Here is a 72089-nt window from a genome sequence, read left to right as displayed (position 1 = left end):
CCCTCCATTCCTGTTTCCTATCACCATTCCCCTCCGTTTCTTTACTTACCATACTTGAGCTTCTTTCTTTTATTTCTTCTGTTTTATCTTGTGTCTTACAAATTTGGCGGTGCCTGGTACCCAGCATCCTCTCTCCTGCCACTTGTCACTGAATGTCGGGTGTGATGACGTCACGCCCAACATTTAGTGAGGAGGGAGGAGGATGCTGGGTCCCGGACGCCGCCGGATTGGTACGTTTTTTGTTTTTTCTCTCCGCCTGGCCACGGCACCCCTGTGACAGTGCCGCTGCACCCTTGGGAGCCGCGGCGCACACTTTGGGGACCTAGGACATAACCACTAGGTGTAAATTAGGGAAAGCCATATGCCTAGGTGAGATCCTTGTAGACAACACATGAAGGCTAACTATGCAGGTATATAGAAATATGAACTTTAAAGAAAATGCCTTCATATTTCATATTTTGGGAAATCTGTGTGCCACTCCATACTGGGGGGCAGAAAACACACCAGGGTAGTGAATTATAGGTACCATCGGCACTGAGGGACAGCAGTAGTCACATGTATTTGGGAAAGGTATGTCATAATTTTATAATTCCATCATATTTGGTATGTAAATGTGTGGGAGGTTATAACTGGTTTATTAACAGGGGAGTTATGTCTCTGGAATATATCAGAGAAAAGTTAAGACAGGTCAAAACTTTAGGAATAGGTTTGAACAAACCCTAGGTGACACCCAGGAGACATTTCCGCCCCCACATTAGCATCCACACTGCCCCTGTGAATGCAAGGCGTCAGCTCTTGGGGATCAATCAATTTCAATCAATTGAAGGACTGTCCACCTCTTCTGCCTGCCCCAGGCATACAGATTGTTTATTATATGTGAATTATGCTCTGTACTTTCATTCCATTTGTTTTTAGAACTGCTATGCAATTTTTTATTTGTATGTCAATGGTTATTGTTTTCATAATCTGTAAGCATTGTACTTTTTGTATATTATATGAAAAAATTTAATAGTGATGTCCTAAACAAATTCACTGCCTGTTTAGAAGAGAGAGATTGCTTGATTATGTACTACATTGTGATGGAGAACTTTCTTGAAGTGTAGATTACTGCTTCATTGGGTCACCATCTCTCCTGCACAGTGTCCCGTAAATATTCATGGGACACTGTGTTGCATGTCCAATCCTTGCTGCTGCAGAAACATCTGTTGCTCTTATCTGGTCCATCTGTCTGTCCATATATACCTGTGAAACAATCGCTCCTTCTTACACAGAGCTGCCAAGAGGAATTCAGAGCCCCGGTACAACAAATTCATGGGGCCCCCCCTTATAGTCAAGTATGCTTAATTTTTTTTAGGAGGTGGGGTCATGCATTTGGGGGCGTGGCAAAGGCGCCATTCGGGCGTGGCTAACACATCAAAATCACTAGGCTCTCAATTCGCCGGAGCGTCACATATGTCCAAGCACTCCTGACTTTCAGGACATCTAGCACCACAGTGTAGTATACAAAGAATGCAGTGTGTACACAAAGAGTTCAGTCTTGGCCTGCACCTTACATTGGACACAACACTCACCAAAAATTGCCATTGTCCCTACTAGAATCACAACATTTCACATACTGTCCTGCTCTCTCCTACCTGTTCTTCTCACTTTCACGACCTGTGGCTGCATGTTTCTTTAGTTGCAGCTTGTCTGGATCCTGGAATGCTGGGGACCCTATTTAGGAAAAAATGGCTACATTTAGATAATTCCAAACAACCCTGGCGTTAAATCAATACCACCCACGATTAATAATTAGGCCTTCCTCCAGCTCCAATATTACAATAATATGTCCCTTCATCATCGCCATGCCTTATGATCACACTGCATCCCTCCATGCTGCTTTTGCCCCCTTCACCTGGCTCCCCTTCATCACATTATACTATGCTGCTCCCCCCTTTTTTCAATCCCACTGTGCCATGCCTCCCCCCTTTTTAACCCCACTGTGCGATGCTGCCCCCGTTTTTTAACCCCACTGTGACATGCACCCCCCTGTTTTTTAACCCCACTGTGCCATGCTGCCCCCCTGTTTTTTAACCCCACTATGACAGCCCCCCTCGTTTTTTAACCCCTCTATGACAGGGACCCCCTAATTTTTTAAGCCCTCTATGACAAGCCCCCCTCATTTTTTAACCCCTCTATGACAAGCCCCCCTTGTTTTTAACCCCTCTATGTCAGGGCCCCCCTCGTTTTCAACCCCTCTATGTCAGGGCCCACCTTGTTTTTTTAACCCCTCTATGACAGGCCCCCCCTCGTTTTTTAACCCCTCTATGACAGGCCCCTCCTTGTTTTTTAACCCCTCTATGACAGGCCCCCCCTCGTTTTTTAACCCCTCTATGACAGGCCCCCCTCGTTTTTTAACCCCTCTATGACAGGTCCGTCCGTCCCCCCGTTTACCTCCCTTTACTTACATTTTCCTTTTCTTCTCTCTTGGTCCTCTGTGCCACTCTGTGCTCCATTCAGACTGTCTGAATGCTGGGCGTGACATGATGACGTCACACCCGGCATTCAGACAGTCTGAATGGAGCACAGAGCAGCAGAGAGGAGGGAAGTCGGCGCCGCGATCACGTGAGTATGAAATTTTTTTTTTTTTTACTACCCTTCTATCCCCACCAACGACAGAGCCACCCCCCCCCCATCGCCGCAAAAAAAAAACAACAACAAAAAATTCTAGTTTTGAAAAAAAAAAAATTTTTTAAAAAAGCCCGCTACCTGGCTCTGTACCTTTACTGCGGGAAAGTAAAAGTAAGAAAATTTCTACCTTACGCCAATGCTATGGCTCGCTCCTGAGCCGTTTGAACTGCCCTGATTGTTTGAATATGCTTTTTGTTTACACGCTGACATCTCCTTCCCTTCTCTGGCTGGGCAATTAGGGTGACTTATCGATGCTGATAAAAACCTTTAAACAACTTGCAATAAGCGTTTAAACTTTGTATCGGTGATGAATGCTTGTGTCTGAGCAAACATATCAGTAGCACTGTAACCTCTCTTCCAGACTGATGGGATTGCTAGACGGACCGCAGGTGCCGAATTAAAGCAGGGCAAGGGGGCTGATTACTGGGTAGAGTCGTCCACTGGGTCATTTATACAAATGCTGTGACTATGGGGGGGGTTTAGGTAACAGTGAACTTTTCTTTTACAATTACAGAATTTAAAATACAATATATTTGGTATTAAGGGCTCTATTAGAAATATTTGCTCTTTATTATATGCTGGGCATATGGGCTGTATTACCTGCTATGTATAAAGCTGTATTATATACAGGGAATGGGTCTGTATTATATACCATTACATTGCAGAAGAATAACATGACAATCTCTTCTCTCTCTTCTCTCTCTCCTTCCCCCCCAAATGGGAAATATTTCTGTAAGGCAAAGATGTATTCAAATATAAGTGAACAATAAATAATGGACTGCTGTATGTAATTTTGGGGCCTGCAGACATGTAACAGAATTCTTTCAGTGAAGTGCTAGCCACACCCCCACGTTAGGTTGGCCACACCTACTTGGAAAATGTCACTCCTACTTAGAAGGGGGGGGGGGGCGCCAGTCCCTGTCTTGCCCAGGGCACTAAAATGTCTAGTTACGGTACTGTTCTCACAAAATGAAACAACAGTTGCGAGGACAGAACACAACTACATATTAAGAACAAGGTAAGTGCAGCCAAAATAACTTGCCAGCAGCTCCAGCTCTTGTCTCAAGCTGCAGGGTAGTATAATAGAGCCAGGGTGGGTTTACATTGGTTAGTTTGATTTTCTTCACACCTGGGCTGATAGGTCTTCCTGAAATGTTCACAGTTTCAGATTATGTACTCTGTATCTGTGTTTTTTCTCCTCTGTTGTCTGCCATGTCTAATAAAGAGAGTGGTTACAGGTGCTTCATCAGTAACTTTTTACGCTTAAAATTTCACCCTTTGTTGCCCAGTGGACAGTCAGGCATGGCCACCTTATGCGCAGCCTTTGCGGTTGATATCTGGCTGTTGCACGTGCCTGTGGGATTCATCACTCATCTGGCAGAACTACCATGGGCTAAATCCCTGGCACAGTTTATCCCAGAGCTCACGCAGCAAGCTGCATGTCTCCTGGTTGTAAGCAAAGGAACCATCATCGAAACTACACTGATTGACCTGATACATCTCAGCACAACAGTAAATAAATCATCATCATTTATTTATATAGTGCCACTAATTATGCAGTGCTGTACAGAGAACTCATTCACATCAGTCGCTGCCCCCATTGGAGCTTACAGTCTAAATTCCCTAACATACACACACAGAGAGACAGAGAGAGAGACTAGGGTCAATTTTGATAGCAGCCAATTAACCTACCAGTATGTTTTTGGAGTGTGGGAAACCAGAGCACCCGGAGGAAACCCACGCAAACACGGGAAGAACATACAAACTCCACACAGATGAGGCCATGGTCAGGAATTGAACTCATGACCCCAGTGCTGTGAGGCAGAAGTGCTAACCACTAGGCCACTGAATGAGACCTATCTGACTTTGCGAGTGGTTGTTCCTCATTAACAGGGGGTTATTATATAAAATGATTTAGAGAAAAAGTATAGTAAAAAAAAATGTAAAAATGAAATGATATACTATAAAAAAAAACCTGCAGGATTTTTCTTGGTTAAGTTTCTTCATTTTTTTTGTATTAATAAAATTCTCTCATGGGCCTCAAATTCTCTAAAATTTTAACATGACACATACAAAACATTGTTAAAATTCACCTATGTATCCATTTGATATGTTGTAAACCACCTCTTTGCCTTGCAAAAAAACCAATAAAAAATATTGTTAACAAAAAACAAGTTGCTGCCTCAACCCCATCTGTAACAAAGCTTTAGATCCCATAGGAGAAAACAGATACAATATTATATATCAGTGTTTCTCAAGTCAGGTCCTCAGTGAATTCTAACAGTGCATGTTTTCCAGGTCTCCTCTCAAAATCACAAATAAGTGAAATAAGCTTTTGAAGTAAGTGAAATAAATAGTACCACACATGTGGCTCTTTTAAATTGTGTTAGTCAGTAATCAATACTCCTGTGCTCCAGCTAGGAGATATGGAAAACATGGACTGTTAGTAGCATCTTTTTTGAGATTTGTGAATCTCTGATAAACATAAACTCACTTTTTCTCATAGCTGTATTTCCACTTTTCACCTCTGAGTGTCACTATCTCACTTCGCATTGAAATTTTAATGCACGATGTTACGGTTTGTAGACAAGCAAAACATAAATTCCAAGCCCTTACAGTACTGTTAAGCTAGGTACACACTGATGCAAATATTGTGCGGATCACATGATAAATGACCATTTGGTCAGATATTACATTAGTGTGTACATTCCAACTATCATGTTTTATTGTACCAAAGCACATCATATAGTTTGATTTGGTTTCCTACACTTCCTAAAAATCATGATCAACGATGGAAATGTGTACACACTCACGAGCGTCTGTGCAAGAATTCTGCCGATAGTTCCTCCAACAACGACGCCTTTGCGGACAGGCATATTTAAATCTATGATGTTGTCTCCTACGTGCTGTGTTGCCTAAACCATACTTGACAACTTTATGATGGTCAAATAGCGTAATTTTGGCCTGGCCCCCAGTGACATATTTTACAGCGGTGGACAGGGCCAAAATGGCGGTTCTAATCCTGCCCACTTCACTAATGATGCGGGCAGATGCAGGAGGATGCCCTACTCTCCCGGGAGTCCGGGAGACCTACCTGGAATTTGGAAGTCTCCCAGACATTCCGGTAGAGTTGACAAGATGGATCTAAATGTACAACGTAACCACAGTGATCTTTTCGTAATGAATCAATAGTAAACGTTCTTTACAAGCTCTATAGGTCATCGATTTGTTAGTGTATGCAAGTGTAAACAACATGAATTGTAAACACAAGTACAAATAAATATGTATTCTCAATAAAGTCTTATTTATTTAACTGATGTGCTATATGTACATTTCTTAAATTCTCTATTATATACCTGTATGTATAGTTATTTTGCTGTGCTAGTGTCTTAGGTTCAGTACACCTGTGTAAACCCTGCATCCACACAGCACGTTATGAGGACAAAAGTGTATTGATCATGAAATGTAAACACATGTACATCTCGATAAGTAATTTATTTACTGGTGTGCTATATGTACATTTCTTTAATATTGTGTTAACTACCTGTATGTACAGTTCATTTGTCTGCGCTAATAGCTGATCATATATATAGCTGAATTATATAAACTATTATTGGCAGTATACAACATATAGACAAGTCCATAGGTTCAGTACACCTGTTTAGACTAGAGATGGTCGGGCTCGGTTCCCCGAGATCCAAATCCTACAGAATTTAGCCTATCCGAGTACCGAGCCCAGGCTCGGTACTCTCCCGCCCATTCGGAATCTAAATCGAGGCAAAACATCATTGTGACGTATTCGTTTTTCTGAGCTTGGTTCTCGCGAGATTTGAAAAGCATAAATACCAGCCTCCACAGCAATCCATCGCCATTTGACAGAGGGAGAGAGCAGGGTTAGGTCACACTGGCTATATCAGCGCAGGGACAGAGCAGTAATTGGACACATTATTGTTTCTATTCAATACTATTCTAATCTTAATACCAGTTGTTACAGCAGTAAGAGGAGGATAGAGGAGGGTTTTTGTTCAATTTCTGACACTCCAAGTGCTTTTGGGGTGTTCCCCATTCTTTTGCATTATTTTTTCTGGCTGTCAAAAGTCCTATTTGTCAGCAGTCTAAAAAAAAATAATATTTAACACTCCAAGTGCTTTTGGGGTGTTCCCCATTCTTTTGCATTATTTTTTCTGGCTGTCAAAAGTCAGATTTGTCAGCAGTATAAAAAACAATTTGTAGCACTACAAGTGCTTTTGGGGTGTCCCATATTCCCTAGTGTTTTACTGTAATTTTTCTAGCTGACAAAAGTCAGATTTGTCAGCAGTATAAAAAGCAATTTGTAGCACTACAAGTGCTTTGGCCTCATTATAATGGATTCAAAGCAGTCCACATATGAGCAGAATCAGCAACCAGGTTCTGTCACCAGTCCTGATGGTAGTGTTCCCAGTACGTCATCTGGAAAAGTTAACTGCCGATAAAAAAAAAATTGCCAACATGCCATTCTACACACGCAGTGGCAAAGAGAGAATGAGGCCTTCGCCTTTCTCTATTAGTGGCAGATCCAAAAACGTTACCGAGCCTTCTTCTTGTACGGTCACTTGTCATGACCGAGCAAGACCAAGTAATTTGCAATCTAAAAGTGGTGCACAACTACTGTTACGCGGGAAAGTCGAGCTGCAAGAAAACAGTAAGGCATTAGAGGATAATGTATGCTCTGAATCAGAAATGACAACAATTCCTGTGGAGAGTCCATCCACCAGTGGTATGTCTAATCGTGAGCATTCTGATAATGTACCCATAAAAAAGGGCCCTTTCAGCAGTTCTGCTGATGTGTGCCTGAACAGCCCGAGTGTAGCCGGTGATACACAAATTGAGGATGCCACTTTGGAAGTAGAAGAGGATGAGGGGGAGATTTGTGTAGGCGACGAGGGCGCTAATGATGATGTTGATGATTATGATACAGACAGATACCAAATTGCCCTTCTCAATTTCTATTTATATTCTAGATTATATAATGGCTGAATAGTTTTCTATTTTACTCCTAGTGGAGAGGGGATCTGATGCAGACAGATACCAAACTGCCTTTGTCCATTTCTTTGTATATTCTAATTCTACAGTCTATGCAGGCTGCTTTTTTTCTATTCAACTACAAGTGGATGGCGGGGGGGTCATAGACAGCCACCAAACTATCAGGAATTAAACTGTTTTTTTGATAATTTATTAGCTTTACAATTACATTACTTATCCAAGAAACAGGTGGAGCACTAAATTTGGTTATTTTATGGCCAAAAACATTGATTTTCCAACAAAATAGTAAAACAAAACCAAACAAAGCTAAAACCAAAACTAAAACCAAAACACGCAATGGCGGTTTTGCAAAACCAAAACTAAAACAAGACGGTAATCCAGATCCAAAACCAAAACCAAAACCAAAACACAGGGGTTAGTGAGCATCTCTAGTTTAGACCCTGCATCTGTACCAAAGTGTATGTCAACTGTTAAGGCCCAAATAAACCAGAATTTTCTTTCCAAAACCTTTATTTTCAAACATTGAAAGTATTTTTATAAACTGTCTTTTATACTTCTCAAATTACAGCATTTAATGATTGATACGGAAGCTCTAGCTGCATAGTGATAGTTGGTGAACGTTCTTTCGTCTGTAGAGTTCGTCCGTGATGGTAGTTTCTGCTAAGCATTGAGACTTTTGATTGATGTTTTGGTGCTTTCTGAACATATTTAATGATTTTTATACCTCTTTTCCATGCTATTATAGCAAGATAAGTACTTTATTACTGACTTTGTTTAGATATAAGGTTTGTGTGGATGGCAATATTACAATTAGAGATGGGCTGGCTCGGCTCCCCGAGATCCAAATCCTACCGAATTTAGGGTAACTACTGTTACGCGTCAAAGCCGAACTGCAAGATAACAGTAAGGCATTAGAGGATAATGTTTGTTCTGAATCAGAAATGACACCAATCCCTGTGGAGAGTCCATCCAACAGTGGGATGTCTAATCGTGAGCATTCTGTTAGTGTACCCATAAAGAGGGGCCCTTTCAGCAGTTCTGCTGATGTGTGCCTGAACAGCCCGAGTGTAGCCGGTGATACACAAATTGAGGATGCCACTTTGGAACTAGAAGAGGATGAGGGGGAGATTTGTGTAGGCGTCGAGGGCGCTAATGAGGATGTTGATGATTATGATGCAGACAGATACCAAATTGCCTTTCTCAATTTCTATTTCTATTCTAGATTATATAACAGCTGAATAGTTTTCTATTTTACTCCTAGTGGAGAGGGAATCTGATGCAGACAGATACCAAACTGCCTTTGTCCATTTCTTTGTATATTCTAGTTCTACAGTCTATGCAGGCTGCTTTTTTTCTATTTTACTACAAGTGGATGGGGAGGGGGGGGGGGGGCTGATACAGACAGATACCAAACTGCCTTTGTCCATTTCTTTAGATATTTAACTAGAAGTGTAGGGTGTAATATACGCCCAAAGAAGATGGCTACATTGCCAATAGGCTAAGATGGAGAGGAAGACAATCAGGTTCGTGTGCAGAATTAAGGACGGCCTACCAGGGATTAAACTGTTTTCTTCCTAATTTATTAGCTTTAGAATTACCTTACTTATCCAAGAAACAGGTGGAGCACTAAATTTGGTTACTTTATGCCCAAAAACATTGATTTTCCAAACATGACGGTAATCCAGATCCAAAAACAAAAACAAAATACGGGGGTCAGTGACCATCTCTAATTACAATACATCTGATATATTTTTTCAGAAATTTCATCATGACATCTGAGAAAAATGTAGAGCACCTGAAGGATTTCATGGAGGCCTACAGATTCCATACCTGCTTGTGGCAATGCAAGTCAGAAGACTACTCCAAAAGGCAGGTCGTCGGCCTTCCTCGTTATCTATGCATTATATAGCCTACCTCCCGCACTATATTAAGGTCCTCCCTTCCCTCACATATTATATTAAAATACTGCGCACGCACACTATATTTAAAATACTGTGGATACACAAGCACACTATATTAACACGGGGCCACACACACGCTATATTAACATGGGGCCACACACACACTATATTAACATGGCCACACACAGACGCACTATAGCAACATGGGGCCACGCACGCACGCACGCACACACACACACACACACACACACACACACACTATAGCAACATGGGGCCACACACACACACACTATAGCAACATGGGACCACACACACACACACACACATACACTATAGCAACATGGGGCCATACACACACACTATAGCAACATGGGGCCACACTCACATTATAGCAACATGTGGGACCACACACACACACACACACACACACTATAGCAACATGTGAACACACACACACACACACTATAGCAACATGTGGGGACACACACACACTCACTTACCTTATTACATCCGATCCAGCCATCCGCATGCCCCCCTGAGCAGCAGCACCTCCTTCGTGCGCGCTGCTCAGCAAACGAAGAGTCAGTGACGTGCCGGCTATACAAGTAATCACATGGGATGGCACCTCGTGACAGGTGTCGTCCCATGTGATTACCTGCATTGGCCGCACGTCGGTGAGTCTCCGTCCACTGAGCAGCGCGCAGGAAGGTGCTGCTGCTCAGGGGGGCATGCGGACTGGCCCATGTAGCCATCAGCCCTCCTGGCATTTGCCAGAAGTGCCAGATGGCCAGACTGGCCCTGTATACTGCCCACACACACACCATAGGCCCAGACCCATCCACAAGCTAATAAATTTATACAGAACATTCTGGACATGATTCATTAAGGAAAGTAAATGTTGATACGTGCCATATGTTGCATAAAGTGGCTCTGAGCATACTCAGAAATAAACTATATGACAGCGAATGCAAGTGCATGAAATTAATCTTCAATGAACGGACATATCCAACAGCCTACGATTTGAAGGGCGGAACGGGGAAAGGAAGGGGAGTATGTACGTTTTCAATGTACAGTAAAGGTGTGCCAAGGTCGAGCGCATACACATTCATCCGATTCAAGTTCTGGGCATCTTTCAGGCACGTGATTTCCAGCCGTATCACCTAGCCCCAGCTACAGGGCAGGTGTAAGTGCTGACTGAAAGTGATAACAATGCAACTGTAAAAATGCAGTTTATGTACAGTAGGCATTAATAACATCCTAATATGTGTATTTCATGTAAAAAAAAGATGTACTTATTAATGAATATATTAGTAACTGGTGTTACTGTATTTAATAATTATTTTTTTATGTGTGCGTTCTGATGGGACTTTAAATAAACATATGCATTGTGCATATCCTGCAGTGTGTTGTGTCTGTCTGCATACAGTAAGTTCCGTATAAGCAGAGTGTACTTATACCCATATTCAATTAGAACCATTAATTGAAAATGGGCCTACCTGCGTGCAATTTCCGTCCAATTTAACAAAATGTAAATTGCGTTCCCTTTGCGTTCCTTGATGAATCAGGCCCTCTGTAGCTAAGTAAGGAATGTGACAAAGTAGAATATAATGTTACTATTCTATACAATTCACTTTCCCACACAGTTCTCATTATGCATTTGTTTGCTTCAGTTTTCTTAGCTTATGAAACAAGACAGAATACTCAGACAGATAAAAGAGCCATCTCTCAGCCTTTGCCATCCCTAGAAATAAGCCTATGTTCCCAATGATAAATCCCATCTTGCTTCTTTCTTGCACATTGGTATATACACTATATGGACAACAGTACACTAGACCATTACACCAACAGGGACTGTAATGACATTGTATTCAAATACATATACTTTAATATGGAGTTGGTCTTTGCAGCGATAACAGCTTCCACTCTTCTTGGAAGGCTTTCGCGAAATGTTGGAGTGTTTCTGTGGGAATTTGTGCCCATTCATTTTCAAAAGTATTTATGAGGTCAGGCACTGATGTTGGATGAGAAGTCCTGGCTCGCAATCAACATTCTAGTTCATCCCAAAGGTGTTTGATGGGGTTGAGGTCAGGGCTCTGTGCGGGCCAGTCAAGTTCTTCTACACCGAACTCATCAAACCATGTCTTTGTGCCCTTGGTTTGTGCACTGGGGCACAGTCATGTTGGAATAAAAAAGGGCCTTCCCCAAATTGTTGCCACAAGTTAGAAGCATAGCATTGTCCAAAATTACTTGGTATGCTGAAGCATTAAGATTACCCTTAACTGGAGATAAGGGGCTTAGCCCAAACTCCGAAAAACAGCCCCATACTATTATCCCTCCTCCACCAAACTTCACAGTTGGCATAATGCAGTGAGGCAGGTAACGTTCTCCCGGCATCTGCCAAACCCAGACTCTGACTGCCAAACAGAGAAGTGTGATTCATCACTCCACAGAACATGTTTCCACTGCTCCACAGTCCAGTGTCTTTGTGCTTTACCCCACTCCATCCGACGCTTGGCATTGGTCTTGGTGATGTGAAGCTTGCTTGCAGCTGCTCAGCCATGGAAACCCATTCCATTAAGCTCCCACCACACAGTTTTTGAGCTTACAATAATACCAGTGGAAATTCGGAACTATTCAGCTATGGAACCAGCAGAGCATTGGTGACTTTTACGCACCATGCACCTTAGCAGTTGTTGACCCCGCTCTGTGATTTTATGTGGTCTTCCGCTTCGTGGCTGAATTGCTGTTGTTCCTAAACACTTACATTGTCTAATAATATCACTTTCAACTGACCATGGAATATCCAGCAGGAATGAAATTCCACGAACTGTCAATGCAAATGTGGCAACCTATCACAGTACCATGCTTGCAGTCACTGAGCTCTTCAGAACGCCCCATTTTGTATCACAACAGTTTGCAAATGGAGACTGCATAGCTAGGTGCTTGATTTTATACACCTCTGGCAACGGGTCTGATTGAAACCCTTCAATTCAATAATTAACAGGTGTGGCCAAATACTTTTGTCCATATAGTATATGTGATCAAATAGTGCAAGTTACAGCTCCATTAGCCCCAAGTCATATTTCTTTAATGTAGTACTTATAGGAAAAAACTATACATTTATGATGTACCAGAATGCTAAAATTGTTAACCAAGTACTTTGCTTAACACTATGGAACCTGTGAATGTCTGATTTGAGTGGCAGTTGCTACAGCTAGTCTTATGTGTGTGAATGTAGACAAGGCTGGCTCTGATGGAAACATATAAAGGGAAGTTAAGCAACTCTGTTAGTTTCACGATAGAGATCTAAAATGATATTTTGTACCCTCTTTTAACCTTTGTCTCTGGGGCTCCAGGATTACTGCTAGCGTGGCATCCACACCAGATTTGGAATTGTTAGAATGCTCATCATTTACTCCCACTAGCCTCATGACATCAGCTATGACACTGTGCCCCATTGAGGGATAAGCTTGTCTGGTTTCTGACTGCATGCTTAAGAGTAATGTATTAAAAGCTACATCAGAATGACTTGTGTCCTATGTCTTCTACAACACAAGTTTCTACTTCTACATTTGCAGACAAAAATCATCCAAGCACCCTGAGAACTGTAGGCAGCCCACTGGGGAGTGGGTTACAATTCATTTATTTAAACATACAATAATTGTAAATGCTTATAATTGACTACCTATTTCTGCCAGAATACAATTCAAGCTGCTCACCCTCACCTACAAAGCAGTCACTAATGACCTTGACCGAAATACATTATCATCATCTAATTATATAGCGCCACTAATTTCCCAGCGCTTTGCAGAGAACTTACATCAGTCCCTGCCTCATTGGAGCTTACAGTCTAAATTCCCTAACATACACAGACCCAGACACACACACACACACACACACACACACACACACACATACACAGAGAGACAGACTAGGGTCAATTTGATAGCAGCCAATTAACCTATCAGTATGTTTTTGGAATGTGGGCAGAAACCATCCCAGCTTGTTCACTCCTCTCCGCCTCCGACCTATGCCTCTCCTCTCACTCCCATCTCAAAAACTGCTCCCCACTTCTGGAACTCCTCACATCGCTCCACTAGACACTCACCAAACTTAAAATACTTCAAACAATCCCTCAAATCCCACCTGTTCACGGTTGCATACTCTATCTTAAAGCAAGCGTAAAAATTTTAAGGGGTTTAAATTGGAAGTAACTATGAATTGAAAGTTGAGTAAGAGTCTTTATTAATTTCTAAAATTGTTTTGGGGGACTGAATGACATCTGGAATTGAAGTGTTAATGTTTTTGTTAATCTTGAAATCACAGAGTGTTCAGCTATGAAAAGCATAATATTATTTTGTGAGTAAAATCTGGTCAGGAAAACCACTGGGGATATATTGTAATGAAAACATCGTGTCTGTACTGACTAATCGTGAGAAATAGCATCTACAGGTACACCAGGAATGTTGTTGAACTAGATACACACATTTTTAGACAGAAAACTTGGACACCCTTATGAAATGAAGTTTGATTAGTTCAAGTCTGAATTTGTTCTTTGCTTTTATGTGCCAAATGCAGTAATGCAGTTAGGTCACATTTAGACAATGTAATGTGTATTTTGCATACAGGTGGCCTTGCAATCAATGATCCCTATTGCCATCTGAAATGCCCATGCATTGCAATTTTACCCGATTAAAATGTGAAATAGCAGAGGTGCTGGAGCCACCTGTATGTTCACTTCTGCACTAATGAGGTATGAATGCATTCACCCCAGTCAGTATGAACATGACTTCCCATTTCTTCTGTTTCTGTTACTATGTATGTATGTTTTGTGAATCTGAATCCTGGTAAATAATCATTCTGCGTAAGAGGAAGTTGGACAGATGTAAACCCTATGGGGGTCATGTTGACTTGATCGTTTTGCTGTGTATAATATATTTTTGCATCTGTGCTTGCGTACAAAGCACTTGTGGCCATATAAGGACTGACTTGCATCTCACATTTACAACCACTTGCGTCCCCTTACGATTGAAGAGGTGGAACGGGGGGAGGAGGGGCCATGTAAGTATAGCCAAAATTCAATATGGGCTGTAATGTAGTATGAGACTCAGAAGCAGCCTGGAGATGGGTAACTTGCGGGGGCTTGACCACTCGTGTAAGTTACCAACTGATAATGATAATCAGTTAAGACTCAGCATACTACGTAGAATGTGGGGATTACCAGCTGTATGGCAATATAAATGCCCATATATGTATACAAAACAAAAAGACAGTTGTTGTCAGCGCTTATCCTTAACACTGCATATCTGTGTGTGTCTAGCAAAATGAAAACATGGGGTATTAGTTCATATTTTGATCAAAACATTTAAGCCTGCATCCCAGCATCAAGGGCACCTCATTATATGCAGGTCTTACACTGACCTATATGCTTTAAACACCATTGAAATGCAGTAGAAGCACTCACCTCCCAGGTTTAGTGATTTACATTTTGCACTTTTGGATACATTTTGTATACCTTTGTGAGCACTGAAGCCTCACTATTGTTCCCATGCACTTTTTGTTATGAAAACAATATTCATGGAGACTTGTATCCGGCACTGGACTGTGGTTTTCATTTTCTCATGTCTTTGGAGACAGAAGTACCCTATGTTTTAGAATCTTTTTCTCTTCACCAATTGTAATACAACAAAACAGCTAACTGTAAAATGTATGTAACTCTCATCTTGAATTAAATGTGAAGATAAAAGGTTGGGGACTCTGCCAACAGTCTTGTAGGTCTTCATGGTCATCAGAAAAGGGGAATGGAGAATAAGTGTAAATCACAAATTCCCTGTCCTTTTTGTCTAACAGTAAAAAGTCCCACAGAATGGTGAAGGAGCATGATGGACTACTGATGAACATAATGGCCCTAAAATATACTCTTTCATGAATAATGAGCAACGGAAAACAACATTTTTACATGTATCTTTACCAAGGGGGATTTCTGACACCTATGTACTATAGGTTAATTTAAAGAGGCAGATGTTTTATATGCATAAACTACATGCACTATGATTTATTCAGAACTGATATTAATTACATTTAAATTTAGAAAATTGGAGAAGTGCAGTTGATAAAGGATATCATCTGAACCTAGTAGTATGTGAGGCACTCCTGTCCATAATAATTAATAAATATAAGATCAACTTTATTGATAATTATGTCTTAAAACAGTTAGATAAATAACCAAGTGTCATTGAAGTTGGCGAATTAAAAATATAGAAGTGAAAAAGATTGAAATAAAGTGTTAAGAAATAAAAACTTGACCCATGGGGAAAGCCGGTCACAATCATTAAATATTGAATCAATATAATAGCTAGATTATATGACAAGTAGTCCAATCTCTAATTGAAGTGTTTGAATGATTGCTAGGTCATAAGATCGATAGTAATAGATATTTAGTGTCTTCACCAAGATAATACTCGATCATACACGCAGCCAACGTTATAGCAGTCAGGGGTTAATATTTTTTCTTACGGGCCCTGCCTATGGGGCCCCCTATGCCCTCGGGACCCCTGGCCAGTTGGCCAACGTGCCCATGTGGAAAGACAGCTCTACCTCTGTCAGGGTGCATGGACATGGTGTGAAAAAACACAACACATAATGCAACAACATTCAGCACAATTAAGTTTTTGTACCAACTGAACATTTGTTTGACTTCTATTACCTGTGGCAACTCAACAAGACTGTATTCAGGGGCTGGCTGGCAAATTTTAGCCTGAGGGTACGAGATTTGGCTCCGCAGCCTATTAGGAACATTTTAAAAGAAAATACCCAGGTAGCCCAGTGACCAAGCCCAATGCAGCCCACTATGGCACCAGCGCAGGTGGCAGATGCCCCCTGCTCAGCAGCCCCTGACTGTATTATAAGGAACTGACATTGAAGTTAGTGGAGGCATTTGTCATGACCTCTGATGCAGAGTGAGGACATTAGATGATCTCATTTTCAGTTCTACCCAAAAATCTAAATCTAATGAATTGCAATAAATAAATACATTTTAAATGGGTAAAACAATTGTTTCTGGTCTTCAAGTGACCAAATTGGGGGCCTGTATCTGCCAGGGTATGGGCAACTTTATATGGGTCTGATATGACAAAATAAAAGTTTAGGCAGATGATTTGTTTCATCAAATTTTTCCCTGAGTCAGTGTCACGTTTTTGTCCTGTCCTTATAAATGTATATAACATATTTAAACTCGGAAAAAATGCTGACATAGTATCACTTTTTTTGCAGATCACCTGAAAGAAGGGGGAATTTGGGCCCAAAACTCATGATGCCACATTAAGCCTGGAAAGCTATGTTTAGTCCAAATGTGCAATTGCTGCCCAAATACAACAAACAATAATAGCAGCTTAGAAATGACATTATGGCAGGGTGTGGTTTAGCTCCTTAAATGCATATGAAATCGATTATATAAGCAACTGTAAATAACTAATGAGAACATATAATATATGAAATATAAAAAGAACAAAATTATATTAATCTGTTCTACCTTTTATGATTAACATCCTTAAGCAGTGAATACTCAATTCAACTGGTCACCAAACTGATTGGCCCCTATTCTACAACTGTATCACACACAGATATGAGTTAATTTAAAGCTCAATTTATTTAGAGTCTTGGAAGATTACCAGGGAGCTGAATGGAGGAGCTACCTTTGAATCAGCTTGTATGTGTATCCCCTTTCCTGATCCCTAATAAACTTTTGCAACCATTGCTTCCATAGGTCCAAGCCTATGCAGTCTTTCCACAAATCTGGGCATATGAGTGTGGAGAATGTAGTCTATATGGGGAGAAGAACACTCACATACAGGAAAGAGAAATAGGTTTTTGGAATGCTGAAAACAAATACATGTCTCGGCAAGTAATAATGGAATCCAAAATGTTGATCTTGTGGTATTTTGTATATAGAAAAGAGTTGACTCAGTTTTACGCCCTCTGCAACCCTGCATTCTTATTCTCGTGTTTATGAGGAATTACTGGAATCTGCAAGAAATGCTGTATAGAGTTTTGTAGAAAACAAAAATTACCCCTTTTTTTTGTAGTACCACTGCAGGCAGCAAAAACTAAATTCCCCCATCACCCATTAACTACTTAAAACTGGTTTGGAGATTATTCATCATCAGCATTTATTTATATAGCGCCAGCAGATTCTGTACTGCTTTACAATTGACATGATATGTTTGTATGTTCTCCCTGTGTTTGCGTGGGTTTCCTCCGGGTGCTCTGGTTTCCTCCCACACTCCAAAAACATACTAGTAGGTTAATTGGCTACTATCAAAAATTGACCATAGTCTCTCTCTCTCTCTGACTATCTGTCTGTGTGTGTATGTTAGGGAATTTAGACTGTAAGCTCCAATGGGGCAGGGACTGATGTGAGTGAGTTCTCTGTACAGCGCTGCGGAATCAGTGGCGCTATAAAAATAAATGGTTATGATGATGATGATGATGATATGATTGTGTATATTGTGTACAGTTTTTTTTCTGAATGTCCTTAGAAGTCTATTACATTTAAATGGTAGGTAAAAAATATGTCCACAAATAGACACAGCTCACTTTTATGGGGGATAAAGGTCCCTATTTTAGTTGTTGCCTTAGATATTAGTATGGTTAGACCCACTTAGACAATCCATGAGTTTAGAAAATATCTGAAAAGGGTCACACATATTTTTGGGTGCTACAAAAACCTAATTTATAGAAGGGTTATTGTAAGTAATGTTTAAAACAAACATTATCACGTGTAGAACGCATCTCTTCTGTGTGTAATTATAAATCATTTATTTTAGCTTTGATATTTGGTCTTGCTCTGCCTTTCCCCAGTTGGCAGTTAAAGACAATGAACACCACCTGTTCTGTGTAATTGGATAGGTCATTATTGGTGAAGGGAGTCAGGACAAAACATTATAATATAAAACTTCTGCTTTTACAAAGAGAAACAAAATATGTTGAGAAAAATATAGCCATTCATGTAGATAAAATGAATCTATTCAGTTTACAGTATTTGATTAACTAGTTCCATATAATACACTATTTGTATATTTGTGTAGAGCATTTAATACTCCGCAAACAAGATGTGTGATGACAGCTATATCATGCAAGATAGAAAATACATCCTGTAATCCATTGTATTATAATGAAATTAGAGTTAAAGGCCAACTCCACCCAAAACTTAATTTAAAGTTACATATTAATGTAGAATATTACTTACCTGGGTTCGGCATTCTAGCTGATAGATAGGTCTCCCCATCCCTCTCAATGGACGCTGTTCACATTCCTGTAGGCAGTGTGTTTCAATGGGTCGACACATGGATTCTATAAAAATTGTTGGTTTGGCAGGAGGGATAAGAGGTCTGTTGCAGTCTGGGATGTTTTCCTTGCTCTTGCAGTGGTGGGCTATTATCATACAGGCAGCATGTTGTCCATTTGCAACATGCTGCCAGCAGGAGCATATAGAGCATCACTTGACTGTAGCATATGTCAGGGTAACTTCTTGTTTTGAGCTCCCTCCAAACTCTAAGAGCAACTCTGATATCCAACCAAATGATCCATATGGCACTATTTGACACAATGGACACTCCTAATCAGGTTATGGCATCACTACCCTGTAATATTTATTAGATAAGAGTATTGAACTATCACTTCTCATTCTTTAAATTAGGTCTCATTACAACCATGTTTTCAGAAACAACTCCTCACCCTCACCTTTAATGATCTTAGTCAATCTTCCCCTCCCTACATCTCCAGTCTCATCTCTACCTACACTCCTACCCGCCCCCTCCGCTCTGCCTCTGACCGCCGCCTCACTACTTCACTGATCACCTCCTCTCACTCTGGTCTTCAGGACTTTGCCCGGGCTGCTCCCCTGCTGTGGAACGATCTTCCACGTTCCATCAGGTTAGCATCTACTCTCAAAGGCTTCAAGCGTGCCCTTAAGACTCATTTCTTTATTCAAGTCTATCAGTCCTCCTCCTATCTTCCTTGTCCTGGCTCTCTCCCCCAGTTAGTACCACCCTATTTGTGTCTCTACCTTCCCTTTAGGATGTAAGCTCTCATGAGCAGGGCCCTCTTTCCTTGTGTGCTCCTTCTACTGTTCCTACACCCTCTGTACCTCTTGGCCTGCTTCGCTAGCCCTGTTTTCCCTGTTTTCCTAAGCTTCGGCCTTCTTCTTGCTGATTTCAACCATCCGTTTCACTATCTGTCCCAGAAATAATCTGATTTGCTTTACCCTGTCACCTGTGTCTTGGTTCTGTTTCCTATATATGTAATGTACGGCGCTGCGGACCCTTTGTGGCGCCTTATAAGTCAAAGATAATAATAATAATAATACTTGCGTTATCATTATTATTGTTTTCTTTTACTTGTAAGGCCCCACAAGGCTTCCCCCATACCATGCATAGAGGTTTAGAACATACAACTAAATGACCTAAGTACATACAGATAAGAACAATTGGTACACATAAGCAACAATTATACCAAGGTATATAGCATGTTGGATATATATTTATCATTATACAATCACCAGTTTATCACAGTCATTACCGTGCTGCACATTTCATTACTGCCCATGTGAACAACATATGTGGCACAGCATGAGGGTCAATGCATTCCTATCTGTAAGTATTCTTTATGAGAGGTATACATGAGTTGTAATCTGTTCGGAACACAGTGCAAATCGTTTCTAAAAAGGAGATTTTTGGAAAAGCTCAAGAGCAGTTCTGTAACAGAAGTATCTGTGAACATTCCTTAAGTTAATTTAATGGTAACACTTGCATCCAAATCTATTATGATAATGCCCACAACCCTACTGAGCCCCACACATTGTACTCTGTTGTCCGTAGTGAGGTATTAGAGGTGGTGTCCTTGTTGCTTTTGATGATGGATCCTACAAGCATAAAATATATTCCATAAAAATAAACTCACAGTTAAATCAGTGACTAAATATAGGATGTAAGGATGTAAACATACTCCATAATTACAATGATAATTAAGGTGATGTAAGATGAATATAGCCCTGCCTATAATTATTATTTACACAATCATAACCAAATAACGTGCTTGATAAGGGAACTATTTATAGAACAACTGAATATTTTAAGTCTCCTTTTAATATTTCCGTTCTCACAGTGTAATAAAAAACACTGCATGTACTTTAATCCCGAGTGACACTAAGAAAATTCTATATAAAAGTAAATATTACTAAAGAACACATTCTAAAATATGTGCTTCAATTACTTGGATTTTCAACCATATACTTTTACTTACATCTATTTTTAAGAAAATAGAGTGAAGTCAACAGAGATAATTGTAAAATGTTGCTCACTATTTGGTAAATGTAGCCTACAGAAGAAGTTTATAGAATACCTTAACCCAATCTTTAAATTTACAGTACAATACGATATGCTGCTTATCCTATGTGCTCCTCCATTTCGGCAGATCCCCCAAACTTTATATAGTCCAGTGATGCACTCCTCTCTCCTACTACCACTTGCTTATCTCAAACAGGCACTATTGTTGTCATTTCCCATTCATGCAAATGGGAACTTCACAGGGTAGGAGAGGCTTGATTTAGTAGCAAACTGAACAGCATCATTGGACAAGGCCGTAAAGAGGGTGGTGCAGAAGGCGCTGCTAAAGGGGTGCCGTTCCTGCTTGCCATTTATTCCAGGCCCAGCACCCCCAGGTATAAATACAGGGCCACAGGCCAACACCTATTCCTGACATAGAGATACCTGAATAATAAGCTGACATGATCTAATTACGGCACAACACTGTCAGTTGAGAGGAACCCAGATGAGTCAGGAACGAGAAGAACAGTAAGAAAAAGTTGAATTGTGCATGGTCTATGTAAGTTAAAATTTGCCACACACTAACACACTACTGTGCCCTGACACAGAGGTTGGCAATAAATGTTATAGAGCATGTTCAACTGGTATGGATAAACTGCAAGCTAACTTTAGTGGGGGAGAGAGCGTTAGTATCTTTCTGTAGGGCAGTCTGCCCATTGTTAATTTTGGTTTGTCTCATGTAATGAAATATTATACAATATTGTCTGTCAACAAAAGAAAAGAAAGATACTCACATTTGTTACATTTCACGGACAGTAATACGATGTTAGTACATACATAATTAAGGAGTATGGAAAATAGGTGAGAAAATTGGGCTAAACAGTATCAACATAATTATCAACCCACATTCCTATTATCTTTAGTAATACTTACAGCAGCTCCTCTCCTGTTTTTTCAGATATTCCACATATTATATACTAAATGTTATATTATACGGATAGATACATTTATCCAGGGACTATAGTATACATTCCCCTTTGATCCATATTGTTATGACTGCATTTGCTCATTTTACAGTTTTTCAGTAACTATGTTTACTTCTTCTGATCATTAAAGTCAAATTGAATTTTCTGGGCCACACTAGTTTGTCATAATATAATAAATGATTAGTAACAGCACCATTATGTGCAATAGGTGATGCTATTTTTATCTCTGACGTAATCCTATTTTATTCATAATGCCGGAAGCAGAGTGACAGCTCCTAGTTTATTTTTACCCATATGTAGAGAAAATATGTTCTCTACACACATTATGTCATCTGCATTGCATATGTACTATAGCTCAATAGCTCATATGGAGCATTTGAGGGAAACCAAGAACACAGTGTCCATATAATTATTATTTATATATAGGTCATTTCCTTAATTAGAAGTTAAAAGACAGTGCTTGATGTTTACTATTTCTTAATCAGACACTAAATAATGATTATACATTACCCATGTTGAGAATACAACACTTACTGAGACAGTTTGCAAGCAATGACACAAAATAACGGACAAATCTACATGACAGGAACTGTGCAATAACTTCACTACTTTTATACCTGACATAGTAGAATGAGTGGTAATAGCTATAAAACTATTAGCGCACATCCAAATATGGCAACTTTATTTATATGTGCATAAAAATAAAATGGAACAAATCCCACAGCCTTAACCAAGAAAAGTGTCTTAAACAAACAATTTTAATCAAATGTGGTCTATGGGAAATATCACCACTCAGTTGCAGCTCCCCAAAGTGTGCGCTGCGGCTCCCAGGGATGCCACGGCCAGGTAGAGGGGAAAAAAAACAAAAAACTTACCAATCCGGCGGCGCCTGGGACTCAGCATCCTCCCTCCTCGCTTCTCACTGAATGTCGGGCATGACGTCATCACGCTCGACATTCAGTGACAAGCGGCAGAAGAGGGGAGGATGCTGGGTCCCGGGCGCCGCCGGATTGGTAAGTTGTTTTTTTTTTGTTTTGTTTGTTTTTACTCTTCCTGGCCCCCGGGATGCAGAGGGGGCACAGAGTGAGTGGAGGACGCAGAGGGGGCACAGAGTGAGACAAGAATGCAGAGGGGACACAGAGCGAGAGGAGGACCCAGAGGGGGCACAGAGTGAGAGGAGGATGCAGAGGGGACACAGAGTGAGAGATGGACGCAGAGGGGGCACAGAGTGAGAGACGGACGCAGAGGGGGCACAGAGTGAGAGACGGACGCAGAGGGGGCACAGAGTGAGAGATGGACGCAGAGGGGGCACAGAGTGAGAGATGGACGCAGAGGGGGCACAGAGTGAGAGGAGGACGCAGAGGGGGCACAGAGTGAGAGGAGGACGCAGAGGGGGCACAGAGTGAGAGGAGGACGCAGAGGGGGCACAGAGTGAGAGGAGGACGCAGAGGGGGCACAGAGTGAGAGAAGAATGCAGAGGGGGCACAGAGTGAGAGGAGGACTCAGAGGGGGCACAGAGTGAGAGATGGACGCAGAGGGGGCACAGAGTGAGAGATGGACGCAGAGGGGGCCCAGAGTGAGAGATGGACGCAGAGGGGGCACAGAGTGAGAGGAGGAAGCAGAGGGGGCACAAAGTGAGAGGAGGACGCAGAGGGGGCACAGAGTGAGAGGAGGACGCAGAGGGGGCACAGAGTGAGAGATGGACGCAGAGGGGGCACAGAGTGAGAGATGGACGCAGAGGGGGCACAGAGTGAGAGATGGACGCAGAGGGGGCACAGAGTGAGAGGAGAACGCACAGTGTGTGGAGATGAGGGAGGGCACAGTGTGAGTTAGCTGTAAATTATTCTTTGACAGAAATATAATTGAAAACAAATATATAAAAATATCCTTTTTCCCTTAGATTTATGTGTATTATTTTTTGCATACAACTAAATAAGTATTTCTGTCCTGACCTAAATACTTATTACGTTTTTTTGACTACTCATAAAATGGGACTGCTCGGTAATTATTTTGGAGGGGTGCCTTGAAAAAATTATGGAGACTCTAAGGGTGCTGTGAATGGGAACCACTGGTTTATAGGATAAAAAAGTGCATAGCTAAAAATATAAAATGAACATATTACTACAAGGTTTAATTGCACATCTATATTAGTTAAAATCACAAGATAACAAAGCCCTCTCTCTCGTGAAGCAAACCTACTTCAGTACCCATATCTCATCTCTGTTCAACAACCACTGCTGCCTCTTTGCTACCGTCAACTCGCTTCTCTTCCCTTCCCAACCACTTCCCAATCTTCATTCACCGTTCATGACTTTGCCACTCACTTTGTAGGCAAAATTGACAACATCCATCATAAAATCTTATCTCATCAGATTCACCACCCTTCACCCACCCTCTCTTTCATCTACCTTTCCACTCTTAGTTCCTTCCTGTAACGGAGTCCGAGGTCCTCATTCTTTACGCCCTTGACCCTGTTCCCTTCCAAACCCTCCAGCACTTAGCTCACCTCTTTAACCTATCTCTATTCATCAGCGTCTTCTCCTCGGACGTCAAATGTGCTCTCATCTCTCTACTGCTCAAGAAACCATCTATTAACCCTATGGGGGGTATTCAATTGTTCGGCTTGACAGCCGAAAAACTCGCGCTCTAAAACTATTACCGTTAATACAGTAAAATTGCGCTTAAAAACCGTTAATACGGTAATTTACTCGCTGAATTTCAGCTCGCAGCTCCCTGAAATTCAGCGAGTAATTACCGTATTAACGGTAATAGTTTTAGAGCGCAAGTTTTCCGGAGGTCCGGACGAACAATTGAATACCCCCCTATGTCTCTCCAACTACTACTCCATTCCTCTGCTCCCCTTTGCTTCCAAATTTATCAAATGGCTCACCTACAATTGCACTTTCTCTCCACCCACTCTGTTCTTGACCCTCTACAGTTTTGTTTCCACATACTTCTCTCCACTGAATCTGCCTTCACTAAAGTCACCAATCATATACTTGTTGCCAAGTCATAGAGTCACTTTTCTCTGCTCAAACTCCTTGTCCTCTCTGTTGCTTTGGACAATGTTGATTACCCTCTCCTTCTTGACACTCTTTACTCCCTTGGCCTTTCCAGTACAGTCTTCTCTTGGTTCACCTACTACTTTTCTGATTACTCCTTCAGAGTCTCTTATGCTAACTCATGTTGCCCTCCTCTTCCTCTATCCGTTAGGCCCCAAAGGCACTGTTCTCTGCCCTCTGCTATTTTTGCTCTATACCTTTTTGCTCTCATAGTGCACTAAAAAAGTTATTTCAGTCCGCTTTCAACTACCACAGAGGACTTTTTCAAAATAAATTGTTCATATTTTGTTTATATACTTACATGATTGCAACTACTACTACTACATTTTATGAATCAATGAAAGTCTTACTTTAAAATGAAATGACAATTTCCTAATAAGTCCAAAACTACAGACAAGATCGCTTTGCTATTGAGGGTTCCTACCAACTAATCTTATGATCTGACATGCTCATGCTTTAAAGGCTAGAATAATTCTCTGCTATGAGAAAAAACATGAGAATGTCAGCTCATAGGGTTGGAGGATAGGAGACCAACAAAAAAGCAACCTTGATCAATTGTGGTGTTGGACTTAATGTGAAAGGCCATTTTATATGATTAATGTTTTCTTGTAATCATTAGAACTATAAGCTAGTTTGGTCACAAATTCCAAACTAGTTGAATTCCAGTAGTATGTGCTAGTCTAAGTGAACTAAGTTGTGATTAGAAGTACATAAATAATAATAAATAAGTAATGATCTTCTTAAATTTTTAGTGAAGTTTTAAATTCATGTCATACCCTATTTCCATACGGTATGTGCACTTTATTTATTTTTGTCTGATTATTCCACAATATACCATACCTGTTTCTGTGAAATGCTTCGCACAGTGTAACACATATGGCTAGTTTGGTGAATACATGCTTCTATGGTCCAATGTTTCTTACGAGAACTATGTTTCTGCCCTTCACATTATCTTGCACCATTAGAACCGTTCTATAAGTACAAACTGCCATTTATTACACCTTCAGGTCATCATCTAGGTCTCTAAGATATGGTTATCCAGCGTTGGCAAGTGAGCTATATTTATACTTTCCAGACTTCTCAGGGCCCCAGTTTTCCATTGTAATGTTAAACATTATCATAAGTATTCCAAAGTACACTTCTCACTTGTACAGTACTAAACATACATGATAATGTGTAAAATAAAAAATGTATATTTAAGCCGGCACTTCATTTATTATTTGCGGTATTCCTTCAGAATTCTCATACAGCAGACAATATATAAATGTAGAATTAAATATCTTAAGCTCAGCTGTTTAATTAAGTTGAAGTGTGTTTAAAACATGCAAGTAATTGTATTTGTTTAGCTATGTGTCTTCCAAAGGTCAGACTATAATAAACCTTTGCTCAGATTTTCGCCTGTATCATTGTTGACTAAAAGACAAGGACACATCCACGCATATGTCTTTGAGGAGCTGTATCTCTTGCGTGTGCTGGAAAGCTGATTCAACAATACTCAATGATGATAATGACTATCAGCAGCTCTAGCTAGCTAGTTGTGATTGGCTGATTTCTTATTTACAACTCCAGTGATAAAACATTAATGTTCTGTCGTATATTAAGATGTGGCCATCTATTTGTCATTCTTATTTCTTATTCCCATTAGTCTTACCTAGGCAGGAAGATCCCCTTTGGATTTTTAATTCGCTAAATAACAAAAGTGTTTTTTTTATGACATTATATATTGTACATATGTCTTTCACATCCAAAACTAGCATTGTTTTGTCCCGTGGCTATGACATTTTACATTATATTACTAGTGTCTGATTTATTAGGACCTGTATGCACTGTTTCCACTTACCAATTTCCCCCCGAAAATCTGAAAAAACGGCCCCTTTCGGGACCACAGGGTAAACAACCGTAAAGACTGACATTTTGGTGCTCTAAATGTTATTTATATGCACCTGCCCTTTGGACTCACCAAGATTGGGCCTGAACCTGCTTTTTCAGTGTGCACAAATGCAGACGTGCAGTCGTGTGGGGAGTCCACTCCCACGCTACTGTGATCTATAAATAGCGAAGAGAAGAAATAAGCCTGTGCTCAGTTGATCCCATATTATACATGGTACCAGCTTCATGACAATATAAATGTCCTATATATGTATAGACAAAAACAAAAAGACAGTTTTTCTCAGCACTTGCTCTTAACACTGTATAATGCTGTATATCTAGCAAAATAAAAACATGAGCTATTAGTTCATTTTTTTTAACAAAGCATTTAAGCCTGCAACCCAGCATCAAGATTACTGACCTATGTGTTTCAAACACCAGAGTGTTTAAAATGCTGTTAAAATCAGATGTACTTACCTCTGAGGTATATGGGCTTAAATCTAGCAAGGGTCGCCTGTAAGCCACACACAAAAAGGCCATAAATAGACCGATAGATTGATGCCAAGACAACACAAGGCAATATATTGAAACAAAACCAGAGACAAAATAAGCCTCCCATCGGTTAATCACATAGGTCAGTGTAGGAGCTGCATTAAATGAGGTACCGTTTACACTGGGATGCAGGCTTAAATGTTTTGATCAAAATGCGAATCTAAAAATAGCTCCACCTGCTCTTTCCACTGGCACTAATTGGGAAAAAGCAGATGGAGAGTTGAGTGAACCAGAGTGAGTTAACCATAATGAGCAGCACTAGTTAGTAAGCATAATTGTAAGGGTGTGGCTTGCTGTGGCCCATATTGTGAACCTGTCCCAGACATAAATATTGTGTGTGTGTGTGTGTGTGTGGCATATGCTGTGTGGCACTGACATAGGCAAGTTAAAAAGTGTTGTTGGTTAAGAATTGGTAGCAGGTGCGGGCACTCACTGTAATCAGAGTAACTAAAGAGGAACTCAGCATCATTCTGTGTGTGGCTTGTTGTGGCACATAGTTTCAACCTGTTTCAGATTCAGATATTGTGTGTGTGGCATTTAGGCAAGATATTAAGTGTTGTTGACTAAGCAAGTGTGGGTAGCTTAACATTGGCACTGGCTGGTATCAGTGTCAGATGAGCCAAAATCTGCATTACTTGATTTTAAATTCACTTCATTATGTCATTTCAAGAGGGTTGATCTATGGGCATTTATCATAGAATGAACAAGGTTTTGCTTAGCAGTGTCTAATCCACAGTAAGGGTATAAAAATGGAAACTAGAGGGGAGGGGATAAAGATTAGAGAGGAGGAGAGGAGATGGAGATGGGAGGGGAATGCATTAGTTGGACAGTGCATGCAAAAACAAAGGAAAAAACACAGGAACCTTTATTTTGTCAGCATTGAAAGCATGTATTGGAATGTTTTATCTAAAAATAAAATTGAAAGGGAAAAAATATAAAATGTTAAGATTTTGGCCAGGAAAAACCAGATGACAGGGACATTTGTGATTTTAAAGTGGAAACACTGCCTCTATGTATTACATAACTCATACAGTCCCATTGCTGTAACTTTGTTCCATATATGGGATTCAAGATTTCTTCTTATCACAATAGTGCTGCATTAGCAATATGAGTGGCATTGATATTAACAACCAAAACAACAGAAAAATAGTCATCAGTATTCCCACAACATGGAAGCAGACGCCACAAAAAGTTATTTAATGTGTCTCTGATCATTTTAGCTCTGCAGCTGTGCAAAAGCTAAGTGTAGTATATTAATATTGTATGCTTTTCCATGCTACTTTAAAAATCTGGGATTATTATTTTTCAAATTGCAACCGACTTCATCAAATATTAGTCCACAATTAGAGGCGCAAATCAAATAGTTTTACCCTTTAAGGAGCACATTTCAGAGACTGATAAGCATCAGAATTATGATGCAACCACATATTGGTCATTTGGTTAAAAAATGTCATTGATCTTCTTGCAGGAGACAGCCCATACCCTCTATAATTGTGACTCCTCACTTATTTATTACATTAGCCTCAGAGTAAAAGTTTGCATAGAATTTGGCACATACCTTCACCAGATCAGTTGTGAAACAATTAGTTGGGCTGCTTGACTGGTTTGGAAGAGTCTTCATATATGTGGCAAAAGTTGTGTGTGACATAATTGCTCTGTGTACCATTTTTAGATACATTTTCAAAAGATTGCAATTCTAGATGGGCCTTCTATAGAGGAGGTGGGGATTTTGTTAGAAGAAGCAGTATAGCATGATCCTGGACCTTCAACCCATGGAAAAAGACCAGAAAAAGAAGGATCATATTATTCAACAATACTTCAGTTGTAAGTACACCATAAAATCACATAGAAGGAAATGTGAATACTGTATGATGATTACAATTTTATAACAAATACATCTTCATGCTAAACTTTGGTACTGTGAGGATTAACAACAGTAGCTGCAGATGACAACTGACAGAAAAGAATTACTGTGAGGATTCACAATACTAGCTCCAGATGACAGCTATCACAAAAGAGTTTACATTGACAGCTACAAATACCTCAATTCTTGTAAACAGCACTCTGCTAAGAAAAGCAATCTAGCTAGTCACCTCACCTGGACTACTGCACAGCTCTCTGTACTCTGCAATCAGTCCTGCAGTGAAAAGGTCACGTCAATCAAAACAATTTATCTCACCTGTTTGTTGCTTTTATAAAGTCCCTCAGTTCTACCAAACCTTTGCAGGAGAATATTTTGTTTTCGAATTCTGTGCATGTGTTTTTCTGGACTGTACATCATTATTCTACCTTATTCAATCCTTCAACCTCATCTCCGTTCCCCACTATTCTACTTTCACCAATCCTTTGACTTCAGCTTGTACCTCGCGACCAGTCCTCTCTGGTCTAAGCGGCTTTGCCAGTGTTCCTCTAATAGATAGCCCGTCCAAATGGTTCTTTCCTGGGAGCTGCCAGCACTGTCACAGATACCATTGGAGAATATGTTGCAATGCAAAGGGTACCACTTGAAGCATGTATTAAATGCTTGCCATGTAAATGCATGCTACATACACATACTTGTCAGCTGTGCTTTGCAAATTAATGGGTTAATTGTTTTAGAAAATCTAAAGTTTTAAATGAGATCAAACATTTGCCCACTTGCAGCATAAGATTTATAAAAAAAATGTTTATATTAATAGTGAAAACAGGACATACATATTTCAGGGACATACAATATTGACAAAATAAATACAGACATGAAAACACAGGGTAGGGATGGATCTGCTCTTAAGAGAGTGTGCATACTAATTAGAAAAGGGCACAGCTGAACAAGATGTGCGTAGCGGTACAGAAGAAGTCTTGTAGGTGAAAGTGAGAGGTGGTTACCAGAGACGTGGCAAGGGTGCAGGTCAGAGTTAGATCTAAGAGGGTGAGTACTTTGAGAACAGATTTGTGGTGTATTAAGGGGTGGTGCCAGATAGCATGAGGTTCCAGTAGTAAAAGTGGAAGATGATGAGAGAATGCAGAAGAATTTGGGTACAATCTTGGGTAAAACAAAGTCTATATTGGCAATATTTCCAAGCTGGAGGTGAGAGGACTGGAACAGAGTCTATATGTGAGGAATAAAGCAAAGGGCAGAGTCAATCATGACACCAAGGCAGTAAGCTTTGGAATCTGAAGAAAATGTTTCATTATTGACAGTGAGGGAGATATGAGTGAAGATGATAAGCTATGTTTTGGACATATTAAACTTTAAGTAGGGTTGGGACATCCATGTAGAGATAGCAGAGAGACAGTTGGTTACACAAGATATTATAGAAGAGGGAGATCAGGGGACGAGTGATAGATTTGGGTGTCGTCAGTGTGGAGGTGGTACTGGAACCTGAATAATCCAATTGATTGAGGTGTAAAGTGAGAAAATGAGAGGACCGAGAACAGAACTTTGTGGGACCCTAAAAGATAGTGGCAGTGGAGGGGAGCACTAGAGGAGTGGTTTGAACCATGGTAAGTGAACTAGGAAAGAACTGTGTCACAAAGGTCAATGGAGTGAATGTTGTACAGGAGAAGAGGGTGATCAACAGCAGAGAGATTCAGTGGGATGAGTATGTAGAAATGACCCCTAGACTTTGCTGTAAGTAGATAATTGATCCCTTTTGTGAGTGCAGTCACAGTTGAATGCTGAGGGTGGAAGCCTTTTTGCAGAGAGTTGAGAGTGGAGTGAGATAAACTGAGATAGGCTGTTGTACACAAGTCACTTAAATACTTTGGGGGCAAAAGAGAGGAGAGAAATAGGTTATTAGTTGAAGAGAGATGTTGGGTAGAGAAATGGTTTCTTTAGAACTCGTGAGCTAAACGTGTGTTTAGAGGAGAATGCAAATGTGCCAGTGGAGAAAGTCCGGTTGAAGATGTGAGCTAGAGGTGAGCATACAATGGGGGAGAGGGGGCAGAGAAATTGGGAGGGAAAAGGATCTAGAGGGCAGGTTGTAAGGTGAGATGATGAGAGTGCAGAGACTTTGGTAACAGGAGAGATTGAACTGAAGGTGAAATAGGGAGTGTAGGAACAGGTTGGTGGACTGTGCGGGATTTGGCATAAGAAAATATCTTATTAAATGGTGTCCATTGTATCATTGAAGTAGGTGGCAAAATCATGAGCTATGAAGGAGAAAGGAGGAGGAGGTGCAGGTGGGCAATGAAGCGAGTTTAAGTTGGCAAAGAGGAGAAGGTGGTGTCACACTGTCACCAGTTACCTTTCATTCTGGTCACTGTTCTTACCTCTTTCCTTTGGTTCTCACTGCCTGCATTCACTTGCTGGTCTGAACTGAGCATGTGCACACCTGGTATTTTCAAAACTTCCTGCATTCTCTTGATTGGCTAATTGCCTGTCAGCTCTGTCTATTTAAAGCACCTGCCTCTCTACTAAGGTGCCAGATCTTTAGGTCTCTTTACCTGTTAGGATGCTGTTCTCTCTGGCTCCCATCTGCACATCGGTATCCTGTGTTACCTGTTCCACGATCAAGACCTGTAGTATTATTGCAAGAACCTTGTAGCTCATCATTGGTCCTGTTCTCAAGCTTTTCGCTTTCCAGGGATCTCAGCGCTTAGGTTTACTGCCGTTAGCCTGAACCTCTGCATTTATCGTCCAGCAGTCCTGCTCCACTCCATGGTTCCATCTCACCCTGCTCTAATCCCACTTAAAGGACCACGACCTGCGGCTAGAGAGCAGCTAAGTCCATATTCCCTTGCGGGGATCCCTGTTGAATACCTCTCTACCATAAGACTCCGCACCTCTCTGGGGGTAAGTCCATCTAGATTAGGGCTTCGAGGTCACTCCAAACTCCGGCTCCGTGATAGTAAGATCTTATCAAACTAGGAATGGACCCCGATTGGGAACGTCTGCTAAAGACAACCAGCAACACCTGGTCAGTCACACTGAACGTCAGAATTGTTATGTTCATTTTATAGCTACCAATAAACATTGTCCAATGCACTTATTGTTGTTCCAATGCACAAATAGATTTAATTGCAAAATAAAGCAGGATTTACAGCAAGCAATTATGATGCTTAAAAGAGATTATAATAAACAGTAAAGTATAAAAACCTGAATACATTACGTATGTGCTTCCCCTGGGCCCAGGTTCAGATACAGTCATGCTGTCTGTGGTCAGGAAGAGAGAACAATGACTCAGATAAGCTTGCTTATATGTAGTCCGAATTAACATAAACAGTGATGATTGAGGTTAGTGGAGATAAATGAATAAGGATTGAGGGATTGGAAGTACAAGGTGGATGGAACGTTTTGGGGTGGAACAAGGAGTGTGAGCAGATAGTGGTGATTGCACAGGGCCCAGGTTTAGGTGAGATGTCATCAGTAATCATGAGAAGGAGCAAGGCAAGAAAGAGAACATAGGAGGGCGATTTTATGGGTGTGAGGTTTATTTCTGCTTATGTAGGCCGGTGAAAGTGATGGGCAGATGAGCAAGGATGGAAGTAGTGAAGGGGAAATAATTGTAGGAGAGAGAGAAATTGGATGCTGGAGGGAGAACAGTAGATTTGAGAAGTGTGGTTCAAGTGAGTCGGTGGAAGACAGAAGGTAAATTGAGTAGGTGCAAGGTGGAGAGATGTGGATGAATGTGGATTAGCTAATGAGAGGATGGTGATGAACAATTGATCCAAATTTTGCAGAGGAAGCGGAAGCTACTTTACTATTCCTTGGATGAGGTTAACGGAACAGGTAGTCTCTGCAACTTTGACCAGGTCCACAAAACTGACAGTTGGTCTCAGTGGGTCCAACAGCTTAACAGATATGGTAACAGCAATGACAGTTGAGCTCAGAGGGCAGATGAACAGGTATGAAAACAGCAATGATAGTGGAGCTTAGTGGCACCAGCAGCTGAATATAATTGTTAGTTCAGCAGATCCTCCATAGCCAAGTTTGGGCTCTTATGTTTTTGTTTGGGAGTTGTTGTTTACGTAAGGCCAACATTATTTGGTTGTAGGCCCAAATTACAGAGACCAACTTCCTTTTAATGTTGTTGTGCTCCTGCTGCACGTCAAATTGCTGCTGCTACAGGGCTAGATGTTGTCACTGTAAGAAAACTTGCTCCTGCTTCAGGGTTAAATGTTGATCTGTAATGTGTCTTCCTGCAGCCCTTTCCTTCAAAAGTGGTGTAGTTGGTGAGGGAGGTTGTCGCGGAAGTGATGGACTTGGGAGTTCGCCCCTGTCCTGCTGTGGTACTTTTGGATTTTCCCCTATAGTTAGATGTTCCTCACCTGTGGAAATGGGAGACAAAGTCATATTTTTTTATATTTTTACACGTAATACATTATACAGCACCTTACATTGTTTAAATAGAGTATAGTACATAACACACTACATGTCAAAGCCACACTACGCTGAACAAGAAAAGACAACACGCAGCACATTTCTGATGCCTAACTTCAAGAATATTAATAAATCATGCATAATACATAAGATATCATTACTCCCACACACATCTGCTGCAAAAGCTAACACACTTAGTCACCTGTAGCCAGGGGCGGATTGGGAACTTACAGTGCCCCTGGAAAAAATTCTTGAAGTGGCCTCATGTGGGCGAGACCAAAAGAATGGTAAGTGTGGCCAACACAAAAGTAGATTAAGAACTACTGGAATTTGGTTGTAGTAACACTTAGGAAAACCTAAATGTGATGACTTAAAACACAGTGGGTCATCTCTAAGGCAATTCAGGGGAAAAGCTGCCAGTCCTGTGTTATAAAATTACATTACACTTTTGCATTATCTGTGACTGGTTTATGCCTCTGTGCCCAAACTTGTTTAGTTGCCTACCAACACACCCTTCCAATATTCCCTTCATAGAAACATATTTTTCTTTGGTTAATAAATTTAACTATTGCGAAACATGTTGGCACAATTGTATCTGATCAGTCTGCCAGAGCAGCATATGAGCATCTCATGCACTGTTGCATCTTCCCATGACGTAATGAGTTGCAAACTACCAGTCAAATCTCTCAATATATAATATATAAATGTACTGTGTGATTTAAAAAAATACATTAAATATAATCCATATAACTAATGGCTATCCACTGCGATCACCACAAAGGTGAAAAGCTTCAAGCATCTGCAAGAAAACACTTCTTTTGTAACAATTGTGTATCAGCCCTAAACGAGCCCAGTGATTGGGGGATTGCTTTGACTTAATAACAATGCAGGGAGGGTTGGCAGACAATAGTGTAATTGAAGGGGAGAGCTATTCCAAGGGTTTGCTGATGATATAGTAAGTGCAAAGGAGGCAGGATTAATGATATTGTCAGTGTAATTGGGGCTGACCAAATGTTTAACAAAGTGATCTGAGAATGGGATCAGTGCAAGGTAGAAGGCAGGCAATGGAATCAATGTAACAACCACTAGAGTATCACCAGAGCTGGAATACGGCTCTGAGGGGCCCGGGACACTTAAGACAGAGGGGAGGGTTATCATTTTAGATACATTTTAGACAAATACACAGGCAAACCTTTATGTACTACTGTTAGATGCACGCAGCTCTGCCATCACGAGCAATACACGGCTAAGCAGGACTTACCTCCCAACTGTCTTTTGCAGTCGGACCAAATCCTGACTAAGCAAGAGAATCACCCAAATTCGGACTGCCCCACCAGATTCAGGATAGTTGGCAGACTGTCCTGCTCTCTCCTACCTGTTCTTGTCAGTTTCACTCCCTGTAGCTGCTGGTGTCTTTAGCTCAGTTGCTACTTGTCTAGATCCTGGAATGTTGGAGGCCTTATATGGAAAAAAATAATGGGTACATGACATTTAGAAAATGCCAACCAGCCCCAGCAATAAGTCAATAGCACCAACATTTAATAATTAGGCCTCCCTTCAGTCCCAACATTAAAATAATACTACTCACATTTGATAAATAGATCTATTTCCCTCCAACCTGCCCCGACATTAAATTAATAGCATAAATAAATAGACCCATTTTAACATTACCATTTCCCACAATCATCCCCGGCATTAAATAATTCTTATTCACATTTAATAAAGAGCCCTCCTCCCCAAACTCAGCCCCACATTCAATTAATAGCCCCATACCAGCTCAGCATTAAACCAAAGGTCCCATCACCCCATCCTAATTTAATACGCCCCACTATTAAATTAAATAGCACACCAATAATTTAAATTGCCCCATCACCACACAAATAAAATAGCACCCATTAGCCCCACCTAATCTTCACCATTAAATTACTAGCCTACCTCCCACTACTGCACTATTAAGACAGCACTCCTCCCTTCCCTATCACACATTATATTAAAAATCCCCCATTACCTCACACAGCATAGCAGGCCACCCACTTTCAATTACACACTCAGTATAGCAGGGCCCCCCCATCTCACATACACACAGTATAGCAGGGCTCCCCTTCTCACACACACAGTATTGCATGCTCCCCACTGTCAATCTCACACACACACACACACACACACACACACAGCATAGCAGGCCCCCATTTTCAATCAATCACTCACAGTATAGCAGCCCCCCCCACTTTCAATCACACACATACAGTATAGCTTGTCCCCCAAATCTCTCTCACACACATACAGTATAGCTTGTTCCCCAAATCTCTCTCACACACATACAGAATAGCAGCCCCCCTTCTTTCTTTTTCTCACACACACGCAGTATAACAGGGCACCCCCTTTTCACACACACACACACACTATAACAGGGCACCCCTTTTTCACACACACAGTATAACAAGGCACCCCCTTTACACACACACAGTATAACAAGGCACCCCCTTTACACACAGTATAACAGGGCACCCCCTTTTCATACACACAGTATAACAGGGCACCCCCTTTACACACACACACACACACAAGCAGCCCCCCCTCTTCTCTCACATTTACCTGTTTACAGGAGCTGCTGGAGATTCCTCTGTCTGCTCACAGACAGAAGGAGGGAGGGATGGATTTATAGATCCGCGGCTACAGTAGAGAAGACCAGCCACCAAGCACCACATTGACCCCTCCCCCACGACGGCGCCAGGGGGGAGGGGCTAGGCATAATTTATTTTTATTTTATTTTTTTAAACTCCCCCAAAGAAACATCAGGCGGCCACCGGGCTACCAGGAAAAGTCCCAGTAGGCTCTATGGCCAATCTGACCCTGCATGTAGCCAGGTGCTTCCTTAATAGCAAGGGCCAGGTGTTTTAATATAAACAAATAAGTACCAACTGCGCTCGCAAGGTGATAATAGAGCAGAATGAGATGAATAGTCAACCTGATATTAAATAATATAGAACCATATAGGTAAATGCTGAACAACAGTTAACTATATAATAGCTTCAGATGGTGTATCAGTGTATAATGTAACAAAAATATCAAACTACATGTAGTTGGTTGCAAAATCCCTAATGCATGAAGTCACATAGATATCAGGTCTCTTTACAGTACTGGCAAAAAATGGAAAAAATAATGATGAACTGTACATCAATGAAGGGTTAATCCGGAGAGCCTAGATGTATCCACATGAGTCAGGATAACCTCAAATAGAAAAGGGGGGAGAGGGGACAAGTAGAGGAAAGAGTAGATAGAGGGAAAGGGGGAGGGAAAGAAGGGGTATGTGTTAGTATAAACATGTATGCAATACAATATTAAACAGCAAAAAGGCAATCTAAAATCTAGGCAATACAAATAGTGGAGTTGAAACTAGCATAAAAATAATGGAACCGGTTTAATGAATAATATTATTGGCCACAACAAAGACGGCCCTATATAATAAAAAACAATTGCCGGTAAAACAATAAAATATGAAAAGAAAAAGAAGAAAAAGTTCCAGGGTGTCACCACCAAAACTCACACTAAAGTTGGTAGACTAGCGTGGGAATGTAGCTGGATGGAGATACGATAAAGTCCGTTGATTTCCTTCCTAGAGGAACTCCAGAGCGGGCCAGGTGGTGGCAACGGTCGCGCCTGTATGTGTGGATCCGCAGTAGCGATGCGTTCCACAGTGGAATGCAAACACACTTCCTGTCTACGGATGCCAGTAGGTGTCAAAAGTGTTCCAACGCGTTTCGTCTCGGACGGAGACTTTTTCAAGTCCGAGACGAAACGCGTTGGGAATTTTTGACACCTACTGGCACCTTGGAACTTTTTCTTCTTTTTCTTTTCATATTTTATTGTTTTACCGGCAATTGTTTTTTATTATATAGGGCCGTCTTTGTTGTGGCCAATAATATTATTCATTAAACCGGTTCCATTATTTTTATGCTAGTTTCAACTCCACTATTTGTATTGCCTAGATTTTAGATTGCCTTTTTGCTGTTTAATATTGTATTGCATACACGTTTATACTAACACATACCCCTTCTTTCCCTCCCCCTTTCCCTCTATCTACTCTTTCCTCTACTTGTCCCCTCTCTCCCCTTTTCTATTTGAGGTTATCCTGACTCATGTGGATACATCTAGGCTGTCCGGATTAACCCTTCATTGATGTACAGTTCATCGTTATTTTTTCCATTTTTTGCCAGTACTGTAAAGAGACCTGATATCTATGTGACTTCATGCATTAGGGATTTTGCAACCAACTACATGTAGTTTGATATTTTTGTTACATTATACACTGATACACCATCTGAAGCTATTATATAGTTAACTGTTGTTCAGCATTTAGCTATATGGTTCTATATTATTCAATATCAGGTTGACTATTCATCTCATTCTGCTCTATTATCACCTTGCGAGCGCAGTTGGTACTTATTTGTTTATATTGTTTTACAAGGAGGGATAGCTTGGTTCCTCTGCTGCTGCAGGTGTGTCACCTAACCTGTTTTTTGAGCGCATTTGTATTTTTGCTGTACCAGGTGTTTTAATGACTAGAAATTTTAAACTTAATTCTTCTTGTTATGATGGTTACTTAACTATTTTTCAAAAACATGTGTTACACTATATGTAAAAATGTATATCTACTTAAAAGCTATGAAAGCAGAGATTTGTTTATCATGTACAATTATTTTTACCTGAAATAGGCATGAGTATAAAATATATGCTTTGCTGCAGGAAAAAAATGGGCTATGCGAGTTATAATTTTAAATATTGTACTGCAACGAGGTAAATTTCAAGCTGGGTCAACTAACTGGGCTTAAGCTTGAGGGTTCTGGGTTGCAAAACTCTGATCATGTGCAGAATCTTGGTGTTGTCCTTGATTGTGACACATTTAAATATCAGGTGTCAGATGATCAACTCTTCATTCTTTCATCTGAAGAACATAGCCAAAATTAAGAATTTGATTCTTTCAGAAGATATCTCTACACTGATACAGGCACTCTATTTGGCTCTCCAAGAAAAAGAATGACAGCTTCCAGCAGGCACCAAATGCAGCAGCCAGTCCGTTATAACTCAAAATAATGCTTGTACTTGCACTGCATTGGCAAATTTGCAAACTAGCACCCCAACTTTTCAGGAAAAGTAGGTAGCGCGGTGGCTCAGTGGTTAGCACTTTCACCTCACAGCACGAGTTCAACTCCCAACCACGACCTTATCTGTGTGGAGTTTGAATGTTATCCCCGTGGTTGCATGGATCTCCTCTCACACTTTAAAAACATACTGGTAGGTTAATTAGCTGCTGAAAAATAAACATTAGTGTGAGCGTACAGTACTGCGGAATTGGTGGCAGTTTATAAATGATTATTATAACCAGCCAAATGGCAACAAAGCCTAAGAACAGATGAGAGAGAACAGCAGGTAGTCGAAGCTGCAAGAAAAGGTACGAGAGACCAGCACAGTCTGTCTATGTTGTTACTGTTATTTTATTGATATTTTTGTACATGGCTGGTTTTGTCTACTTGTGTTTGATCCACCTCCCAGTGCAATGGTTTGCCTACTTGTGTGCTATGTTCTCCTACAGTGACTCACCTACCACACATGTGGCTAAGGATATTCAGATGATTTGGTCCCCTCTCCATGTGAAGCCACTTACAGAATTTTTTTTCCAGGGTCATTTTAAGTTCCCTTTCTGCGCCTGAGAACAGATATCCTCCTAATGCTTTCTGTGGTCATATTGCCCATTAGCTAAATTTTTTTCTTTTTTGTGTTCAAGGTGAGAAAGGCAGCTTCATTAACATCATTTATATAGCGCCAGCAGATTACGCAGCGCATTACAGTTGGTAACAAATAGTAATAAAACAATACTGATGATGATGGATAATAGATACAGAAAGGTAAGAGGGCCCTGCTCGCAAGCTTACAATCTATGGGATTTTATCCTTAATCATAACTAGTGGCTCTGGAGTCACCACATGTCAAAACATTCACATGTTTCGTGTTGTAAACATTGTCCAATGCGATTATTGTGGTTCCAACGCACAAAGAGATGTAATAGCAAAAACAGCAGGATTTACAGTAAGCCATGCTGAAGCATAAAGATATAACAATAAACAGGAAAGTATAAAACAAGATATCTATATATATATATATATATATCTATATATATATATATATATATATATATATATATATATATATATCTAACTGGCCCAGGGAGCTTATATACAGTTTCAGTTAGCAAAAAACAGTGATGATGTCACAATGTACACAAAGATAAACTAAGGTCTTTCTTCATTGGCCCAGGTATCAGGTCAGACCAGTATAATGCAAATCATAGGTCAGTTCAAAGGATTCCTGATAAAGTGTGGGCCAGCTCACTCCAACAGCTGAGCACATGTTGTGCCTATGGGAACTAACCTAATCCAGTTTAAATCAACTTATTTGCATTACAAATACAATATCATTTTGAGCATTAATCCTTTATCTTCCATAACTAGCGATAGCAAAAAGCAATCGCTTCGCCGATAGTAGCGGATTCCTGATGGTAATGTGCAGATCAAAATGATACAAAACATTATTAATGTCCTATATCCTGAGCCTTAGATACCATTAATGTAGTTTTATCCATGTATAAATAATATCTTATACATTTTACTAATAAATAAATGTGGATTGGAACCTTAATAAATGTGTACTATTTACAAGTGTAAGTGCGAATGTTAATGTGTGCGTTGTTATCCCGTGCGATTGCATCATTACACGTGGCGTACTAATCGCAATCACATGGTAAAAAAACATCAATTTAGTTCACTTCATCCAATTATTTGACTTCCACAGGCCACCCTTTGATAGTGCACACAACTATCACCTTAAAATTTTATTGCAGGATCTCAGTAGTACGTTTCATTTTTCTGTAATGTATGTCCCCCTTTAGTACACCTGTACTGCTGTTGGATATCAGTCAGGTTACCATAAAGGAGAGTCATAATTGTATAAACCATTTTCTTTTTCTATGGAACATATATACCTTTGGAGCTCGGAGTTAACCTTTTGTATGCTCTTCACCCACATATGTAATACATTATCTTGAAGGATACAAGGCACAATAAAATATGTTACATCACTACATAATATTCTAGTAAACTTTTTATGGGATGGCTCTATTGGTATTGTCTTTCCAACATTTCCCCTCAATCAAGTAAGACAGGACATTGTCTTCCTACTAGCTTGAGAAGAAAAGTCTGGTGCACACCAGTATACTCTTACCAGCTTGCACATACCTTCTTTACCCAGATGAGTCAGACCATGTGTTCCCTCAGCTAGGCCTGGAAGATATGCTCTGGAAGCAATGGGCCTACCTCGTCCATCTCTCCAGAGTCCAGAGGACTCCTGACTACATCCCTTCGCTTTCAAGACTGCCTTTTCCTGTAGGAAGCACAAATCTTAAATTTTAACTAATTCTTGTGTGTTATTATTGTATTAGTTATCATGGATAAATCTGCTGCCCACTTGACAGCTTCGTCCCCCCTATTACAGTCATGTGTGAAGGCTTCAAATTAAATAATAGCTACTTTATTTGGTAGCTGTCACAAGTCCTTCATGTAATGTGAGTGCGCTACTCATGTCCTGCTATTGTCATAAAAGTTCCTCTGTCACCTCAACGCCCCCCCTATCCTAGAAACATACTTAAAACCAGTGTATATCAACTGATTTACCTTCTGCCAACTCACATGCCTTTCTCAATTCCACAAGTTCAGCTACCTGGCTAAGTGAGGAGGGCAGAGGGGTCATATCTGTATGTCTGCTTTCACTTTCTGCTAGTCTCCTCTTCTCCTTCCACCCTTTGTGCATCTAGAGGCACACTTTGTACACGTTGCTCAGGAAACATGTAATTTAGGCAGGGCTTAGGAGGGCAGATACCGCATGCAATCTATAAAACTTGAACCATATTTCCACAACAAAACTCCTGCTTAAAACCAGCAGCTTCTATAAGCATGAATAAATGCTACCTTTATGACTATGTCAGTGTACAGTGTGTACCCCTGATTCTGTCCATTGTAAAAAAAATGTCCTAGCCGTGTGGGTGAGGCAATATCTCAGGTATTGGACATTTGTCTGGTATGGCTGTGATCCATTCTTTTGTAACCTTGTGTCCTGTTAGTGAGAAATGAATGAACAAGTAGTTTCAAACACTTATGATATAAACAAATCAGGACACAGCAATTCTATTTTTCATACTGCACCCTTTACTTTTTTGGAAAGATTGAAAACAGTCACGTCAGGCTTGTGTCCTGACATTGAGGTTGCCTATATCGCTTTGGGACAGTGTTTATGTATTTTGTACCTCTTTATAGGAAAAGATTGAGGTATTGACAGTTATAAGTGTAAATAACATTAAATAAGACATCAAAGAATAATAATTATGACATGATTTGCAGAAAAACAGGAAAGCAGAAAAGGAGATTTACAGAAAGATGACAGCTGGATTGGGCACTACCGGGAAATGGCTCTCAACTATTTCATTAATCCCCTTAAATCTTAACTAATCTTTGACCCTTCCCCCATTCTTTTTAAACTTAACAGGGAGTTACATTACCCATAAAACCCAGTGTTGTCCATCATTAGTTCATAAGAAACCCGTTATCTATGATCACAATAACGATACAACCTGTGATGAAGTTGTGGCTGTAACAGTGAAGTGCAAAATTAACCCTTGTGACGCATATTCTATCTCCCATATGTGTCTTCCTGGAATACATAAAAAAACATTAGAAGCAGAGAATATACACACTTCATTTTAAATAATAAATCTCAGCCAAATAAGTTATCATGAGCCACTGCAACTAGAAGAAAGTGTTACAATGACCCATTGTTAACGTGTCTTTTGTGAAAATTTTGCATTTCTCCTGCAATCCCGATAGTTAATAAATATATTTCTCTCTGGCTATCCTTCTCTAAAGAAGAGAAAAAAAACAAAGTTTAGTTAGTATCAGAAAGCAAACAACACATTTTTATTTCTGTACTTTCAGTCCTCATCAACCAACAAGCAGCAAAAAAAACAAACAAACAGAAAACTACCCCCAAAAACTTAGACTGTATCCATTCATTGGCAGCAAATGTTTCTTATGTAAATTAATCAGTGACAACTGTTATATGTCTTTTATTTATTCTAACTCTATAGCCTCATTGCAACCAGGCTCAATTAGCTAAAAACTTTGTCTCTACACAATGGATCTCTCTCACCTACTAATAGTAGATACATCTCACTCTGAACAGTTACACACTTAATATACTTTATAAGTTACATTTGTTAATTTTATAAGTTTTTTTTTTTTCTTGTGTCGGATTATACTTTCCATGCATGAGCTCACTTCTCTTTGCAACGCTACTTTCCTCTGCGCACTTGCTATCCAGCCGCATACTCCCTTCCTGTTGCCAGTTTTAAACAGCCTGTTTAATTCTCAGTTTCCAAAAAACATTTTTATCTCTAACCGAATTCACTACCTCTTGGTCCAAACTACCGACCTTGGGAAAGGGTTGCACACATTCATCGGTCATCTTGACCCACTGATCACAGTATGCCATTGCACACTTACCTTACACTTCTCTATTCACAATCACAGACCCTATCGGGCTTTCTTTGACCTGTACGTCAGTTTAGCACCTATGTGAAAACGGAATCCTCAACGCTTCGCGGTGCAAAACTCCCGCTAGAGATTTGTGGTGGGCATGGATGAATTCCGTAAGCTTCGTTCACACACTTCTTCTCAACTGGGTACAACGTTAATTCATGCGATAAGTGTACACAGCGAGTACCCCTAACACAGTTACTTAACTGGGACAGCGGAAATATCAACACTTCACAGCATAAAACGATATCCTGCCCCTCCAGCTTGTGCCTGCCGAGTACTTTAGAACTGGGAAAACTGAATATTGAACAATAACCAGCCTTTCAAGTAAATTTCCTCTCCACCATCCACAATTTCACAACCACGTGAGTATGCCACACGTGCGGTCCTATCGCACAGCCAGACGGTACTAATTATCTGCAAACTTATGTAATTAACCTGTCTGCTCACCAAAACGGTCCCAGAAGTCAATTTTTATACTGTTTCCTTAACAGAACCTTTGTCTTAACCTGTATTTTTTACAGTCACACAATTCACATACACCTTAGTTTTCTGGACAGAAAAATACTTTACCAAATGGTAATCACTTCTCAGAGGTTTTAGCAATTCTTTTCACTATAAAATACAACAGGATATAGCTATCAATATAACCGTTTAAAAATGTAGCAAATATACAGGGAAACCTATGAGTACGCTTTGCAAACATTTAAATCACAAAATAACAATAACAATTTTTTTTTCTTTCTTGTCCCTAAATCCTTACCAGCACCTCAGATTACACAAAGCGGATATTCGGTTTGGCAACAATAGTTGATCTAAAGGCATAGACCTATTTGCGTTCCTACCTGTATATGACACGTATCCCACCCTTTGTTGGTAAAACGAAATCCGTAGGTTTTGCGAATCTTTGAGTAGTGTGATTTCCGCTCAAGAGCACCAAACTGTTAAGTTTGTTTTATCACTACCAATAAACATTGTCTAATGCAATTATTGTGGTTCCAATGCACAAAGATTTAATAGCAAAATATAGCAGGATTTACAGCAAGCCATGCTGAAGCATAAAGATATAAAAAACAGGAAAGTATAAAACCAAATACATTACAATTTCGCAAGCGTGTCCTGGGCCCAGGTCCATATTTAGCCTTGTAGTGAGGAAGAGAGAGCGAGCTAATTGGCCCAGGCAGCTTATATGCAGTTTCAGTTAACAAAAAACAGTGCTGATGTCACAATGTACACAAAGATAAAGTAAGGTCTTTCTTCATTGGTTTAGGGGTCAGGTCAGTCCAAAATAATGCAAATCATAGATCCGCTCAAAGGATTCCTGATAAAGTGGGGGCCAGCTCACTCCAACAGCTGAGTATATGTTGCGTCTAAGGGAACCGACCTATTCCAATTTAAACCAACCTATTTGCATTCCAAACACAATATAATTTTGTGTCTTAATCCTTTATCTTCCATAACTAGCGATCACAAGAAGCAATCACTTTGCCGATAGAAGATTCCTGATGGTAATGTGCAGATCAAAATTACACTAATGTAGTTTTATCCATGTATAAATATTCTCGAATACATTTTACTTATAAACAAATGTGGATTGGAACCTTCATAAATGTATGCCATTTACAAGGGTCAGTACGAATGTGTGTATTGTTAATCCGTGCGATTGAGTCATTACAAGTGGTGTACTAATCGCAATCGCACAGTAAAACAATATTAATCAATTTAGTTTACTTCATTCAAATATTTGACTTCCACACCACATATGGTGGTTTTCCATGAAACTGTAAAGTTCTTGCAATATTAATCTTGATCACCAATGAATCTCTACATTCCGGAATCAATGTTGCATGTATGACCATGATGTCAGACTTTGAACATCCATATTTGATTCGATCCAATATAATGGTTGCCTATAAAGCATAGTGCCATTTCCTACCCACTAACTACTTATCATTCATCTCCGTCCATATATGTGGACAATTTAGTCCTATATAACAATTTACTCATCACTCATATGTACCGCTCCCTTGAATCTCATTATTAAGCAGCAGTCACTGAAGGGTTCATAGATTTTAACACACATTTTTCTATCTCTTTCACTTGTTTTTATCCTTATATTTTGCCCACATTTTTTTTTCTCAAAGGCTACGGCCGTTATATATTACCAAAATTATTACTTATGAACTGAGTGCCCTCAGTGTTCATTGAACCCCAATGCCTTTCTCTTTCTTTTTTTTCAAGTTCTTGCGATCACAGTAGTCATTTTAGCTGTTTATTGAGTGTTTGTGACTAAACTGAGTGTTGATCCTGTCGCTCAACTCCTAGGTCAAGCAGCTAGTTCAATCCATGTGTGGTAAGATATGGGCAAGCAGTTCTGATTGTAGTTGAGAGTTACAAGACAAACAATTTTGCAGAATGGAAAATGTTCAGTACAGGTTTCACAGAAATGTAAGAGACTCAAATGATGGAAAATCACAAGGTCCTGTTTTATAAGGGAACGGAAATGCAATTGTTGGAATAGGAAATTACATCAGCAGATTGAAATATTTCACATGATTTTTAACAGTTGCAGGTTTAGTTTCTTTGCTCTGAAATTCATGGAAGTATAGAAGGCCACCTTGTTCTTCCTCCAGTGTCTTGTGAGTGTTACAGAACATATACAACATACAAAATGGCACTTGTGCACCACAACGTGTGAATAATAAGGTGCAAAAAGTAATAAGAATGTGAAGTAGGCTGCCATGGAGGAACTACAGCTTGTAATACCTTAACACATCCTTATCTCCAAATATGTTCAAGTAAGGCCCTTGGCACCATAGAGCAAGACACTCCCTCCCTCCTCAATCCTCCAGGAGGAAGTAATTGCCACTAAACAAAAGAAAAAAAAATCCACTTTAAGAGAAACCCCTTGAAGGGTCTCAAATGAATCCAAATAGCAAATTATGTTCAAATCCTAAGGGCCTCAGCTTAAAAGTTTAATAGTACACAGAACGTTACAAGCTTGCGGTGTGCCAAATTCTAGGATGGTGCCAAGTGCAGAAACTTGAACTTTAATGGTACACCCTGCTCCAGTCAATCCTGTAGCAATTTTAGTATCGTTCTCTGCGATAGCCTAGGACATGGCCAAAACAAAGCTCATCTTCCACTTCCCCTCAAATATCCATCGCCATAAACAATTTCCACAATCTCCTAAGCCCGCTGAAGTCATCCTTGATTCAAGACCTCTGCTTTTGTCCCACATTCATTCCTGTTGCCTCCACCTTTAAAATTGCGCTAGAAGTCACCCTTTTCTTACCCAAGGAGCAACAAAAAGTTGTTATTCATTCACTCATCTTTTGCCTCGACTACTGCAACCTCCACCTACAAGTCATACCCTTTATCCATCTTTCCCTGCTTCTATCCGCAGCAAGACTGATATTGTCCTTCAGCAGTTATTAAATACTCACCCATTAGAGCTCCTAAGTCTGCCTCTGTTTTAGCTCTGTCCTTTCCATAGTAGATTGTAAATTCTTACAAGCAGGGCTTCCTTACCCTTTGTTTTCACGCCTGCACTTATTTTGTATAGCTTGTATACCAGCGCTGCACATTACAAATCGAAAATCATAATATCATAATAGATTCTACAACCCTTTCTTCCAGTTAAGTGACACTTTTGCCTGGGATTACAACTTCCCAATCCTTCTGAACATTCTTGAAATAAAAGGTCAAGTAATGCTTATACAGTGGAGCAGGCTTAAATGACCAAACTAAATTACTGAAAATGTTAAAGGTTATGAGTAAATATAGAAAAGTTAACAAAATTATGTATGTAATTTAGCAAAATAAACTTTACTTGCGTAATATTCTATCCATTTGCTTAATAAAAAAAGTTAGAAAGTTGATGACTAACAGAAGAACTTGCATATCGTTTTTTTCCACTCAATTGTGGACTTGGTCTACAATGAGTTAGCAATTTACTTAATTATCCTAAGTTAGACGTATTTTATCCATGCAATTGAGCTCAGAGTTTTACCACCATCACTTTATTATTTTTATATTTTATCTAATATTTACATCAACTCAGGATTTTGCAATTGGAAACTGGGTAGAAACTGTATACCCTTATCTGACAATAGAAATGGCTCATGTTGAAGATTGGCAACTATGCACACATTGCATGACAGGGCATCATTCAGTACAACACACATTGGTGCTTTCCTGTTTTGCAGGTGAATTTTGAGACCACATGACACCTATCACTGGTAACCTTAGTCTGTTACAAGTATAGCAGGATTCAAATCATAACCCTTATAAGTAGGTTTATCAATTATTCTGTACAAAAACTGCCCATGTATCAGTGACAACAGAGATGAAGGCGACCAATTACACCACTATGGACCCTCAGTAGCCTCTCCCCCGGGAGCAATGTGTCTGCAAATGCATTTTGTACCTGCACTGCTAAGAATAGATGAAGCTGTTCTGTACCCCAGGTTACTACGCCAACAACACTTATTATAATCCAACTCCAAAGAGATGCCATTTTAGCGTGCATAATTAAGAGTAGTCTCATTTATATATTATGCTTTAAGAAAGCGCCAGGTTTCCATTTTGGAAGACACAAGTCCATTATAAACCATTTAAAGTCTTTCATTTTCTTGACAACCGTGCATTTTCCAGTGTAAAGCTGTCATAAAGACAAAGGGCACACAATACATTTATTCTATTAGAGCAGTTAATTATGTGGCCTGAACCATTATGCTGCATATTTTCACTGGCAAGACACAACCTCAGCAACAGATTATCTTTGTTCTTTTGAAAGACTCCTAACCGATGGAATTCGGGACTGTGACTATTTTATTGGTTCCTACTTTACTAAATCAGATACATCCAGCAGAAGAATCACACATGACCACAATGTATCTTCAGAAATCCTTTATTTAGCTAAATATAAAAAAACACAATATATTGTCTCCCACACTATACAGGATATGACTCCATTGTTGAATGTGGAAGCAAAATTCATATTTTACAAAGTGAAAAAATAAATACCTCATGGAATTTGAGGCTATACATCAATGTGCATTAAAAAAGTAGATCAATTTTCTAATTCGTTTTGACAAAATGTCTGTGCAAATAAACAAAATGCATAACTGATTACTGCTACATTAAGGCAATAAGAAAGTTATATAAAGAACATCTTTCCATAAAGTGACAGTGTAAGTTTTCCCAGCCTTTGATTTGCTGGGTATTGCACCTTAATGGCCAACTAGGATTTCTTGTATGTGTGTAGAACCATTTCCAACACTCTTTGTGGCAAGCGTCTGGCTCATTAGAATGGAGTATTTTACAAAATTCCAAAATGACCTTAGAGAGCTGAGATAAATATCACACATATTGTGAACATCCTAGAGGACCATAATGCCCAAGTTACAAAGATCAACAAAAAAAAAAAAAATAGAAGAGGATGATGGTGAACATTGTACATAAAAATAAAAGACATTGAAAATACAGAAAAACAGATTGTGAATAGTAGTGTAGAAACTTATGAATAAATCTGTATGTATGCAAAAGGACAGAATAACAAATACTGAATATCCTGATTGTTTCAGCATGGATGGCATTCTAGTGTGGCTGATGTCTAACCTGCAGAGTAATAAAGCCAGCCCTCAACATTGTACTTAATGACCTATGCTGTGCTTATGGTATATCTCACTCATGTTTAATAAAAAAATAAATAATTCTAAAAACAAAACTAGAAAGCATTGGCAAACTGGGACTACAGCTATCTAATCTTCTAATACTGTCTAAAGGAGATACCATGATGAGAATTTATGATACGAATAAATAAAAGTAAATACTTAAAGCAATTAAAAATCTAAGAAACATCCCTAAAAATACTTTGCCTTAAAATAAAATAAAAAAAAAAACAGGTAAGGACCAAGGTGCCACAAAATAAAAAGGTGAACTGGGCTTCAATCACCTAATTATTTGTAACTAATTTTGGCTTATTTGTTTCCTCCTTAACTTTTAGGGCCAGATTTACTAAAGAAGAAAGTTGCAATTTCAAAAAGCATATTGCACACTTAAATATAATTGGCATGTATGTCCAGAATTTGCATAAATTCTAGCCGAATTTACGATACCATAAATATGTGCACTTCTCTACACCTTACTTTAGCAAACCTCGCTCTTAAAATGTACCAGTCACCCAAACCGTTATCAGTTCACTGGGAACTAACCTGACATTTCACTGGTCTCTACTGAATTGATAGGCTGCTATACTGGTTCAGGCCCTTGCAATGTCTGCCAGGCATTAGGTACACAAATATTTAATAAAAAAAAAAAAAAAAAAAAGGGCAAGAGAATACTTGAAACTTAAAATCCATCCATTTAAAAGCAAATATATGTTATGTCAAAAATAAATCCTGCCATAAAATCTCTCTAGATTTTGGAGCACAATTGGAACGGATCTGTGCTGTGTGTAAAATGAACAAAAATAGTTCATCAAAAGGTCTTCCAGGAAAAAAGTGACCTGTATGTTTCAATGAACAATTTACAAGGCAAATTGAAGTGAAAGTACACATCTCATTGTAGAACCTGTCTTCCTGCAGACAGATGCGTTTTATCCTCTCCAATACTCTTTAGTTGTAGCAAATTCAATGGTTGTAGCACTTTGTAATGTAGTTTATGGTAATGTACATAGTTTGTTTTAATAAAGTGTCTTAGGCTTCATCTCCTTTTTTCATCTTCTCAAATGACAGTGAGATTTAACAAGCTTGTGTGTGTTGGCAAATAAACGTGCTGAACGTGATCCACCGAAGCCCTGCATACCGGACAAGACTGGGAAGAGAGGGAAAGAATTTCATTAGTGACTGTTCTTACTATGACACAGCTTAAAGGCATTCTTCAAAGACTACTACAAATTCTCCATGTGTCTGGACATGAATCTTGTATCTCTGTTCATCACTTCACTGATTATGAAAGAAACATTATAAAAAGTACAAGAAAAATCTTCTTAAAGACCTTTAAAGCAGGTCTAAGCCAAGTGACTCTAGACACATTTCATATATTGTAGTTGTATTTTATGCAAAGTGATCAAACATTCTAGTCCCTTAGACATGGATGTGTAGATTTGCATATTTCTTTTGTATACACTCTGGTTTCACATTTATATGGCAAGTAAAAACATTAACATATTCAATGTGTATGAATAGAAAATAGAAAATGGAATTAGACACATGGAAGTTTTCTTGTTCAAGCCATAACAAATGTGGAAGCATATATGTAAACACATTTCATTGTGTTCGCAATGCACTTCCATTGAGATAACTGTATAACCTTATAAATGTGTTAATGTGCGTTAGGACTGAAATGAAACAAGCAGCATACCCCCTCCCCCAAACCGAAAAAAAAACCCTCAACCCTGCAGGGCAAGTAAAAGAGCAAATAGTTCTAATTTGCTACATGTTTTTATTTTCATATCGGTTTACATGTGCTTAACTAGTGTAACACCAGTGTGTACTTAGATAGCAATTTTATATGTTTAGATATCATCAATAGACATGGACTATGAAACTAAAATTACAGTCCTTAATGGAAGTGAAAATATGTAACAGATCATCAGAACTTCTATCATATGCATATTAAAAGGGAGATAGACCGCTTTAGACTATCCCCTACATAGGCAGCCCACCAATAGGATTTCGCCATGGGACCATCAATGACACCTTCATTATGCTCCTGGTCTGCAGCACATGACAGCAGATAGAGGAGCAAAGCGGTCCTACATGGCAGCCTGAACCCGCTCTAGGTATTGATGATACTGGAACACAGTATATGACACCTGACTGGATTGATCATGGCCTCTGTCCATTAAACGGACAGAGCTCTTACAATTTTAAAGTTCTTATAACAGGACTGGTGGTTCATTACATGTAAGCAACAAGATGAGCTGGGATGGGGGGAGGGGGGCACGTAAACAGCTACCCAAAATGGATTGCGGGTTGGATTAAAAAAAATAGAGAACCCCATTAAAAAGGGAGATTCTTATTGGCTTATTTATAATTGTTTGTAAGAAATGGAGTCCTGTACCCCCAACTACACCTTGTTGCTATTTAAACAATCTATTAGAGATAACTGCATGTAAATGTTTTAAAATGGTTATAAATACCTCTTGTCATTTATGTTTTTCTATGTTGATGGCTTGCGTCAGACTAAAATATATTGCTCTTACAATTTAAACTTTCAACAATACCACTTTAAATGATAATAATGGTTCTGTTTGGGTTAAAGGGATTTAGCAGTTCATCTATTCCCATATGCTCTAAAAGGACTAGACTGTTGCAGGCTCTTTGAGGTGTTCATGGAGGTACGCAAATACAGATCTACAGTATTTCAAACATTCTTCCTCTCCAAAACAGCTCGAGTGAGGAATGCAGATGCAAGACTGGAGAAGATGCAGTTCTGGCCCTACTCCAAATTGAATCATTGATATGCTCCTCAGATTGTCAGTGTGTTATTGTTCAGGGACATTTAGGTTTTCAACTAGTACCTGTTTTTCCTTCTTAATATAGTTGAAATTCTATGCATTTTACAATCTGAAATGATAAAAGCGTTAACACAACAACCTAATGGGCCTTAAAAACATAATAGCTACCTGTAGTTGGGCGGCACATCCCTTACAGCAAACCATATGCCCACACGGGCAGAAGGCAGAATTGATTTCTTCCTCACAGCATAACATGCACAGCATTGCTTCTTTTAGTTTCCTTAGCTTGTCCTGCAGGGCCTTTGTCTGCTGACAGCTGAGGTTCTCACAGCTGTTGCAGTTCAGAGTACTTTCAGATGTCTTGAGAGGGGAACTCTGTCCACTATTGTCACTCCTGGGGACCAGATCCATAATCCCAGCATTGTACAAGGCTCTCCTTGCATGGTCATACGCCTCCTTTGATGTCCTTTTGATATCAAACACATACTTCTTGCCAACATTGATATCATCATTCAGGAACAGCGATGCCAGGTGACCTTTAAGATCTCTGCTGTACTGCATCATAACAGCGCTTGTAACGGTGTCACATCTTAAAGAGAGAAGTTATTGATAAAATCAGATTGAGTGTAGTACAGAGTTACTGGAGACTAAAACCTTAAAACTGTGTTAGGCCTAATAGGCTGCAATCAGTCTAAGATTTTCAGAGAGGCAACACATTACTAATACAGTTGTGTAACTGTTTACATTGTGCTATAGAATGTTAATCTTATATAAATAATCTCATAGTTTGGTAACAATCGCATAAGATTGCAATTAGTTTAACAGTTGTTAAAATGCATAGAAATATAAAATAAAAGGGGGCATACTAACCTGTAGAACGCATGTGTTTCAGTTATCGCCCTGTAAAGGCCGCTGGCCGCTCTGGTGCTGATCACTTTGAAAAGAAGGACCAAACTATTTCCAGATTCCTTTGTTATCGTCAAGTACACATTCTTCCCCGACTGAGTTGCCATTTGGATAATTGGATAAGTAATCCTAATAGAAGGAAAATGAAAGAAAATAACACATTTACATATCACTGCTCATGGCAGAAGCATCTTTTGAACACCACAACTTCAGCACTATGGGCCTGATTCATTAAGGATCTTAAATTAAGAAATATCTTATTTAAGTCTCCTGGACAAAACCATGTTACAATGCAAGGGGAGAAAATTTGTGTTCTGTTTTGCACATAATTTAAGTACTGACTGTTTTTTCATGTAGTACACAAATATCAACTTTAAATTTCAGTGTACAAATAAACTATCAAGTATTTGTGTGCTATATGAAAAAAGAGTCAGTATTTAACTTATGTGCAAAACAGAACACTAATTTTCACCCCTTGCATTGTAACATGGTTTTTGTCCAGGAGACTTAAATAAGATATTTCTTAATTTAAGATCCTTAATGAATCAGGCCCTATATGTGCTGTGCAACTATATTGCTTTGGTTTTCCAAATAGGACGTCTGGGACAGTCGTTGACCACACCGACTCTTCACTTCACAAGCACTCATCATAGGGAGACACCCTGCTACATAAACTCCAATATGGGACTATACAGAGTGTGGCCACTGTGAAGCAAATTTCTATAAAATTATTATGTTCCATCCTTTACAGGGCTGCAGATGACAGACAAGTTGGAAAAACTTTCTATTCCATTTTGTCTTGGGTAACTAATTGTCTGTAGGCTTTAAAGTGGAAAAAGAAAAAGTCGCAGAAAGGAGAGATTATAAAAAAGAAAAACAGCGCCCAGAAAAGGTCATGTACTAATTGAGAAACCCAATATTAATATAGTTCTGTTCTTAAATTGTAAAAAATAAAATATAAAAATCACATAAATTGAGTAACAAATACATCATGAAAAAGTATGACTCTTCCAGATGGCCACATAACTGGATGTACTGTGTGCACACGTCACAGAAGGGCTGATGTTAATAAAAACAAGTCAAGGTAGAACAGTAATCTGTTATAAATCCAGCTAGCAGAGCCAAAACCTCCGATAAGAACAAAACATTTGGGAATTCTAACCTTTTCTCAGTACATATAAACACATTTAGTTACACAGAGACTCATGGCGTCAGTAACTGTACTGTTCTGTCCTCAATAATACCAAAACAGGAAGCCTTAACTGTACACATGCTGCAGTACATATATGTTCTCCTTTTATTATTAAAACCTCGCAAATGGCAGTTTAAAATTAAGGTCAATAATAAACACAGTGTTCTTGGAAAGGAATTGCATAATATTTACCTATTAATTTGGCTGAAGTCTTCTCTACAGATAGATACACCTTCGGGGCCTATACCAATTACAAGCTTCTGTGCGTCTGCATCTCGCACAGAATGCCACTCTACCCCATAGTTTTCTTGCGTGGATACAATCTGAAGAACCTGGTATTCCCCAGAGGCTTGGCTCAGTCCTTCTAAACTCTTATGCTTCTCAATAATACTGCAAAAGACAAAATGAGAGAGGGTTTACTCTATATACACACAAGCAGTAAGCTTCAGGTCTAGCTATATAAAAAACATGTACTGTGCATTCTCTTCTAATCTTCTCATGGATTGTACAGAAGATGGTGCACAGCATGCACATATTACTGCAGCATAATCTTATTATTGTTAAGTACATAAACCAGAGGAGCAGACACTAGTTACAGTCCATATGCACGTCATGCCAAAACCAATTTCTTCATTTTTGTAATCAGGGTATTAAAAAGAAATATAAACAATGCATCAGAATGACTGGAAACTATTATTAAACGCTTAAACCATAGGTGGGCATTCTGAATTCAGGAGCCAATAAGGGATCTAGGATCAACTCAATTTTAATAGGATTCTGGCCAGAGGAGAATCTTTTTTCCAAGTATTAAAAACGCATATAGGCCAAAAATGTATCATTTGCATCACTAAATATATTTCCATATGTAGAAGTGGAAAACAGACTAACAGTAGTACCCTCATTTTCATCATCCATGTTCAAGGGATTCATCATTCAATAACTAGATATGTTAACAAGCTGACCAGGAGGTCAACTAAACAAGACCTCCAACAACTTCCACCACTTAGTGACAGATTACCCCTTAATTTCTCTTTGTGCAGTTTATTTCTGTCATCTAGATACATTCTATAGATGCTGGGTGTGTGACACTGGTCAGGAATGAGATGTCCAGTTTCTTGGAGGGCGTGTGTTTAGGATGGGTCGTAGCATGCAAATAGATTATAAAAACAAAAATTATGTGCACCGTGTTCACTGCCTTATGTACAAACAGTCCTCTCTAGCTCTCCACACCCGTGTTTAGGGTGGCAAGTTGTACAGGACAATACATTTCCTAGATGAACATGTTCTGCATGACAATGTCTTAAAGCGGATATAAATTATGTAATTAGAACTAGGACAGAACAACTAGTCTAAATTTAATTCAACGGCTACACCTTCCAGGACCAGATTCAGGTCAGGTTTATAATTCAATTAGAACATAATTCTAACAGCCTGAAGTGACATAACTAAACATTACCTGGCAGAGACTACAACCATTATAACAATATGTGTGCTTCCAGACTAAGGGAAGGAGCAATAAACACCCACAGCTATATTTACTACAGAGCATTTATTTTACATAACACATTTTTGAAAAACAAAAACTATTCTTAAAAGACATTTTCTACTTCGATAGGAAGTATACCAATGTAAAACAGCCACAATAATAGACTGGTATATGCATATATAAATGTAAAAAAGTTAAATAAAATGACAGGATTCAGAATATTCAGGAACTTTGTACTACTGTTAGATAGTTGGGGGTAAACAGTTTAGCTATACCTAATAAGGTGTTAAGTTAAATTCACAACTGGGCCTAGAAATCTAGAAAACCATGTGAGACAAAGGGAACATAACCAGAATCACGTGGGTGGTGGGGGACAATATACAGTATCAAGGGCAGACAGACAAACAATGGAGAAGAGGGGCAGGTAAGAATGGCTGCTGGTGCCATTTCCCATCACATCAGGGTCAAAGGGCCTCTAACAACATAAAGACAGAGGATCATGTCCTTCAGACTTGCTGTAGGATTTTCTGAAAGTCAGAATACAAAATAAACACAGTATAAGAAAATACATTTCTGTATATGGCATCCCATGTTAGGTTAGAGTAGCAGAAAACCTGTAGGTAATTTGTTTTCATAATGTGATAGAATACTGTGACCGCTAATGCCACAAAAGTAACTTTAATGGCATTTTAGAAAGATTTTAATGTATTGGATCTTAAAAGTCTTATCAAACGTGAAACAATAAATGAAAGGCAAAAGTTTATTGTCTCGTACAAACAGGCATTAAATTTAGACATGCACAAGCTTTGATGCCAATAGTCCAAATATAATGATGTTAAGCAAATGAAACTGTATACATGTTGGCAAGTGTTTGTTTCACTTGTATACTGACGCTGCCAGCAACTTTCAGAAATGTTAATGCTCTGAGTTCTATGGGAACACACATTACATTCAGAGACAATTATGCTGCAGCAAAGTTTTGAGCTGTGCTAAAAAAAACATGCTTCCAATGCCCTGTTAAAAGCATAGACATAACAACGTGCTTTGCCCACACTAACTCGTGTTGTTCTGCTATGTCTGAGTGCACGAGCCCAAAGTGGGAGTGAATTTAAAAGAAAAAAAAAAAAAGTTTACCTTTCCAGTTCAGAAGTTCCAAGCTCCTTTGCACAGAGATTCTGGTAGTTATATTGGGCAGTGTTCTGATTATAATCTCCATATTCCATTTGGGCCAGCAGGGCACTCAGCTCCACTGCCTGCTCTGGAGAACACTGCAGACGGCCAGCCAGCAGGTCATCCTTTATGTGCAAGAAAAACATGTGTCTAATGGAGAAAAAAAATAATATAGATAAACACTAAGAAATGAAAATAACCCTATCATTAAATAATCACATCATATTTTATTCGCAACACATTACAAAGATTTTACTAGTAAACGGTAATATTTAACTGGCGTTAGGTGGTGGAGTCAATGGGGGACATTCCACAATGCAAGTAAATACAGCAGACAGCATCCAAAAGGTTCCATCCCTGTTCACATGATTTTATTAGCATTATATGCTAGAAAAAAAACCCCAAAAAACAGGATTTGGTGCCAGTGGGTAAGGGGAATATGAATTCCTGGCTCATAGGTGTTTAAGGCTGATCTGTTGATTTATCCGGCTAAAAACTCATCTATTCTACTCCAGTCTCAAAATTAGAAATTATGAAATGGGATCTACAATCGGTTGGCATCCTGTTGTGTGTTTATAGCTGCGGCTGTGCCTGCGAATGCAGGAGAGCCCAGATCATCCAAACCAGTGGAGAGATTAGTGGTTAAATGACACACTATTTTGAGACAAAACAAACGTGGCTTGCTCCTGCAAACGTGGACTTAATGAACACACACGCGTCCGGTTAGGACAGACTTCTATAAATATTTATTGTACAAACATAACCCTTCCTAAAGTGGAGGATTTCAAAGAGATGTACGTGTTTTGCCAAGGCAGGAATTGGTACACTTTGAACCAAGCAAGAAAAACACAAAATAAAATATACCTGCAAGAATTTGTTAAACACACACCACCATCATGGGACACTATAGGTTCTGTTCATTCATTTGCTATTTCAGTGTTGTGCAACAGGACACTACAGTAAGCTACTTACTGCACAGCAGATCCTCTAGCAGTATGCGTCCAGGCTCAATACATGGCTGCATAGCATTTGCAGGTACAACATGTACCTTCCATGATGCAGATCGCCAGGGTCTTAATTGCCATTATAATATGCCATAGTAACATTTCTTCTGGGCAATATGGTGGTTAGAAGTGTTGCACAACACTGAGGCTATGGGTTAAATTCCGACCAGGGCACTATTTGTATGGAGATTTGATGTTCTTTACTGTGTGTATGCCTTCTTGTGGTAGGGAATACGACTTGTAAATTGCACTGAAGTATGGACTGATGTGAATGATTATTCTCCATAAAGCATTATGTACTATGTACGAGCTATATAAATAAAAACGATTTAAGTCTGTCCTTGTTTTTTTCAGTAATGTAAATATTAACAGATATAATATTCAAGTTGCAAGAACCGGTCTTGCATCAATTTACAAGAAGACTATGAATTCCCTAAAGTGTAGTGTGCTCACAGAAATATTTTCGTCTGTGCCCCATAATCTAGTGGTCATTCCAACTACAGCAGGTTTACACACCAAAACTTCATTTTAGCGGGTGAAGACTTTTTTTCCAATAAAAAGTATAGAGCGAAAAGAGTAAAGGGCCAAGAACAGAGCCCTGAGGGACTCCAACAGGGAGAGGGGAGGGGATGGAGGAAGAACCAGACGTGGATACAGAGAAGGAGCGGTTAGCAAGGTATGAGGTGAACCAGGCATGAACAGAGCCAGAGAGGCCGAGAGAGAGAAGAGTATGCAGCAGGAGGGGGTGGTCCACGGTGTCGAAGGCCGCGGAGAGGTCGAGGAGGAGGATGAGTATGGAGTAGTGACCCTTGGATTTGGCTGATAGGAGATCATTAGTAACTTTAGCCAGGGCTGTTTCGGTGGAGTGGAGGGGGCGGTAGCCGGATTGGAGAGTGTCAAGGAGGGAGTTGTCAGAGAGGTGTCTGGTGAGGCGGCTGCAGACAATCCGCTCAAGTAATTTGGAGGCATAAGGGAGAAGAGAGATAGGGCGGTAGTTAGGAAGAGAGGTGGGGTCAAGATTGGGTTTCTTGAGGATAGGGAAGATAAGAGCGTGTTTGAATGAGGATGGCTCCTGTCCCTTAGCAATAGGAGTACTGCAGACATATACAGAAATGTGCTCCAGAGCATGTTGCAGTTTTTTTTTTCTAATTTTCTCTGCTAGAGGATAACAACGATGAATGAGACTAGGAGGAGTACTAGGGAGTCTTCTAAGGCATAAGGAATGCCTGTATACACGTTAATGTGATCTCTGCCCAAGGAATATTGCTCTACCGCCTTACATTTTTTTTTCCCAGTAGTTATACAATGTGTAAACATTGATAGAGTAAGAGCTCTTATTTTGCTGGAGAACTTAATTTGTATGAATAACTTCTGCACATTTTTCTGAACAGTATAAAGAACATAAGCCATACTACAGGGTTAGTTTTGCTTTTCTTTTTTTTTTCTTTTTTAATTCAAGTTAGCTCTTATACATATCTCCTCTACACTGCAACAGGCTTTTCTCCAGATTGTTTTGAACAGATTAAGTGGGTGAGGTTTTAGACTCAGTCACTTGAACATGTTATGATTCATCACTATATATAAAATGTTCACACTTCTCATGTAGAATTTCTGGATTTCTGCCTTCCATTAGCAGACAATCTGAGGCGGTTGCCATTTTATTACACAAAGTAAAAATCCTTACAGACACTGTCAAGAAGTGAGACAGTGCATTTGGGTGTGAATTTGCAACCGGTTCTTTGTTTCTTATTTGCCATCAAAAGTGTGAACGTTTGTACAATTTTTTTTTGAGAAATGATCTTTTTTTTCGCAGCAGTCGTAACAGACTAATGTCACTGCAAGATGGCAGACATTGAAGTTTTTTTAAAAAAAATTAAAACATTCGAAAAAGTTAATTTAAAGTTTGTGTAAAATAAATTCAACACCGCTTACACATTAAAAATAACACGAGCAATAACCAGGTAAGTACAGTAAACAACTTATGCTTTTGTTTCTGCAAGTGCATTCTTTTGCTTTAGAGTGAAACCTGATCTACATTGAGACGTTGGATGAAAATGAGCTTTGGGACATAAAAAGTATGAGCAAATCTCTCGGGGGCAGATTCAATTGTGAAAAAAATCCACACGATGTGGCCCCAGGAACGACCTTGCTCGGATGTGTGTGTCTGTGTGTATTCCACAGAAGATGTTGAAACCAGATTTTCACATATGAACAATGCTTTTATTCTTTAAATTATAACGTCAACCCACAACTCTAAACAATCCAGTACTTTAACCACTTTGTGGCAAAAATACCACCCAGTTACTGCCTTATTTCCACATATAATTGGCATGGATGTGGAAAATGACAAAACAAAAGCAAATGTTCCTTGTACAGGATACATGAGCAGCCGCCAAAACAGAGGGAGGAGAAAGGCTGAGAGCACCTGGTGCTCTCCAATTACAGCCCTGGTGTGTGCACTGTGGTAACCTTTACCCTACTGTAGAGAGGGAAGGTCAACACTGAACAGTTTCATATATACTATCAGCTGCTGAAGAAATATAGTGATAAGTAGACCAATCACTCCATACAACTATATTGGTATATTGGTGGGGGGTAACCGGAAACCAACGAGCAAAATGCAGCCCCCAAGAAGATCACCGCCAAGCCTTTCAAAGGATACAATTTGGCATTTTTCTTTTTACATTCAAAACAAAGGCAGCAAGTATAATGCATCAGACACTAGAAACCACTGTTCTATTTTTTGCATGCATCAGGGAAGCTTACAGTGAGCTTCAAATATATGTCAAACACATTGATACATGTTTAGGCAAACTTTAACCCCTTATTGGCATCAACTAGTTTTTTAATTAATATTTAAACTGTCTAGGCAAAACTAGGTGTAGGAATCATTTATTGCATGTTGTATTGTCAAGAGTAAAAAACATTTTGGAGAAGCATTGCTTTTTAAGGTCTAGCAAACCAGTGTACAACTGTGTGTAAAAAGAAACTGACTACACTGTAGTTTCCGATAAGAAACTAGAACTGCGAGCCAAGCAGGCAGAGTTTCCTCTTACAGCAATCTATATTCTACATTTACAGCTCTTAAGGAGAGGTTACTCTGAGTCAGTGACCCGTTGTAACACTGTCACTACATACTGAAAATTCATGTGACTTCCTCCGGAGATTGCAAAAGTAAAAAAACGTGATAAATATTTAGCCATAGTATAGCTGCACAATTAGAACCAAGACAAAAGACTATATAGTGTGTAGTTCTAATATTACATAGGACTTTTCCCCGAGAGTGTACATACAAGGCTTCATGTGCATTTCTAGTGGTCCACAGTCTACTCAACTATATAAAAGGACTCGCATACTGCAAACTAAATTTTGTATACTAAAAAAAAATATTTACAAATGGCATACAAACAGGGAAAATGGTATAAATGTAATAGAAGATACTCAATGCTAAATGACGGAATAATTACATAGCGAAAAAACACTTTTGAAATGACACCTACTGAGCTTACACCAATATACTAACATACTTCTACTGGCCTGCACAATGGATCATGTAATCAGCTTGCAGCACTGCTAAATAATTCAATATCCTCATAGAACACAAACATGTGTTAAACCAGGCTCTGAATGCAGTCACCTCATCTAAACAATAAGCCAAGGTTTGCCATGTCACAAATTAAGAATTCCAAAAGGACTGACATGTAAGAGCAACAAAAGTTTAAAGATACTTTCCGAAAAACAAACAAAAAAAGGCTTGTCTGGTACATGGATCGAGAAAGAAAGCTGAGCCAGTTTAAGTGGGAGGGAATTTCCTGCTTTGCTGTACTTGTGGCTTTGAATGACCTATAATAACAGTCTCTCAGTTATGAGGTTACTACAGGGCAGACTTTCTTCTGTTCAAGAAATAGTGCCAAAATAAAAAGGGTAAACTCTAAGTTGCTTTTCTTAACTATACCTTAGCTTATAACTGGAGTACAATAAAAAAAAAAGTAATAATTCTACCACCAGCAAAAGTGCAGTCTTACAGTACATTAGTTCCACCCAATACTACATGCCATTCTCAGCCTCAGTACAATGTATTGTACACCACTGGCTTAAAAAAAAAGTGCTCTGTAATGTCCGCTGTGTGAACACAAGTCTAAAGAGGACATCTGTCAGTGTTACCAGCAAATCACGCAAGGCAACTGCCATCTATCAAAATAAAACATGGCCATTAAGGAAAAATAAAAATACAATCAAACCTCTAATCAGTGTAATAAAAGTCAGTGCTTGGAATTTAACAACTTGTCACATGTAAGGTTTATTTATAACTTGCAGTTAAGTGTTAAAAAAAATAAAAAATAAATTCCATTCCAATATTTTGGTTAATTACAATAACCAAAATAAACTATATAAATATATAAGAGAATAAAAGGAAACAAAATAAAGTAAAATAATATCTGTCACAGCTTTAAAATACTGACAAGCAACAAAGTATTCAATAGCAAATACAGGCATACATCATTTAAAAAATAAAAACGTTCTAACTTGACAATATCATAGACCCTCACGTCGTACCTAGTCTGCTCCTGGAGAATAAGATGGGGCTCAACAAAAAACTTGACTCTTAACTTCATCCTGAATGGAGCCAAGCTGCCCATCTGCTGAGATATTCGATTTCGCAGATTCAGCCACAAACTCTCTCCTTTATTACCATTGAACTGTAAGCCAAAGTAGTCCACTTCAATAATGCCCAGCCGTTTGCACACCTAGAAAACAAAGAAAGTTACAGTTATAATGTATAATTTTAAACATAAAATATTCTTAAAGCAAAGTCCTAAAAATAAAAGACTTAACTCCGGATTATTTAAAATTACAGGCCTAACACCTCTTTACAATAATCCAGTACAGCAGCTCGGTTTCAATGGGAAATATGTCTTGCTCCATAAACTCCATGAATCTACCCTTAAATTATCTGACCTGAAGCTTATTCAAAGAGCAATAGGGCTATCAATAAAATTAGACACATCAGACCTTTGCTAAATATTCTACAGATTGCTATGCCCACTTTATGGAAATGGTTACAGTATCACTGTAACCTAAAATACAAGATGCCTTGAACACCTTCAGCAGCATTCAAGGTACCCATACACACCCATTTGGACAGTCAATTATGGTGGTTTAGACCTAAGTGCCCGCTATTTACCACATATACAAGAGAAGTGGTTGAACCTGGCAGAGCTCCATTAATGCTGTTTATGAACATCTATTGTCAAAACAGACAGAAATGGCCACCTGGTCGTCAGGTCATGCAGCTGCACAGCCCAGCCCAGCTTAAAACAGTAAACCCCTTTCTCAGTTTGCTTGTCTGATAACAGAACAGGCCGCACAGAAATATACATACAAGTGCTGTCAAGTTATGGGGGACTTCACATACTTGTAAATGTTATTAGTAGTTATTTCATACTTGTAAATGTTATTCATAGTTATTTTATATAAAGGGATGTTTTAGGGTTAGTACTCCTTATAATATAAACTCCAGTTTGAGCTAGTGAAGATCCTAATACCATCCACATTACAAAAACAACGACTCTTCCACAGCAGTCACATCAGGAAATGCTGAAATAAGCATTTTGGAACATGTTCAATCCAGTCGGCATGTGTGCAAACATTACCTCAAATCAAATAAATTATTGCTTTACTTTGTTAACATAATGGTCTGAATTTGAAGAGTATTAGAGGCCAATAACCTTCAATATGTACCTAATAGTCAATTTAAAGATAGTCTGACAACCAACTAAAAATCTGAACAGTTTTAGTTTGCCTTCAGATACATGGAATATTATGCAAAAACCAACAAAGGAAATAAGAAATATTTAATATTTGTAGATATTCAAGTAAAACCATCCTATGCATTGCCTAGGTCAGACAGGGCTAAAAGCAAGGCAGACGTCTACTAAAACGTCATTAGCTGACGCATTATTATATAAAAGATAGATAGTTATAATGTTACTTTCATAGTAGCATATACTTGATTATTTTGTTGACTGTAATCTAATCATTTTACAGTGTGTGCGGCTCATCATACCCAGTCAAGGATCAGATTGTCATATTAATAGGGTAATTGGTTGATTGCTACAAGTGCAACCAAAGTATACAAAGTTGTACCTGAACAAAAGTATTAGTCAGCAAGGTGGCAGAACAGTTAGCATTGCCGAGTTCAACTTCGTCCAGGGCCTTAACTGTGTGGAATTTGAATGTTATCCCAGAATTTGTATGGGTTTCCTCCAGGTGCTCTGACTACCTCCCACATTCCCAAAAAATAAATAAATAAAAAAAAAATACTAAGTTAGTTGGCTGCTGACAAAAAAAAATGGAAGCTACTCTGTGTGTGCGCTATGGAAATTAGATTGTAAGCTCCAGAGGGGCAGAGACTGCTGTGAATGATTACATAGGACAGCAAGGGAACGTGCCCAACATGGCTACCTCGACTTCTGCATAAATAATATATTACTTTTTGCTCTGATCAATTGGAGAGTAGAGCTACCTGATATCAATTTATGAGGGCAGTATTATTAATTGATTGTTTTCCTTCTCTGAAAAGCAAAGCTCATCTAGAACTGTTACCGCAGAGAGATCTTAATCTACTATACAAAGTTGGAAAAATAACCTACGTTTATGCTTTGCACATTTACATAAATGAAGTCAATAATAAAAATAATCAACTGTTCCACTCTGCAACTGACTACTGCATCAGCTTAAAATGTATATGAACCAAGCAAGACACTGACAGCTGTTTATTAAAGACAGTTGCTGTGTCATTGTACACCATGTCTGCTAGGATAATAGAAAATATGAAAAGGCTGCATTCAACCAAACTAATAAATTGTATGTATTCAACACTAGAAGAAAAGACTTTTATCAGAGTGTGCAGAGATCCAATTACCCAATAATGTGTTACAGGTTAACCATGTTAGCATTATACGAGATACTATTTATTATTCACATTTCCAGAATTTGTTGATTTTGGTACAAGCATGGCCTTGTAATGGAGTCAAACTGCTAAAATCAACTTGTTTGAATATATACACAATAATTTTCCCTATTTGTACACGCACAATATCATTGATTGAAGCAATGACAGCGGACTTGTAACAAAGTAAAAAGTTTGTCAAAAGTTATTGGCGTTCCAACACTAGGTGTTCCAGAGAAAGATGTGAAAATAGAGAAGACCTCTGGTAACCTTTTCAGAAAGAACCATCAAGATCTTTGCAGTGTCAAGAGGAGCCAACAATGAAGTGGAACGTGTAAGCACAAAACAACTTGAAGCAGGCATGAATCACTGAAGAAAAGGCAAATAGTTGTTTATAGTGAGGTTGTATGTCAGACGTTAGTCTACAAACACAGTTCTGCCAGTGTGAAGTTGTCAGCAAGTCTGAGCTACATACATATATATATATATATATATATATATATATATATATATATATATATATATATACACATAACCCAAGCTACAAAGTACTCATCATAAAATATGTGGAGATAGTGCAGGTCCATAGCTCATAGTAGCACATTTATCTTGTACCCCAGTGACCAGTCAACATCAACAAAATTGTCCACACAATCTATGTAAAAATATATTTAAGGATAGTATCTGTATCTGTTAAAAATTTGAACAGAGATTTATAATTAAACAGTTTTACTATTGGAAAAAAAATAGCATTTCTACAGATCTGTACCAAAATGTTAGTTATTATTGTGCTGCAGATTAGGTAGCTGCATTTAACATAAAAGCAGATTGTGTTCTCTACAGCAGTTACATTCTATGTATGCTTTCCCACAGTTTTGGGAACATTTTACATAAATGGAAGCAAAAAAATGCAATGTATATATTTGCATAACACAAAAACACAAAGTTTGCTTGCATGTGTATTACCAATTGAATGCCTCAAGTACAGTAGTTCTGTGTTTGTTCAATGACAGCCAGCATAGAAAAACAAGCTTATGACTACATTTTACCTAGCACAAGCTGTTTCATCTGATTTACTTACCTGCATATTGTAAACACTACAAGGAGCAGACATCAATATCCAATTAATATATTTTGAGAATATTTACCATAAAATTAAAATATTTACAAAAGATGAACTGGTAGTATCAAATCATAATGTAGAAGCAAGCACACATTACTGTGCCATAAAGACATCTAAACGTTGTCCTATACAGAAAGCAAATACTGTATAGATATTATACACAAATACAAAACAATACAAATGTGAACAGTGTAACATATACATTAGGAACATTAGATACACATACACAAAGCCATGGCTATAAAAAAGAAAATCGATGTCACAAAAAAATGAACAACAACCCATACCCCTCAGAAAGTATTAACCCTTTTAACAACAGACAATAAACTTACATCTAAACACCTCTTCTTTTAGAGGCCCACAGTATATTATTTTACTCTTTATTTATTTTTAACAGTAATAAATAGCTTCACAAAATAGTTTGTGAAACAAACAAAAGGTCTTATTTCTATTAACAGCACCCTCCCCCCGCCTTAAACCGGTTATCCAAAAGCAACAAAAACATTCATGTGACCATGCCCTAATAATATTAAAAGTGAAAGCTTCTACCTTGTTTCAGGAAACCAGTGGGAACAGGTTTTCAACACATATTATATGTGGCAGAGCAGGTGGTACATATGCTGTGTATGGTGAAATGTTTTTTTTTCTGTTCCTGTCTGAGGGCAACTAAATAAGGCAAAACCTCACATCACCACTTTGCCCAGCACAGGTAAGCAGACAGACATAGGCAGCAGCCCGTTGACTTTGCCAGCGGATAGCTGATGTTGGCAGCAGCAAAGGGTGCTTTTTAAAAAAAAATATATTTTTTTGGGGGGGGGGGGGGGGGGGGAGGGGATATTTCTTTGAAAAAGTAAACACTGGATGCAATCAGAAAGAGATTAACATGAAAAATGGTTTAAAAGTGTGAGGACTGTGCAATTTCACGTTAAGAGAAAAACCAAGTCCCCCACACTCAGTTACTAAGGGCTATCATACAGGTAGAACTAGACATAATGACGGTTGGCAGAATGGTATTACCTGATTGAGACAGTCCTCTCCATTAGCTTTGGCATCCACCTCCACCTCCATGACCACTGCATCCGGCCTCGTCACATAGCACAGCATGGTAGCACAGGGGTAGCCCTCTCTCACTGTCTGGTCAGGCTGAACTGTACACCAGCTTGCTGAGCTCCTGTTCCCTTTCCTAGAAGCCACAGGACCCGGGATCGCCCTAGCTGTCAGCCGTGCACCCCCTGTTGATATCTGCATGTAGATGAGGAAGCTGAGAGTGCAGTCTGCTTACAGCAGCCTCTGCACTAGGGAATGGAGAGTCCGAGGGTCCCTGTCTGAAAGACACATAAGCCCGCCCTCCAATGTAATGCACTCCCACATACACTCATTGGTTCACTAGCAGCTGTTCAGCTGAAACTCAATCCTAGAGCCTGCCTCCAGGTCCCTCCAGACATTGAGGAAGTGTGTGACGGGCTATCATGTACTCTATTATATCACTGCGCATGGTTCACAATATAACTATGGTGCTGAGTTATAGTTCCCCCTTCACGTCTATTTTAGGAGGTGATTCATTTTTTACGAGAATGCAGAACACATTTTACTATTCACTCCTGGAAGGAGACTGTGACCTGGAATAAACACTCTCACTCCATACCAGGCGACTTACTTTTACGAAATTGTCATTTTTTTCAGCACGTCATTAAGTTAAAACCATCAGCGCTAGCTGTGCCCCGACCACTGTCCGTCGTGTCAACCTTACTTATTATTTTTGTTAAGTGTAACTGCATAAGTTGTTCTCAAATTAATTATAAAGCGGGTATTGTATTTTGCAGCTGTTCACTAAATGTTTATTTATAGAACACGCCGTTTACCTGCTGCATCTGCCGCATGTGCAGACAGTGTAAACATGGAATACGACTGCTCGGTGAAATCAGCTTCTCTGTAAATGAGGATAGATGGGCATTACAGCATGACTTGTCTGTAGCTGGTGCTAAACTTTACAAGAGGAATTTTTGGCCCCAGTTCAACAAGTTTTTGCCCCCCCCTCTCCATAGTTGAGAAGGGAAGGGGCGTGTGCCGCCTTTGCGCTGCGGCGAGGCCACAGTCTTGTACGCGTGGTCAACATGGGGTGTGGCTTCGTCACTTTAAACATGACATTTTGGGGGAGATTCAATTAGAAAAAATATGCGCAGTGTCTCTGGAATGGTTACGGAGACACTTCGCAGATATTTTTTTAGTGAAATATCTGCTGACTTTTGCTTGTGTACCATAGAGGTGCAAGCAAAAATGAGCGGATATTTTTAACGTACTACCAGTAAAAAATGCACAGCCGAGATGTTCTTGAATCTCCCCATTATGTATTAAGACGGTGTTACTCTCACCTACCTGTTATTGCAGCTTTCACAACCTGGTACTGGATTCTTGTATGCATCCTGGAATGTTGGGATCTGTCTGGAAAATGTACATGAAATATGGAAAATAATTAGTCAACACAGTACACAGTACAGATCACGCAGTATATAATTATATAACAAGCAAAATATGTATGATAAAAATAATCATAGATATCTATATGTTTGGAAATGGTCAGATAATGAAACACAAGAGTAACTGTATAAGAGAAATTGCTCTCTTTAGGAGCTCTGCAACCACATACAAAGATAAATACACAATAAAAATTAAGAGGCGCTCAAAAACCCTTAAACATAAACTCAATAATGATGAGAGAAAATTACATAAAATTTTAAACTGCAAAGTAATTTATCCATAACGTAATATGGAGGAGATTCAATGCCAGCTTTGCACATTGCCGGCAATTACAGAAGGAATCTCCACCTTCAATAATATATATATATATATATATATATATATATATATATATATATATATATATATATATATATATATATATGTATATATTATTCATTTAAAGGTTTTTGAGCGCCTCTTAATTTTTAACCCCTCCAGACACAGTATAAATTAAGCCCCCAAACACAGTTTAATCCCCTAATCCCCCTCAGACACAGGCATAATTTCCCCCAGACACAGCATAATCCTCACTCCTCCAGACACAGCATAATTCCCCCGCAGACACAGCATAATTCTCCCCCCCTCCCCAGACACAGCATAATTCTCCCCCCCAGACACAGCATAATTCCCCCCCAGGCATAGCATAATCCCCCTCCCCCAGACACAGCATAATTCTCACTCCCCCAGACACAGCATAATTCTCACTCCCCCAGACACAGCATAATTCCCCCCCAGACACAGCATAATTCATACTTGCCAACTCTCCCGGAATGTCCAGGAGAATCCCGCATTTTGCGAGAGTCTCACGGACTCCCGGGAGAGTGTAGCAACCTCCCGCAACTGGCAGAATTCGGTCCAAAACGCTGCATAATTTCCCCCCAGACATAGCATAATCCCCCCCCCCCAGACATAGCATAATCCCCCCCCCCAGACATAGCATAATTCCCCCCCAGACACAGCATAATTCCCCCTCCAGACACGGCATAATTCCCCCTCCCCAGACACAACATAATTCCCCCTCCCCCAGACACAGCATAATTCCCCCTCTACCAGACACAGCATAATTCCCCCCCCCCCAGACACATCATATTCTCCCCCCAGACAAAGAATAATTCCCCCCCCCCACCCCAGACACAGCATAAGTAAACATCAGAGTAAAAATCGCAGTTTAATACATCTGGCAGCTTTGGAACTAAAATTGCAGGTTATTGATACATTTTATATGGAAGATATCATTTATTAATAACTTTGTTAAGAGACTGCTTTTTATATATTAATTCATTACATTATATTTTGTGTGAATAAGGTAATACAACTTTATAACTAATAATGTCAAGATGCATCATTACACTATTGGCATAAGCATTTGTATGCCTGACATGAAAATACTGCTGTGTTTTGTGTTAGATGTATCTTGAGATACTAAAAAGAAAAGAAGAGGTCAATGCTGCAAGCTCTCCAGCACTATCATCTGATATATATCCTGCTACAGTGTAATTTCTGTCCCAGATGTTTCTAACCTGATGGCTAGGATCCTCATTTGCTGGTGCCCAACTTGTCTACCATGGTTCTGCCTTTTCCTTGAGGACCTTGGTGTTTTGCAGGTAATCCAGTACCTACTTATATATTAGCTATATGGCATTGACTCACGTGCTGGCCTGGAACTGGCTCTATATACTGTGCCCAGTCTCCTGTAGCGATTGACATCCTGCTGCTGCAGACTCACCCTCTGTCTGCTTGCTGTGTTTTCAAGTTTGAAAGGTCCTTAATTTTTCCAGAAACAGCGAGTGCCGGTGTTCCAGGACATTCAAAAGATCAGGCTCTATTTGTGCAAGTGAGAAGTCAATTCCGAGAGCTTCAACTCCCTTACTCTATGCTCTTTCCTGCAGGACTTTGTGTGGTTGCTGAGGGTTCTACTTTCTTTTTTGAAACTTGGGATGATGCTGCTACTTGGCTGGACCAAAGTGCTCCTATGGGACCTCGTCCTGGTTGATGTTGTTGTTTGACTCTCCGTATTTGATCTTATTTATTGTATGCTGGTTATTCCTCTTCTTTTCTCATTTCCCTCTTGGGTCTAGCCTTTCCTTTTCTCGTTTTGGGGGGGTTCCTTGTGTGAGTAGAGGTTAGTTGGGTAGGTTTGTCTTGGGGGATGCTCGTTAGTTTGTTGGGTATTGTGACAGGATGGACCTCCTGTGCCACCCTGTCTCTTGTTGCTGGGAACCGGCTGGGCTTACATTGCCACCGTCCCCTTTCGTTATTCCGAATACGCCCCTCCTGCCGCAGTTGAAGGAGCCTGCTGCCACCACTGGGTTCCTTTATGGCGCTAAGAACCACGTTCCTTCTGGGTAACTGTCACTACTGGGGTTCCCCCTTGCTGGTGTACCTGGGCTGGTACTCCGGACCTCTTACTATGGATCAGGGTTGCTGTGGATGGATCCCCCCTGGCCTATCACACTGACTATAGCTGCAGGGTAGCAGGCAGAGAGGTGGTACCGGAAAGCTGGGTCCAACCTCAGAAACAGCCGGAGAACGGATTAGATTTAGGGTCTAATCTGCAGGTCAAAGGATTACAGCTATATTGAAGAAGTTGTCAAGCAGGGTCTTGAAGCAGAATGATGTTTATTTGCTCTCACTCTGGTTGAAGGTACCAGGTGATCAGGTCAGATGGAACATCAGAATGATACATTTCAGTGTACAAGACAGTGCTTTTTATTCTGATTTAGACACAGGCTATTTTTAGAATCAGGATGCAATGTGTTTACACAATCATGGATTTACATGCATTGCAAAGCTTACAATATTTACACTTATCTGTGAAATTCTAGAAACGCTGTGATGTCCGGCATCTTGTTTTTAGACACAGGAAATCTAGCAAGTCAAAAGGTCTAATTCACATAAATACTGTCTTCAGACAGTCGCAGAATACACATTCCCAAAGAAAGCTACTATCACTCACCGGACCGTGAGTGCCTCTACGCTGGTGCGTGGCTCCCTAGCCTTCCTGCCGGCACCTGTCCTAAACCACGGCCGTCCGCCATCCTGATGGACTGCGCATGCGCAGCACCCAAGAACTCTTGTGAATGTTGCTTTTAATCTAATTGGTTGATCAGGCAACTCTCCCTATTTAAGGCACCGGTGCTCATTACCTCATTGCCTGATCTTGAGTCTCATTCCCTGTGAGTCTCTGAAGGTGTCTCCTGTATTCTACTAGTGTCTTCAGTTTCCTGCTGATTCCTGATCTACTCATCGCTGGTTTCCATACCCGCTACTGTCTCCTGTGTACTACTAGTGTCTTCAGTTCCTGTGGATTCCCTGTGCTACTCATCGCTGGTTTCCATACCTGCTACAGTCTCCCGTTTCCTGCCTGTGTCCTCAGCTGGACTCTGATTACTGGATATACTCACCTGTGGTTCCTACACTCGTCTCTGCCGTTCAGCATCTCTGCAGTCCCTGCATCTTCCTGTGGACAGACTGTTCTACTGAATAGCGGTATGCCTATCTATTATTGACTTTCTACGTTTACTCTGCATATCCGCTAGGACAAGTTTTCCCTCTCAGCAGCGGTATCCATACCCGCTATAGACTGTTATTGTTACGCTGCATATCTGTTTGGAACTAACCGTACTACTCAGTCGTTATATGCATAATTGTGATTGACTATCCATTATTGGCCTGCATATCTGTGCTGAGCAAGTCTCTACCAAGCAGCGCCACACATACCGTTATAGACTTTGTTGTGCTCTCAGTGTCTGCATCCTATTATCCTTGTATGCCTCCACTCATCGACACCTGTACACATCCTCACCTATTAAGCAGTGGTACAACTTGCTGTACGCAGACCACTGACTTCCCCGCTACCTACCTGCACCTGGACAAGTCTTCTCACCATAGCAGTGGTACAACTTGCTGTACGCAGACCACTGACTTCCCTAGTACCTTCC

The 72089-nt window shown here is 39.6% G+C and overlaps 1 protein-coding gene across 1 annotated transcript; it reads right to left on the bottom strand.

Moving 5' to 3' along the window:
- Nucleotides 1–48224: 48224 nt before the first annotated feature.
- MYLIP (myosin regulatory light chain interacting protein) lies at nt 48225–66954 on the bottom strand. Its single transcript, XM_075213104.1, has 7 exons — nt 66646–66954; nt 62111–62301; nt 56514–56699; nt 54086–54283; nt 52666–52830; nt 51964–52384; nt 48225–50147 (listed from the first exon to the last, which is right to left on the bottom strand). Exons 1-7 carry the CDS (start codon nt 66874–66876, stop codon nt 50058–50060), a joined length of 1482 nt encoding a protein of 493 aa, XP_075069205.1. The 5' UTR covers nt 66877–66954; the 3' UTR covers nt 48225–50057.
- Nucleotides 66955–72089: the final 5135 nt, after the last annotated feature.

Source organism: Mixophyes fleayi, chromosome 5, assembly GCF_038048845.1.
Source record: "Mixophyes fleayi isolate aMixFle1 chromosome 5, aMixFle1.hap1, whole genome shotgun sequence".
Taxonomy (NCBI): Eukaryota; Metazoa; Chordata; class Amphibia; order Anura; family Limnodynastidae; genus Mixophyes; species Mixophyes fleayi.
The sequence above is the reverse complement of the archived record's forward strand: the minus strand, read 5'-3'. Positions and strand labels throughout refer to the sequence as shown.

Coding starts and splice junctions, on each gene's coding strand:
- MYLIP (XM_075213104.1), bottom strand. CDS start 66,876: ATGCAGATATCAACAGGGGGTGCACGGCTGACAGCTAGGGCGATCCCG. Junction 56,700..62,110: donor ATTCTCCAGGAGCAGACTAG/GTACGACGTGAG, acceptor TTTCTCCATTAG/ACACATGTTTTTCTTGCACA. Junction 52,831..54,085: donor GACTTCAGCCAAATTAATAG/GTAAATATTATG, acceptor TCCTTCTATTAG/GATTACTTATCCAATTATCC.